Source organism: Zingiber officinale, chromosome 2A, assembly GCF_018446385.1.
Source record: "Zingiber officinale cultivar Zhangliang chromosome 2A, Zo_v1.1, whole genome shotgun sequence".
Taxonomy (NCBI): Eukaryota; Viridiplantae; Streptophyta; class Magnoliopsida; order Zingiberales; family Zingiberaceae; genus Zingiber; species Zingiber officinale.
The window spans coordinates 101,253,863-101,325,684 of record NC_055988.1 but is presented as its reverse complement, the minus strand read 5'-3'; the positions used below and the strand labels follow the sequence as shown (position 1 = coordinate 101,325,684).

Sequence of the window (71,822 nt, the reverse complement as noted above, 5' to 3'; positions counted from 1 at the left end):
TTCAAGTCGAAATTTTCTTCCTCAAGTTTTTCAACTTGAGTCGAAGTTCCGACTTGAACTTGGTTGGTCGAGTCACCCAAGCTAACTTGTTTCTTAAGGTGGTCTATTTCCTTAAGTAACAAGTTATTTTGTATTTCCGATTTTGCTAATTTTTTAAACAAACATTTAACTACTTTAAGCAAATTTGACTTTGAATAAATCGTTACCATATTCGGATCTTCCGATCCGGTGCTTCTCTCAGAATCGAGGTCGATCTCGGACTCATATTCTTCGTCGGACTCGGACTCGGAATCTTCGTTTCTTGCCATAAATGCAAGGTGACTCGAATGCTTCGTTTGCTTCGCGTCGGAAGAAGTTTCGTCCCATGTCGCTTGAAGAGCCTTCTTCCGTCTTGTCGATTTGGGTCTTTCTTCTTTCCGATTTAGGCATTCATTTTTGAAATGCCCCTTCTTGTTGCATCCATAACAAATCATTTCTGATTTGTTTTGGATCTGGTTTGGTGGAGTCTTTTTGGAGCTTCTTCTAAACTTCTTCTTAGTCAACAGTTTTTGGACCATGTTTACTAATTCTTCTTCATTAGTTGAGTCAGGGTCTGATTCGCTTTCTAACTCGATCTTCGTTTTTTATTTTGTCTCCTTGCTCGGCCCTGCATACAAAGCAACACCTTTCTCGCCATGGCTCATGTTAGATTGCTCGTGTAGTTCTAATTCATAGAATAACTCATCTAACTTAAGAACTGAAAGATCCTTAGAAACTTTGTAAGCATCTACAATTGATGCCCACAAAGCATTCCTCGGAAAGGCATTCAAAGCGTACCATATTGTGTCACAATTTTCGAGATTGTGTCTGATCAGGTGAAGACCATTGAGGATGTCCTTCAGTCGGGCGTGTAGTTGCGAGGCCGTCTCTCCAGGAAACATTTTTATATTTAGCAAATTATTTAAAAGTAGATCTCGTTTGTTTACCTTCGAGTCGTTCGTTCCTTCGTGTAGTTTTACTATCGATTCACACAATTCTTTGGCATTGTCGTAGGGACCAACTCTATTCAACTCCTCCATCGTGAGTCCGCACTGAATAGTATTGATTGCTTTGTAGTTCAGTTGTGCCTTCTTGATCATCTGAGGAGTCCATTCTTCCGGTTCTAGGGTTGTTCCGTCCTTCATTGGGGGAGTATAGCCTTTCAAAACTGTGAACCAAAGCTCAATGTCGGACTTTAAGTAGCACTCCATCCTATTCTTCCAGTAACTAAAATTCTCTCCTTTGAATAGTGGAGGTCGAACCGTACTATAGCCTTCTTGATATGAGTTTGACATCCTTGCAAGAAAAACTTAAAGAAAAAAAATATTTCCAAGACTTTCGTCTTGGGATTAGTAGTGCTTAAAAAAATATTCTTAAAAGAAAAGAAAAAGTTTTAAAAATGCTTTGAAAGACGGTTAAGAAATTTCAGAGCTAACCGGCTCTGATACCAATTGATAGATCGTTAGAAGCGATAGAGGGGGGGGTGAATATCACTCGTTTTAAAACTTTTCTTTTCCTTTTCAAATCAGAAATGTGCAGTGGAACTTAAAGAAAGAGACACATTTATTTATTTCGTTCGGAGCCTAGCTCGACTCCTACTCGAAGGCCCGCGGTCCTTGACCACACCGATGGGCAAACAACTATAACACTTCTTTCCGAAACCTTCGGAGAGAAGTGGATCGTACAGTTATAAGGATGTAAGATAGTAACACTCTACTATCTTATAGAATTAAGTACAATACAAAAAGAAATATACCGACAATGGAAATTTAAAGTCGAAACTTGGTCGGATGGAGTAGATTTGCAGGACTGAAGAGAATTCGTAGCACGACAAGCTTGCAGACAGGCACTTGAATAGATCAGAAAAATTATTGTTTTGGCCTCTGTCTTCGAGTCTGAATTTATAGGTGTACTGGAGGTTCAGTCGACCGAACCCGCTCCCTTCCTTCCTGGCTGAAGTTCGAAGCTGGCTCAATCTTTTGCATTTACTGGTCTTTAATGGTTCGGTCGACCGAACCCCTTTTTCAGTCGACCGAACAAGCTTTTCCTTGTTCGTCAGAATCTGTCGTGATCTTGATTTAATGCAGCTTTAATGTTGATTGGATCGGTCAACCGATGTCTAGGTTCGGTCGACCGATCAGCCCTTCTTTCCTTTCCTTGCTGATCGGTGCTGACAAACTGGCTTAGCTGAGTCACTAGGTTCGGTCGACCGATCTTACTATTCGGTCAACCGATCCAACATAACCTGCAACACAGATGTTAGACCAAAACAACCTGCAACACATATATTAGCATAATAGTATAATAATGAGAAATAAAAGAACAGTAGAACTGTTCTTGATCTCAACTTGGAAACCTTCCCGGTTTCTTCAGTTGGATCAGCGACCTAAGGTTGTTCCCTTCGGGAACCCGACCTCACTGTCGCTCCTCCAGTTTGTTTACCTTAACCTACCTGCCAAACTTTGATCCTCTAGATCTAGTTTGAACTTTTCACTCAGTCTTGATCGGCTCCCCAGGACTTTTCCTTCGGTCCTCCAGACCTCTCGATCACTCTGCCAAGCCTCGATCCACTTGGACTTGCACCCGGGTTCCATGACTTGCTAAGATTTCTCTGCCTAGCCTCCAGCTAGGACTTTCCCGGTTGAGTAAACATCCTGCACACTCAGTCAACTTGTTAGATCATAACAAAACTTAACTTGAACCTTTGACAACATCAAAACTCAGGTTTGATTCTGGTGCAGCATGCATCAACAGGGGGTGCTGGCCCTAGCAAAGGAGAAGGGGGAGGGGCACCAACCCTAGCTAAGGAGAAGGGGAGGGGTGCCGACCCTTTGCAAGGGAGAGGGTGGCGCCGACCCTAGGTGGAGAGGAAATGGAGGGGTGCTGGCCACAAGGAGGAGAAGAGAGAAAATTAGGTTTTAGGAGCCACCACCTACTCCTTTTTATAGGCTTACCGTCAGTTACAAAGAAAGAAAAATAACCGAATTCTGTTTAGAAAAAAATCTCCCTTTCTATAACCAAGTTAAACCAAGCCAAGTTAAACCAAACCAAGTTAAACCAATCCAAGTTAAACCAATCCAAGTTAAACCAAGCTAAGTTAAACCAAACCAAGTTAAACCAAACCAAGTTATGGATGGGTGGATGCGAGGCTTTATATAGAGGCTACAACAGGGATCTAGAGGAGAAATTGATTTAGGCCTCCTAATAGGCTTGGGCTTCTTGTGTTCGGCCCGAACACTCAACCCAAGTCCATCAATAATAACTCATACCACTAAAGGGTTATTATTAAACTACCGCATCAATCCCATATTACAATATAGGCTCCTTCTTATCATGAGTGCGTTAATCTTCCTGTGTTTAAGATATCGTATGCCCGTTAATTAAATGAGTTACTGACAACTCAATTAATTAACATCTGATTCCAAAAGTAGTATTACTCAACTTTATTATCATCCCAGACAAAATCCATCTGCAGGATTTACATGATAATCCTTATGAGCTCCTTAAGGGGGCATCATCAGCCTAAATAATTAGGACACAGATTTCTTCTATAATCGACAACACACCATATAAATATACTATCTCTCAACTTATCGGGCCTATTGATTTAACGAATAAATCTCACCCATTAATAAGTTAAAGAAATAAATACTAAGTATACGTGCTTGTTATTATATAGGGATTAAGAGGACGCATATCCATAATAACATAGGTTTTGTTCTTTTACATAGTCAGTACAAATTGAACAACATCAAATGGTCCTGCTCAATACACACATAGTGTACTAGTGTAATTTTATAGTCAAGACAGACTAATACCAAATTACACTACAACTGTTCCAATGGTTTATCGCAATCCATCTTGGTTGTGAGCTACTATTTATAATTTATAAGGAACTGATAATATGATCTTCTGTGTGACACCACACACCTGTTATTTACAATATAAATTAAATGGACAACTACATTGATATATATATATATATAAAATGTAAACATTTGACCAAAGTGATTCTCATTTTAAAATATTTCAAAACAAATGTTTATATAAAAGTCAGGCTTATAATATACTGTTGGAATGTATACTAAAAGCCTAGTTTTTTGTATAAACATTTACTTATAAATAAGAATCATATTAGTCAAATATCTACATTTATAAGCTAAGTGTAGTTGTTCAATTAATTTATATTGTAGATAACATAGTGTGTGGTGTCACACACAGAAGATAATGTTATCAATTCCTTATAAATTATAAACAGTAACTCACAACTGAGATAGAAAGGAACAAACCATTGGAATAGTTGTAGTGTAATTAGGTATTAGTTTATCTTGACTAATAAATTACACTAGTACACTCTGAGTGTATTGAGCATGACCATTTAAGGTAAGTTCTTTTTATACTGACTTAATAAAAGAATAAGACCTTAGTTATTATGAAAGTGTGTGCTCTTAATCCTAATATAATAACAAACACATATATTTAGTATTTATTTCTTTAACTTATCAAAGGATGAGATTTAGCTCGATAAATCAATAGGCCCGATAAGTTGGGAAATGATATTACTTATAGTGTGTGTTGTTGATTATAGAAGGAAAATGTGTCCTAATAATCTAGGTTGATAATGTCCCCAAGAGGAGCTCATAAGGATTTGTTGGATCGTGAAGTTTCGATAGAAGGGGGGGGGTGAATATCGATTAAAAAAATTCGTTCGAAAAGAGTTACGCGCGGCGGAAATAGAAAAACAACGCTAACACAAACCAGTTTTACTTGGTTCGGAGTCTGTGTCAACTCCTACTCCAAGGCCCGCACACAAGGGTGCTTTCGGTGGGCAATCACTAGTAGTTTGAAAAATTATTACAAACTAAGTGCTGAAATGCTAATGAAAATTAAAGCGATATCGACAAGAAAATTAACCAAAGAAGAAAGAGCGCGTTGTCGGAGCTTTGTTAGCGTCGCAGGAGCGCAGAGCAGCAGAGCAAGCAGTATAAGATCTCTCTTTTTCAGTTGTATTTGAAGCTCCCCCCTGACCCTCCTTTTATATGAGGCTCGGGGCGCCCCGGATCCCTTCCGGGCGCCCTGGTGAGACGTGGCAGGTCCAACCAGCGAGCTCCATGTGGCGACGCGCGATCTGGATAAAAATCGCCTCCCGGGCGCCCGGATCCCTTCCGGGCGCCCGGACCACCTTTCTCTAGAAACCAGCTTTCCTGCAAGACAAGGTTAGTCCGAGGCAAATAAATAATGTATATCCTGCAAAACAGAGTGTTAGCATAGTTTATACTTTAATCAAAGAAGATTATGACTTAGATTCCGTCTTTCCGAGACCGGAATCTAGTCACGATATCGACTTAGATATCCGAAATAGATCTAAGCCAGATTGACGCCTAATGTTCCCTTCCCGGGAACGCGTCCTCACAGTCACTCCCTTCTAGTGACTTACCTTTACTCACCTGTCAGACGTCCGGTCAGCCCTTCGATCCGTCTGGACTTCTCGCAGCTATCCGGTCAGCCCGTCGACCTAGCTGGACTTCTTGCCAAGCGTTCGGTCAGCCCGTCGACCCGTTTGGACTTCTCGCCAACTATCCGGTCAGCCCGTCGACCTAGCTGGACTTCTCGCCAAGCGTCTGGTCAGCCCGTCGACCAGCTTGGACTTTGTGCCAGACATCCGGTCAGCCCGTCGACTTGTCTAGACTTTGTCTGCACACTCGGTCAGAGTGTTAGATCACGACAAACATAACTTAACCCGATTTATCATTCATCAAAACCTGAGTTAGACCGTTAGTGCTAACCGCACCAACAGAATTGTCATGTTAAACCCTGCAGGTGGACTTAGTCCGACATGATAATAAGATTAAGTGGTACTACTCTTGGACTAAGATATTAATTAAAATGAGTTGTCAGTAACTCAATTAATTAGTGGACATTCGACATCTAAAACACAGGGAGATTAACACACTTATGATAAGAAGGAGCCCAAAATGTAATTTGAGATTGGTGCAGTAGTTCAATAATAATTCTTTAGTTGAATGAATTATTATTGATGAAATTAAGTTGGATGTTCGGGGCGAACACGGGAAGTTTAATTTCATCGGGAGACCAAAACCAATTCCTCTTATCGGTCCCTATCGTAGGCTCTTATTTATAAAGTGTGATACCCACCTATACCCACTTTCCTACTCAACCTTAGGTGGTCGGCCAAGCAAGCTTGGAGTCCAAGCTTGGGCCGGCTAAACCAAAGGTTGAGCCAAGTCAAGGTGGCTGACCCTAGCTTGAAGTCCAAGTTTGGTGTGGTCGGCCATGTAAAGAATAAAAGAGATTTTATTTAAAATCTTTCCATATGTGGAAGTCATGGTTTTAAAAGAGAGTTTAAAATTAAATCTTTCTTTTTATAGTTTTCTATAAGAGATTAAGTGAAATGTTTGGTATCTTTCCTTATTTGTAGTTAAAAGGAATATTTTAATTTTTGAGAAAACTTTCCTTTTTTAACCATCCTCATGGTTTTAAAAGAGAGTTTTAAAAATTATAAATCTTTCCTTTTATAACTTTCTACAAAAGATTAAGTGAAAGTTTTGATATCTTTCCTTATTTGTAGTTAAAAGGAAGATTTTAATTTTTGATAAAATTTTCTTTTTATGAAACCATCCTCATGATTTTAAAAGAGAGTTTTAAAATTAAATCCTTCCTTTTATAGTTTCTACAAAATATTAAGAAAAGATTTGATGTTTTTCCTTATTTGTAAATTGAAAGGAAGATTTTAATTTTAGAGAAAACTTTCCTTTTTATAAATCATCCACATGTTTTAATAGAGAGATTTTAATTTATAAAAGTTTCCTTTTATAACCAACCATGAAGGAAAAAATTATTAGATAAATTTTTATTTTAAAAATTTTTGAAAGCAAATAAGGAAGTTTAATTTTGTGTACAAAATTTCCCTTATTTGGAGCTCTTGAAGGTGGTCGGCCATATAAAGGGTTAAAGGAAATTTTAATTAAAATTTCCTTATTAACTAAAGGCAAAGAATATAAGGGAATTTTAATAATAATTAAATTTCCTTATTTGCCAAGACGAAGGAATATAAAAGAGGGGGTAGAGGTGCCTTCACCTTAAGAACTCTCTTCTATTTTTCCCCTCTCTTTTCTTCCTTAGTAGTGGCCGTCCATATGATCTCTCCATCTCTTCCTTTACTTCCTCCTTAGTGGACAAACCTCATCAACCTCTAGGAGCTTGTTTTGGTGGTCGGATCTAGCTTGGAGAAGAAGATGAGAAAGGAGGTTTTGTTTCCTAGTTTTCCTTGGAGCTTGGTTGGTGCCCGAGACTTTTAATCTCTTGGAGAAGCTTGCTTGGCCGAATCTTGGAAGAAGGAAGAAGAAGGGCTTGGGTGGTTCTCTTCTCGGTAGATCGTCGCCCACACGACGTCCGAGATAAGAAGAGAAATACGATAGAAGATCGAGAGATTATTGTTTACAAAGAAAGGTATAACTAGTAATTTCTATTCTGCATCATACTAGTTTTCTTTGTATAGTTTTTGAAATACCAAACACAAGAGACATATGATTCTAGGTTTCGAATTTGTGATTCGAGTTTGTGTTTTTTTTTTGTTCTTTCGAATTTGTGATTTGATTGTTCCTTTTGGTTAAACCTAGGGTTATATAAGGAAATTAAATATTAAATTTCTTTAAAAGGCTTTGTTTAAGCGGTGGTGGATGATCTCATACCCAAGAAGGCCTAGTCCTCGCCATGCAGTCCTGGAAGCCAATTTTAGAAATTAATATTTAATTGAATTTATAACATAGGTGGGTTTGGATCAATAATGTTAAGTATCGTTTGCGATCCAAGTCTAAACCACTAAGAATAAATAAGTTAAATTTGGAATCAATAATGTTAAGTTCCGTTTGCGATTCCTAATTTAATTTCTAAAAAACACAATAGGTTGTTAGTATAGGTTCAGGACTTGTACAAAATTTTGGTACAGGGGAACCAGTATGATATTTCGAGTTTCAACTAACATATACATCCCAATAGAAATGGTTAGCTAGTAGTTGCAGGATGATACATCCACTTGCACTTGCAATACCAAAACCATAGATTAACATCCTATTCTTCTATGACTTTCAGTGATTTGATAAGCTAAGAGAAGGAACTACTTACTTGGATCTAAGAAGGTGAGTGTGGTTGTAAAAGGGGTTGCTTATTCCATCTCCTAGTCAGACCGCTACAGAGAGGGAACAAAGAGTGCTGAGTCAGCCCGCTACGAAGAGGTAGTGAAGGTGGGTGGTTTGACGAAGATGTTTGATAACTATCATTTGATCATGATATTTTGATTTATATAAGCATACCATTTGATCTTCTCATGTGTTAATTCTATGTTTATATCATATTTCATGAGTTATTTTTATTTATAGACTTAATTACAAATTATCTTATATTTACAATATTTTATGCCAATATTTGGATATATTCTTTGTAGATATCAAGGGATCATGGATCCAAGTCAAATCAGACCAAGTTGGGCTCAAATATGCATTTAGATGGGAATATCAAACTCTAGAGCAATTTTAATCGTTCATTCAATATCCAAGAATATCTAAGTCATCTATCAAAGATTTGTCCCATCCAAGTCAAAGAGAGGGTAGATCACTACCATTGATCAAGATCGGGAGCTTCTTATCCAAATTTGAAGTGATCCAATCGTTAGATGAGATCTGAAGCATTCTTAGCCGTTGATTCAGATCTCAGATTTGATTTAAATGAGAAGGTACAATGCTCTTTTTCATTCATCAATGTCTCTCACGTTAAAATAGAGGCGGACACGAGTTGCTCCAGCGATCCCATTTCTTTCCACCGCCGACGAGCAAGTGAGGTCAAGGGTGCTTCCTTTCCTCCGGTCATCATCCTCTCTTCCGTCGGTGACGCCACTTCAACCATCTGATCTCTAGCTTGGTCGTGATTCCTGAGCGAAGAAGAAGAAGCTGAGAAGTAGTGCAATATGAAGGTTTGATCCTGATTCCCTCTCCGTCCAACCGGTGATCTTCTTCCTATGAAGCTCCGACCGTAACCAAATGGCAAGAGATAATTCTTTCTATTTCCTCTTTTGATTCTAGATTTCTGTTTTATTTCACTATATCTGCATATATCTGAGCTGATCGGTTCTTCACTAATTGCAAGATCTTGATATCTTTGTCAAGATCAATAAGTGCTTGGGGATTCTCAGCTCACCTTGGTTCATTATTTTCCTCTTCTGATTTCTGCATCTCGATTCTTGCAATTTCGAGCCAAGTTTCTGTTTCCTTTACTATTCAGTTTTATAGACTTGAATTAGTTTAGTTAGATAAAGGTTTGGATCTGTTTTCTTATCTTCAATTTAACTGAATGTTTGTTAGCTCCACTGATGGAGATCTGAATCTGTTTCTATTTTGATGTTATCCGGTTGCAAAAATCCGAATTGTTTGATTTGATCTTGTTTAGTTTCCAATCTACTTGGATCTGTTAATGATGTAATCCATGTCATAAAGTGGCAGTATGTTATGGGTTCATGATTAATACATAGATAGGATTTATTCTATTGCATTAAATTTAATTTTATATTTGTCTTGCTATTTTATTCCTTAGTTTAATTCCGTTGATGATAATTTTCATAACATAGGGTGACAATACGTTGCAGATTCATTGTTGATGATTAGTTAGGGTTTCCTTAAATTGCATTAGGTTTAGTCTCATTATTTGCTTTACTCTTCATTTGTCAGTTTAAGAACTCAACTCAACTCCAAAACTCCATGTTATAATAAATTGATCCTAAGATTCAATCATTGTTTACACTCCTTGAGAGAGACAATTCGGGGCATTCCCTATGCTTCATTAGCTTAGAGGGGTTCGATGATTATTTGATATCAATTCACAATACAATCGGGTTTATCAATGTTCAATGGGAGAGGGATTCAACATAGTGGGGTTAGGCAGAGAGGAGTTCGAAGGAGAGATTAGGTGGAGTGGAGTTCGCGGAGAGGGGGCCGCTAGCATAGAGATCATGAAGAGATCAAGAAAGAAAAATGCGCAAAGATCATGGACAAAAATGCTTAGGGTTCAAGAAGGCAGGGGGGATGCAACAACAAAAAATAGCGAAGGGGAAAAAGTGGCTAAGGAAAAAGATAACAATATTTAACAACACTTAATAGACAACGATTTTTAAAAACCATTATTGTAACCTCAAAATAGCCCCCCAAAAAATAACTCAACGACAATGATTTTTCATAAGCTATTGTTTTTGATTAAAAAAACAAAGCTCAAAGATAACGATTTTTGTTAAAATAGTTGTAAAAAGGTAAAAAAAAAAAATAATGGTTTTAGTATAAAATCGTTGTCTTTTAAGTGTTATTGATTAAGAATTTTCTTGTAGTGTCTGGATAAATCACAAAAGCACAGTACTAAATCATCGGTAATCGACCTCCATAATCTTCATCGTCCCTATAAGCAGAGAAATAGCTACATTGGGACTAGGGTTACAGTTGCACCCCTGGAATTTGCAAAAAAAAATAATACACTAGAAAAAAAATTACAGAGACCTAATTATAAATTTTATTTTTTTAACCTTTTCACAAAAAATTCAATTAGAATCCACCAACCAAACATTTCTTTCCTGAGTTGAACCTTATTTTTCTCTATCTTGTATTTTCTTCTTCCTCCCCTAATCCCCTTTTTATTGTTTCCCTAACTCTAATTTAGCCATCAAAATCCTCCCTGCACGTCACTGTCATTGCCAACCATGTTGCTATAGCCGTCGTCACACACTATTGTTGTCAATGCCACCGTCATTTGCTACCAGCGCCGCCATCATTGCTTCCCCGATGCTCTATAATAAACATTTTTTTTATTGAGATGAAGTTTTCTTACTTAATCTCTTTCTATTACAGATTTAAGTGTGGTGAGGGGTAATCAGTCTTGTAATGTAATAAAAAATTGCATTGTAAGAATGATTACTTTATTTTGTACAATTTTAAAGCTATAATATAATGTAATGTAATCTGAATTCTAAAAGGTAATAAAGTTTTATAATATGAATTATAAGGCTAACAACACGTAATCCAATTACATTCTAAGCCTAATATTTAACTCAAATTTAAATATTAAATATACCCCTCTAGTTCTTTCGATTAAACCAGCCAAGTCTAGTCGCTGCATACTCCACCTCCAACACTAGGGATGTTGAGTCCAGCCGCTTGGAGAGGTGTCGTACTGAGCAATGTTATAGTGTGGGCTCCCGAGAGGATAATCATCTCAACCTAGGTCAACCCTTCGCCAGTCATCGCAGAGACCGCGCTCGCCTCCATGAATTTGTCGGAAAAATCAAAACTTTGGCAAAGGAAAACGAGCACAATCGGAGATGCTTGACAAAGGGCAGTGTCGACCACATCCTCTCTACCCTCTTCAGCAGTTGGGGTGATGAGGAAATCCTCTCCACATTAGCCTTATTTCTCCCCTTGGATCAAGAAACATATCGGCATATCAAATAGAACAAGTCACTCCTTTTCGTGGTCTCCTTCCTTGAATCTGGCGATTTTGATGCGAGGTTCAATGCGGAACTAGTCTTCAAAAAGCTAACATCTTCTCTTTCGTTGGAGCGGATTAAGGTTCTCGCGAGGATAGACGGGATAATCGAGGCACTACTGAAGCTAATTGAGAAGTCGATCTCATCGCGGACCACCAAGGTGGCCCCTAGCGGTGGCATTCTACCTAGTCTTGACCCATGAGAGGATCGCGACTAAGGTTTCAGAATCGGGGATCGCCCCCTACTACTCAAGATCCTTGTCGACGCCAACAGGAGCACCTCCAAGAAAGCTCTAGGGGTGTTGGATAACACTCTAGGCTACAGCCATGGTAGGGAGGCGGTGTTGGTACTGGTGAAGAAGATGTTGCGGGTGTCAGAGATGGCGATGCAATTCATTGTGTTAGTGTTGTGGAAGCTCTACAAGAACAAGAAGCAAGGTGAGCGCATCACGAAGGCCATCAAAGTTAGGGCCTTCTAGAAGCTTCTCATTCTTGTCTAGGTCGGGTGCTCTGCACCGATGAAGGAGAAGGTAAGCGAACTACTCATGCTACTAAACACACACAGGAGAAGCTCGAAGTGCACAGAGTGGATGGATTTTGGGGGATTAAAGAAGTCCTTCTAATCGCTAACCCTAAGATATTTTTGTCATTTTTATAATAATATGAATTACATTCCTTAATAAAAAATAATAGATACCAAACAAAAGAATATAATCACTCTTGTAATCAAATATGACAAAAAAAAGGTGATTTGCTCGCCTTCAGCGCCCCCGTTAACCTTCCCTGAGCTAACATGGAGTTGGTAAATCATGGGTGACTACTAGCTATTGGTCTAGTGGACAAGACATGGGGGAAAGCATGCTCAGACTGCTGAGCTTTAGCCCTATGACCTAACATGGCAACACCCCATGCCTCAACCATCGCACCATCCCGAGGGGACCACCCTTGTAATAAAAGATTACATACATAGTATACAACTCTTTGACCCAATGTAGTAATATAATATTAATTACATTATATTATAAATTTTATTACATTATAAGTTTGAGTACCTTACCCCTAACCAAACGTAGTCATAGTGTTAAATTTTTAGATATTGATATTTTTGTTTGCTAGTTAAATATGTCAGTATTTATAGATATTGAGGTATTCTGTATATTTGATGTTTGATTTGTTATATGAAGGCAATCAGTTTCATTGACAACTATTCAAAAGTTTGATCAATTGAATCACATAATTTATTACATTGATAGATTCATCATATAATTGATTACAAGAAAATATGTAATTAATGACAGAATTTAATTATTGTCGACCATATATAAATCAAAATAAATTACAACTACTAATTTAGCGATGAAAATTAAATTCTGTCATAAATTCCGTCTTTATACTTATTTAACCTATTTAATTAGTGACAAAACTTATTTCATCACTAAAATAACAACGGAATTAAGTTTCCGTCGCTATTTTAGCTACGAAATTAAGTTTCCATTACTAATTGACTTTCTAATTAGGGTTTCATTCCCAATATTTTCTTCCTGGAGCCTTGAAATCTTCTTTTCTGATTGTCTCCAATTTTTAACATCTTTTCTGATCTTCAGCATGCTCCTCTCTACTCCGATCTCTGACACCGACACACATCCCGTTGATATGCTCGATTGCCTCCCCTTCCTTGTCCTCTCTTAGTGACGGCTTGGTGACTGCCTCATGACGAGGTCTCTCCTTGGTTGCAGCCTCGCAGCGAGGTCATGAGGTCGGGCATGACCTCAGCAGCATACCCTCAGCCATGGTTGGCTTGAATTCACCGTCTTGAATTCACCCCGTCTGATTGCAATGCTAACTACACCACTGCCTATAAGACCATCCAACGCTGAATCAGTACTCTTCTCGTGAAGGCAAACTAGTGGGCTTTTTTCCGCTTATAGATATTTAATATGCATAGATTATATATACTTTTATGCTTGTTTTGACGTACATTTACTTGTATTTTACTAGTATAATCTATGATTATTGCACTTTCTTTCATTGTAATATTATATTTCCACTTCTTTGTTGGAGATCTATTTTTTTGTGTTTTCTTATTGACAGGATGCACTTTTGGAGTGAAAACGGTGTTGATAGATAATTTAGAGAATAAATGAAGACAAAGGGGCTTGGTCGTGTGGAATCCACACGGTCGTGCCACTTACCAGAGGAGGAGATGACCCCGGCCGTGTGGATTCCACATGACCATGAAATAAAAGCAGAGAAGAAGATAGCCCTGGCCGTGTGGATTCACACGACCATGTGGGGTTCTAGAGGCAAAGTAGACTCTAGCCGTGTGGATTTTCCAGAGTCGGAGTCGACCTTGGCCATGTGAATCCACATGGTTGTACCATCGGACCAGACTGTGGTCATGTGGTTTCACATGACTATGGTAGACTAGTGCCTAATACTATATAAAGGGGTTTTCTCCTGTTTACTTATTTGGGGATCTTAGATCCATCTTGGATCTTAGGGAAGGGTTCTCCCCCTTGGGGGAGCCCTAGGCTTCATCCTCGCCAATCTTCACCTATCCATCTACCTCCAGAGCAAGGGAATACCTCCAAGGACACCACGCTTCAAGGATAAGCATTCTCTTACCTCTTAATTCATGTTTTAAGTTGTAGATGTTTTATTTATTGTTTCTTGGTTGTATCTCCCTTGTAATGAAGTAGATATCTAGATCTAGCATGTAGAAAGTAGTTATGTTATGATATCGATGTATAAACTTGTATTTAGACATTTTCCTATGTAATGATGTGTTTACTACATGTTCTATGTATTATGCCTTTTATATGTTTGATGAAATGTGCCAATGGTGTAAACATGTAGACATGAGAGGTTTATCTCTATTTTAATGTTGCTACTAGACTAGATAATCGGGAGATCCTTAGTGACAGAGGATACTCATTCAATTTGACATATTATATATGCCCTTAGTGACAAAGGACATTGATACTTACCCACTTTCTAGAGTCAAAAGATCTTAACATGGGGGCTAATTTTTATTAGGACATTCTAATAGTGGATACTCCAGTGTTGCTGTTAGGAAGTGACAGTGTAATCTAGGAGCGTATGACCAAGGGGTCATAGTGACAGGAATTCCCTCTTAACCGGACTTTCTAGATTACATCTCTATTTAATGACGTTAGAACTTGGGTAGACTCTCCGGTGCAACCTACACGGGGGTTGTGTTGGGCTTTAGTTATAATCCCTACACGAGTGTAAGCATGAAATTAGGTAGATGAACAATGCATAGAGACATTCACTAATATCGTAACAAGACCGAAATCCTAACATATATCATCCATCCCTTTCCAAGATCATCTTTTATTCCTTCTCTCTCTCCTTCTCTTTAATCTTTCTCTTATTCTCTCTCTTTCTTCCAACCAACCTTACGTTTGTTTAAGAAATTTGCTGTACAAAATTAACTAGTGCTTAATCAACAGTTTTTGTGGGATTGATATTTTTATTACTGACGATGTAGTCGTGTACTTATGGCCTCGTAATAATACTTCGGCCCATGACCGCCCAATCCAAGTTTTTCACTAAGTGCAATGTCAAATATGCCCTAACAAAGGATAAAACCTCAGTAATATGAAAAATCTCAATTACGCTTTAACTGTTGCACCATGCCGAGAATAACAAATTGTACATACCTTAGGGTTTTTTTTCTTACTTTCACATGCTAATTCAAGACTATAATCAAGTGGTGGCTTGTTTAAGGAGTCAACTATAATTACTATTGATGTATCAGGGTTGATTGTACTGGATAATGATATGGAGTGGTTAGACTCTTTAAATGGTTAATCAGGTATTTAAAGATCGAATTATAGTTGCTATACACTATGAATATTTTCTTTTATTGGAATGATAATTTTAAGAATGCTAACCATTTAGATGGGCATTCACGATTAGGATTGACACATAAGTGATTATTGTTATATATATATTTTTTAATTTAGATATTCAATTTTCATGATCGAATTAATCTTGAAAATAGATCATTTATAGACAACCTTATAAAATTTTTTCACGTACTATAAATTAAATTCAAAAAGTACAGATATCCACAATCCAACCCAACCTCATCTATAGTTCGAGACATCCAGAATGCCAAATGTGAGAATCGAACTATCCGTGCATGAATTTTCCGTCTTATCATTTACCATTCCACGATACCCGGCCCTGTGAGTTCATCGCACCTTCTTTTCCTTATATTTCAAGTAATTAATGGTAGCAGTTAATTATCAAATCAAACCTAAGAGGAGATAACAATCGATCCACCTTACTGATTACATTTCTCCTACGGATGGCTTAATACAATCGATCAAAGCAATTAAAAGGGTAAGTAAAAAAGGATACACCTAATAATATTTCATCATATTTTTTATTTTAATGTTATTATAACAACTATTAATTAACCGTTATACTATTATAACACTTACAACAATATAACTAATATTTAGTTATTAATTGGACTAGTTTTAAAGTAATTTTTATCATTTATATAAATTTTAATTAAGTTTAAATAATTTTAAATAAATCAATTAGATTTTTTTAATATAAAATGATAAATGTATAATATTTTAAATTAAGTTGAATTAATTAGGTGTTATAATAATATTATTATTAATAATAATAATTTAAAATAAAAAATTTAAAATTCTTTTAAAAAATAATTTTTAAAATCAATTGGGAGAGATCTAGACATCAAAATTCAAAAAAAAAAAAACAAAGCCTTGTTTTTCTCGGTGGTTCGGAGAGAGATTTATATCACGGATCGTAGCTAGAGCAGTCGCGGTTTCACTCCATCTTATCGTCTCTAGGTTAGAGCTTTTCGACTTTCGACCATGTCGTCTTCTCTTCTCACCGCCGCCCCTTTCCTTCACCCATCTTCCTCCCGCACTTCACCTCCATCTCTTCGCTTAGATGGCTCTTCCCTCCACTGGAGCCTTCCTTCCTCCCGGAGGAGCGGTGCCGCGCTTGGTATCCGCGCCGTTAAATGGGAACCCTCGAAGGTCTCTGTCTCTCCCTCTCCCTCGTGAATCGATTCTCCCGTCAGAAACTCACTTCCTTTATGATTTGTCTCTCGATCAGGTGGCACCGCAAGCTGATCGGGTCCTTATTCGTCTAGAGGAGCTTCCTGAGGTTTTTCTCTTTTTTTTCCGTCTCTGGTTTATATTTATGTTCCCGTTGTTTAAGCTACTACAAGATTTTGCGTCGTCAGATTTGGCCTCGTCGTTCTCTATGATGACAATTTGTGTTCTTAATTTTGCCCTGTATCGAAGATGAAGATTGCACTTTATATAGGGATGTGGCAGGTAGTTTTAACAAGAATTGCAATTTAATCTTTGAACTCGAAAATTGTATCTTCTTTCAGAATATTTCTACCAGCTTCCCGATTTGATTATGCTGATGGACGCATAATTGCCAGAATTGTCTCTTTTTAACGTTTAGTTTTGAATAAGTATATGCAAAATTACGTGGTTATAGGGACTAGTTGTTAGCTTGTGCCATAGGAATGGGGAATTTAGGAGGAAGAGAAAGCACCGTCAGATTTCTTCTGTAAATTCAACAAGATGCTAAGTTTGTTACTCAGTGCTATTATTTTGTTCTTCATGCTAATTGGTCAAGTTCTTTGATCAGAAATCTGCTGGAGGTGTATTACTTCCAAAGTCAGCTGTTAAATTTGAACGTTATTTAATGGGCGAAGTAAGAAACAATAAATTCGTCTACTTATGCTATTTATGTTAGCCAACAAGTGACTATCCTCTAAGATGAAATGTTTTTAACAGATATTGTCAGTTGGTTCTGATGTCACTGAGGTCGAAGCTGGGAAGAAGGTACTTTTTTAGTACATTTATTATACTTATTCAAATCAAATATTTGTGATGCTTAAATTCATAAGTGCATGAAGTAATTGTTTCTGAAGATAAATGTAATATTTTCTATCAATGAGTTTGATTTTATATTGTTGTCAAGGCAAGTATCTTAGATATAATAGTGCGGATAAGCTTGGCCATAAAAAAAAAAAAAATCTTTTCTTGCCAACTTTGTATATTTAGTAATTTAGTTGTTCGAACTTGAGCGTGTTTCGCTATAGATCATTATCATTTTTACTTAGTTAGCATTGCGTTTAACTTTGCCCTTTGCATTTATATGACCTGAAAGAAAAGAGTTTCCTATGATTATTGCTTTTATGATATCTTTCTTTTGAATAAAGTGGTGTATCATGCTCAAAGTCTTATAGTGGTTGTATACAAAAACAGTGAGAATTGCTGCCTTTTCTTATATATATTTTATATACCAATCTCTTTAAGCATCAAATCAATAGTGCGGGCTGCACATGAACACCAAAATATGTGTGGGTGCCCCTCTTTTAAAAATCTCTTAGCAGCACTTCCTTCCCTAACCTTCTTTATTTATTCGACTATGTGGGAGTTCAAATATGCATCAATGGACTTTAAAAAACGTATACCTAATTCACAATTTACATGCAAATTCATAATGCTTTCATTCTTCTTATCTGTCAACAAATTGGTTATAAAAGTACAATCAGTTCTCTTCAAAGCATTCATATGAGCTTGCCAATCTTTTTTAATCAGTCACTTCTTTCTTAAGTAAAGGTGTACCTAGTTTATAAGGTGTTGGATCTTTGCAACTCAGAGTATATTGCTTGCCTCTATCATATTGTGGAGAGGCTACATGAAATGGAATGTCTGCCTCATAGAACCGCCTAGCAAGATAGTGGTTTACTTTCTTCCTTGGCAAATTTACATTTGATGCTTCTTTGCCTGATGAGTATTGTGATGCCATGGCCATTTTAGATTACTTCTGTTGAATCGATTGATCAATCATTTACTTTTCCTTTTATTGCCCACTTCTTTGATGTATCTCTTTCCACAGAAATATAAACGTTTGCTCTTTCTTCTTTAAGCAACTTTGCCTTGTTATTCATCTTTTTCTTTTTCTTTCCTGCTGACTCCATGCATTTAAGGATCACTTTTTTTTAGCTTCAGATACTATCTTTTGGCATCTAAAACATTACCTTGAATATGAACAACTGTTGCTTGAATTTGTAGAATCCTTGGCTCTTCTTCACTATTGGAAATTCTCTCTCCTTGTTCTGCTTTCCTGGTTGTCTGACGACGCCTCGTTCATTTGCAGGTTCTTTTTTCGGATATTAATGCATATGAGGTATGTGGTATCATCACACTGTAACTTTTTGTTGTATTGATTTGAGATCTGCTTGATGCTTTATAGACTTGCTTAGCGGGGGCAATTTTTTTTTTATGTATATTTCACGTTACCTCACTTTTTAATTATAATTAATTCAACTTATTTGATTAAAGATTGTGTGTCATCTTTAAATATTTATATTAACTTGTTCATTATTTGTCAGTTGTCGAAATCATTTTCTGAAATGAAAAGTAGACTCTGACCAGAGAAGCATTATTATATTAAGAGTGCTTTCCTTGGTTGTGTATCCCTCTAATTTAGTTATTAAGAAGGTAAGAAATCAAAATTATGTGGGAGAGTTCTTGATCTGAACTAAGCTAATATAAATGTAAAGCAGCTCTTTGGTACAAATCATTTGAATTAGTATGGTAAGTCAAGAATCTTGAGCTACATCTAGAGCTTTATCTGACATTCTTATTCATAAGAGGAACTTAGTCCTGATATAATTCTCGATACAGGTGGACTTGGGAACGGAGGTCAAACATTGTTTTTGTAAATCTGGCGATCTGCTAGCTGTTGTCGAATAGATGGATTTCTAAATAATTTTGCGTGTTATGATATCATTCAGGGAGTCCATTAGCAGTTAAAACCAATTATTTTGGATACTCATCTACTTAGACATCGATGCTAATATGCTGGATGATGATTTCATTTCTTTTTGTATCGTGTTTTATGGATTGTTTTTTGATGATTATTGGAAGGAGTTGAGTGACTTGAGAAAATTAACGAAAATATATTAAAACATAAAATTTACGTTTTTTTTATGGATAATGATTAATGAGGCGTTATTTGTTTCTCTCGGGTAAGAATTAGGCCTTTCTTGTGCTATCTTAGTGGAGTGGATATTTGAATTTGCTATCTTGTATCATCCTCTATAAATTTAAATTTCGGCATGTTTTGAATGCAAAAAATCATTCTTGTTATCCGGTCATGCGGTGAAAATTTAAATTTGCTACTTGCATTCTGCATTTAAATGGAAGTCGTACTGGATGTCGATATCATTGTTATTGATAAGAATAATAAGGTAAGTATATTCTTACTTATGTTTTGTTAGGTTCACTTATGGGTTTGGAAATTAGTAAACATTTGTTATAAATAATAATTTTATTTTATTTTTTAAAAATAAAGGTTAAAAGAGACATGAAATAAATATTTATGATTCTGTAACATGTTTAAATTTATTAAAGATGATATTTCTCGACAATTTGGTATAATTAATAAAAATATTTAAAAAAATTGGGTAATATTTAAAAAGATGTTTGTCATTTGAAAAATGGTAAGGATATTTCTTTTTCAATTAAAGTTAGATGGACGTTTAAATAAAGTAACTCGTTCACTCCTTTTTCAATTAAAGTCTTTCTCAATTAAAGCCGGATGGATGTTTTATTTAAAATAAACTATTCGATACCCTTGGATTGAATTTTAAAATAGTACTAGTAGCTGTTAGTAGAAAGCTCTCAGAATGTGTAAAGATAATATTTATTTGAAATATCATAAGTGTTATGAAATTTTTTTAGTTTGTTTTGTTCATTGAATTGTTATTTGAATTAGGTCATTATTCTTTAATGAGTAAAATTAATATAAGATAATGATTTAACAATCAGTTACCTATTAGTTTTTACATAGTCGATTGTTTTAAGATGATATTTATTTAAAATGTAATGAGTGTCATAAAATATTATTTTAACCTAATTATAACTTCTTAATAAATAAAATCAATATAAAATAATGATATTGTTAGAAAAGTTAATAATTAGGTGGTATATATTGTAGCAGTTAATATCAGTTGCTATATGTTGTAGCACCTAGTAGTGGCTATTACAATCTAAATTTTAAAATTAGTCTAGGGGTAATTCAGATAGCTTATTTTAAATCAGGCGTTCATTTGATTTTAATTGAAAAAGAGACACATTTGTCCAATAATGGGTATATCCTTTTAATTTTTATCCGAAAAGAATTTAGGAACGAAATGGAATACGTTGCCCTTGCTCAGTGAAACATGTAGAAGCAGTTATCCAAATAGTGCAGTAGATATTGGGGCATGCCCAGCCGTTAGATAATTTACTTGATGCCGTTTAGATTTTTGCGATGTTCATTGCGTGCACACTATAACTATTAGCCAGTAGCTCTTATCACGATCACAGCATCGCTTGAACAATAGCTACTTGGTCATCTGTTAACCTATCATGCGAACTCATTTGGCTATAAAACTTGTCTTCTTTCCTTAGTGTCTTGGGGTCGATACCGGCTTAAATGGATATCTTCTGATTCGAATGTTAGTTATATGATGTCGAGGCTTCAATTCACTTGTTTTGGCTGATTGAATAATTGTTCGTTTAAAAATTTGAACCTATAGAATAGCCACTTTAATGGCGCTAGCTCCATGTTCATTCCGATAAAGCACAGTAGCTTGGGGCTCCCCTCTATTTCATGCACAATGCCAAAAGTTCTTTTCATAAATTGCGGAGAAAGTTAGAGAAAAGTGCGATATAATCTAATCTAATCCAATCCAATCCAAACAATAATTTTGTATATATATCCTATTGTAACAATAGGACGCTAGTGCCTAAAAGTAGAGATTTATCGGGATAGGACATGGTTACTTAGAGTTCTACCTTTGATAGTAAAGGAGGAATTCATCTATCTCAGTGGTCTCACGTAATTGATAGTATGACTATTGATGAGAAGATAAATTAGGAAGCTGTAGTTGATCAGTATAGGGGGAAATTTTATTCCTGATTTTATTGAGATTCGAACCCTTATTGTATGGTAATAACTCTGCCTGCACTAGTCAACTCAATCATGTCTCGGGTGCTTCGTAGAATTTTACCTTAAATCATATGATAATTGATTAAAGTTATAATATTTAAGATGTTTTAACGGGCTTATTTATTTCTCATTTAATGTCTCTGGCTAACCACTATGATATTGCATTTAAAAAAATAATATTACTAGGATGTTAGATTTTAGATAATAACATTGTGGTGTTATATTTGAAAAATATGATGTTGATTTTTAAAAATTAGCACCACTTTAATACTGCATAAACCCTAAGAAAATGATGTTAATATTTTAAATAATTCTATATTTTAAAAATCAACATCACTTTGATGTTATATAAATCCTAGGATAATATTATTAATTTTTAAAAATCAATATCATAATAATATTGCTCTTTGAATGTATCATCATCATCATGGGAAACTCGGTTGTCTGAACATGTCTTTTTTTATATCTTAGTCATTATACTAATGGCTAGTAATTATTCGTAATTTACTTTTTCTGTGTTAACTTAGAAACGAATTGGTAGGGTAGGGCGAGAGACTTACCATATTTGAATGTATCACCATAATAGTTATTGTTTGAAAGGATAAAATAAGAAATACGTAAGCTAACTTTTGATCAATTATTGTAAATCATAACATGTTTGATTAGGCATGGTTCGACTAGCCATGTGTAGTCTAAAGTTCGAACCTAGTGAAAACTTGTGTAAGCTCAACATGCGGGACCGAACGACCTAGTTAACACTCCTAGCTATTTGAAGACGCCAGCTAGAAAATTAACAGAGGGTATGGTGGAAAGAACATGGGGAGCTATTTCAGAAGGTACAGACTTGGGAGATGCGCCTTTCTCTCCTGTCCTCAGTGTTTGTGCTGGCCACATTCATCTCACCAGCTTTGCTCATGGTATGTGTATATATACCATACCGTACACTATATGTTATGTACATCTAATTTTTTTTATTTAAAATATTTTATATGTTTAATACTGTAATTCAATTCTTAAATTTTAAAGATAAAATCTTATTAACATAATTATTTTCTTTAAATAAATAAATGATCGAGACAACTTGAATCACCTCGACTGATAAGGGATGAGATGTTCATGACGGATGTGCAAGTTATATATATTATGTTATTTTATTTTATTTTTTAATTTATGGATACATCATTTAGGATTTTATCTTTAGAATTTAAGGATTGAATTATAATATTAAATATAAAAAAATCAAATAAAAATTTTAAATGTTCATGATGTATGACGTAAGATCTTTAGGGTATATGGTAAAAAAAAAAAATCATTTTTACCTTAGTCATTTGACAGTCTATTATAAACCGACTCTATAATATATGTGCCCTTTCATATAATATAAGGATACATGGTAAGAGATATTTGGGATATTCTTTATTAAAATTTTATAAAGGGTTTAATATCTTGTACACCTTTATCCTACATATTCTTGGATATCCCTGTTCGGACGTCCAGATTTCCGTCTGGATGTCCTGATTCAATTTTTTGAGCCAAGACGTCAGGACAGATATTCAGACGTTCGGACATGTGAGGAACACTCGGCCAACAGCTTCCTTTGTAGGGATATCAGAACAGCAGCTAGCCAAGGGGACGCTGTGTGGACGCTGTTGGTGTCTGCACGGACTTGCATGTGACCGAGAGATCTATCTACCAACGGAAAGCCACGATTTCCTTCCCTTTATCCTTCCATGTGCGAGAGGCACACAAAGAGGCGACATGACAGATAGCAAGAAGGCGAGGAGGGGGAAAAGCTGCAGCATTGCGAAGGGGAGGATAACAGAGGAACGTGGAAAAGCACGATACACAATTGGTCTCTTTTGCTTAGTCCATATGCGTGTTAATTGCGACGGAAAATTATATTCAAAAGCCACGAGACAAGCGAAGGTGCCCGTGTCTGCCGTCTGCAAAGGAGAGAGGAGCTAGTCTTCTCATCTCCGCACAGATAAAAACATGGACCAACGGTAACAATCCCCAAGCAGCTGGTTGGTTTGGTCGTCGTCCTCTGGAGTCTGGACGATAGTGACACTTAGTAATTTCTTAAATATTCATGATTTGATTTTACGATATACTATAGGATATTTTCCTTCGATTTTAAATGTTGTGCTTGAGCATTTTTAAATTTATCCTTAGAAAATTTTCATAGCATCGGATTTGATCATTTTCAAAATTACTCAGCAGCAGGTTATGTACATAAACAACACTTTACTGAAGGATGTAATAGATTTCAAAAATTATTAAAAGGCATACTGCTACACTTGCACATTATAGTATTTATCAGAAGATATATATTTTTTTTACTAAAAAAATGTAAAAAATTTCTCTCCAGTGTGGCTGACAGCCGCAACGATCCGCGTGAATGTAACCTCTGGTCTCACGGTTAGACTGGTTGCATAGCTCAGGAATTCTAGCCGCATGGTAAATCACACGATCAAAGACCTTTGACAGTGGGACCGAGCTAGGCAATCATCACCTTGGTTGCAACAAACCTAGCTACACTGCTAGGCCAGTTGCGACCGAGGTGGTGATCACGGACAGAATAACGGTTAGCTCTTAGTTTAATTGAATATAATTAATTCAAATAAGAAATACACCCCTTACCTTCTGATAAATATGCATCACATAAAATGATTAGTATATACGGCGAGTGTGAAAAAAAAACAACTAATGGCGCTCTCTGTTTGCTTGATGGCCCAATAAATGCGGCACCAATTCTACGGCGTCATTAAGGACATTGATTTCCAACAGCTGGCTTCCTGCTTAGAGATGCTCGATGGGTAACCAGGAATGAAGTGAGCATGCATGTTGTGGTCCCAGCTGATTAACAGACACAATAATATATATGTTTTTGGTCACTGAGTAGTGTAGTGCAAAAATATTTTGTAGGAATTGTGGTTTCCAGATTTAAGGTGAGTGAGATGAGGATTGGCGTTTCTCGAGCCATTTTAGGACGGTCCCCTCTCTCACACTTTCGAGTTCCATGTTCCAACTGCTTTGTCTTTGGAATGTGGTTGGAAATCATGTGCTTGGAGTTCATTTTGGTTCCAGTTCGCTGGCTGGCTGGCTGGCTGGCTGGCTGGCTTGCAGGCTGTTGGTGCGAATTGCCATAGGGAATTTTCTCAATCTAACTGAGGTTTTTTTTCCCCTCCATGTGTCTATTCCATGCGTCTAACTGGTCTGGGAGGCAGACAAGCGGCCCTATCCCGATTTATCCATCAGATAAATCTGGAAGCGTTCGTGATAATTCACCCAGTAGTCTATTCCTTATGTCTAACTAGTTCGAGAGATAGTTATGCGGCTCTACCCCAATTCATTCACTAAATAAATCCGAAGCCCTTGTGGCAATTCACCCAACAACTGGCCTTTACAATTAAAAATCTATTGTAAAGCCGGTTTAATCCCACACGTTACTTAAAAAAAATAATTAGTCAAGTAAAGTTGAATCTGGACGATTGATTCGATTTCATGAAAATTTTTGATCGACCGTTAAGGTAAATTAACAAAGTGTACATAGGTGTCCATGTTGTTACTATCCATTAAAAAAAAATTCGTCAAAGGTAGATTCATAATTCATTATCAGACCGGATGGTCTAACTATGTTATTGACACGTGTTACTGTACCGTGTCAGGGTGTGAGTGAGAAAAAGAAAGGAGACATGGTAGGAACATTTATCTACATAGATGATTTAATTTAATGATTAATAAAAAGGAGTGTCATTTTTTTTTTACTATTCTAATAAAAAAATTACCTATTTATTTTTTTAACCGTTTTTTTATTTTTTTGTTTAAATTAAGGATTAAAAAAACTGCCAATGAAATAAGGTCTAAATATTTTTTGTTTCGTCTATATTAACAGAAGGAAAAAGGACGAACACTATTAACGGCTTGCCATCCATCATCATACGTCTTCAACCAACCATCGTATTGTTGGTTTGTTCATTCGTCATCGCTCATCATTTACAAGCCCTCAATCATTGCTTCTCCTCGTCATCTAAACCAACTTTCTAACATCGTATAAAGAGACGAACAATGGAGATGTTGAATCTTTCATTCCTTCTTTCTTCTCTTATCGAAGATCATAAATTGTATCAATATTGTCCTCACACACATGCTGATATATTGATACCTACATATGATATTGCTGTAATAAATTATAAAGTCAATTCTCAATGTGAAATACATCGTGAGTCATCCGATCTCGTACAAAGGGCCAAAGGGTTGGTTAAGTTCCCCATAATGTATCTTCAGCTTTGGAAGGGCTCTCAAAGTGAGGATTATGACCTTTTCGGTAATAAATTGCATCAACATGCATCTCCCTCACATTGTTTCTCATTTCCCTTCAAATTCTTCCCCTTCTAAATAAACATAGTTTTTTGAAGGATTGGTGGAATGAGATGAAAACGAGAATCACTTATGATTTACTTTACAAAATTGGAAGTGTTAATCACTCGTTTTAATAAATGGATCATTTTATACCTTAATGAAGTTGGAAAGATTAATTTTAGTTTTAAAGAACATAATACTATTTAATAAGTCATCATTTGATAATTTAGACAAAAAAGACTAAAATGAGTTCATGTCAATCAATCAAGCAAGGTGACTAGTTTGATCAATTAGGCTAATCAAGTTAGTCTGATTGATCATGATAGGCAGATAAGTCTAGCTCATCAAGTTGATCAAATCTAGGGCTATAAATGAACTAAATATTCGTTAACAAGTTTGGTGTCCCGGTTTAATAAGAGATTATTTATGTTCATTCAATACACATAAAATCAATGATTTTGACAACCTTAAACAACTCGTTAACCTAAATCAATAAGTTTGAACATATATATGTTTAGCTCGTTAATATTCGTGAACAATATTTATAAATAACGTTTGTGAATAATGTTTATCAATAAAACTCTTATTAACTTGTTAAATAAACAAAAAAAAGTTTACAATAAATAAAATAAATTTATATCCTTGATTTCAATAATCAATCAAATAATTTAAAATATAAAAGTTTAAAATAATTAAACAAGTTTGAATTGAGAGCTCGATAATATCTAAACGAACCAAGTTTTTGTTAGGACTAACAGAGTTAGGGGGGAGGCGTGTGAATAACTTTCTTCAATTTCTTCTTTGCAACGGGTACTTAAAGTTTAGAATCCTACAATGCTAACAACTTGATTTACTTGATCTCCACCTTCTTGAAATGACTAATCCAGGTGCCCACACCAGTAGTTGCAGATTCCACTATGAACTTCTCCTTCTCGGAATAAACCGAAGGTGGAGAAACCTTTTACAACAGAGCTTTGAAGAAATTCTCAAAAGAATACAACAAGAAGAAGAAGAGAAAAAAGATTACAATGTGATTGATTCTTCTCCTCTTTATTGATTGAGGATTGAAGATGAGAGCTTCACAGGAGAATAGCAATAGAACTGTAGTATTTGTTGTGTCAAAATCTCCCCTTTTAAACTCTTCAAAATCTAGTTGTTTCTCATTTTTTCGTCGCTGCCAATCAATTGGTGAAGATCCCAATCAATTAAAGCATGTTTGGCATGCCCATTAAGCACTACCAACTCTAGATCAACGACTGAGATTATTTCATTTTGAATCTCAATCGATTGGTATCAAGCCTTGATCGACTACCCATCTTAATTGATTGGTTGATCTATTCGTGAACCTTTTGTTCTCGTGAAAAAATCTTCTCAATCGATCAACAAATTGATTTAATACTACAAAAATAATCAGGTTTACCAACGAAATCTTATTCCGTCAGTAATATTCTAATATTTTCGACTAAAATTTAATTTCGTCGGTAATATCCAATATTACCGATAGAAATTTCATTCCGTTGGAAATATTTTCGACAGAATTAAATTTCCATCAATAAAATAATAAAAACTATTTATTATCAAGAAAATAACGAGATTTTCGACGACATCTCATTTTCGTTGGAGATTACTGACGGAAATTAGATTCTGTTGGTAATTCTGAAAATAAAATTACGGCACTGATCCTTTTCGTCTTGCGCGCTCATCTTTCTCCTCTCCGGCGATTCCGGCATGATCTCTCCTCTCCGATGATCTTCGGGTAAGTTCTCTCCTTCCCGAGCCTTTTTCTCCCCTTCCCTACCTCTGCCGGTTGCCAGCACCGGTTGGTGGCTTTGCCGGTCGCCAGCACGCGGCTAACGGCTTTACTGATCACTATCACACGCCTGGCAACTTTGCTGGTTGCCAGCACGCGGCTGGCAGCTTTACCGGTCGCCAGCACGCAGCTAACGGCTTTACCGATCACTATCCCACGCCTGGCAACTTTGCTGGTTGCCAGCACGCGGCTGGTGACTGGCAGCTTTACCGGTCGCCAGCGCTACTGACGACTTTGCTAGCCGCCAGCCTCATGTTGGTGGATGTGTCGGCCACTAGCAAGCAACTGTGCGGCTGTGTCGACCGCTAGCAAGCGACCGCGAGGCTGTGTCGGCCGCTAGTAAGCAATCGACTGTTGTGCCGGCCGCTGGAACATCCAGCAAGTGATCGACCGCTGTGTCAACCACCATCAAATAGTCGATGGCTCTGCTTCAACGCGAAAGGATTAATCAACAGGTCACGGTAGATAAGCAGCTGGAAGAGTGAGAATACCATAGTTCAGTTAGTAGAAATACATGTCTAATTTGATGAGATTATTCTTTTGATATTTGAGTTTTTATTTCTTAGTTGTTAATATTGATTATCAAACAAACTACCATCTCGATATTCTTTATGTATTATCAAGCTTCAATAATATCATGAAAATAGAGGTTGAAATTATATAATATTTTGTTAGATACATATAATAGAAGGTAATGTTTTGTCCAACTGTAGTTGTGCCTTTTAGTTCATCCTTCATCCTTTAGGTGTGATCTTGGAGAAGACTATCTTCGTGTGAACCAACACATCTTCCCTTATGTGGTGGTTTACATGGTAGTTAGATGAGGCTATGCAGTTGGTTGTGGATTCTAATTTTTGTTATACTAACAAGAAATTAAGTGTTGGGTCACATGCTTTGTTCAATTGATATGATATTTTATTGACTCATGAACTAAGTATCAATCGGCTGGTGAACCTCAAAATCCTTTATGACCTTGGTTATTTGATTTCATTTAATTTGTTATCACATCTTCTAATGCAGTCAAAATCCAAACTAGGTACTAATCCAACATAACATCCAACATAGTTAGTTATAAGCTGACACTATCCTCTAGAATAATTTTAGATTCAAAAGCTACCAGATTATTCCATTGGGAAACGGATAAGATGAAGATATTCTTACAAAGAGATGAAGGTAGAACGAAACGAAAGAGAGATGAAGGCGCAACGAAATGAAAGAGAGATGAAGGTGGAACGAAGCAAAAAAGAGATGAAGGTGGAACGAAACGAAAGAGAGATGAAGGTGGAACAAAGCGAAAGAGACACAACATTGAATATGCAAAAAAATTTGTAGATGTGATAGCAAAGGGCTTATGGTCTGAAATGCATGACCATATTGCTTCACTTACTGAGCTCATTAGTTGTGGTTGCTTGACAGACTCAAGAAATTCTTCGTCTTCAGGAAACAACTTGGAACGAAGCGAAAGAGACACAACATTGAATATGCAACAAATTTTACAGATGTAATAGCAAAGGGCTTATTGTCTAAAATGCACGACCATATTGCTTCACTTATTGGGCTCATTAATTTTGGTTGCTTGAAGGACTCAAGAAACTCTTCGTCTTCAAGAAACAACTAGAGATTTTTGTTCTTCAATAAGTAGCTCACTACATCTTCATCACAGTCCAACAAGCAACCAAAACTAATGAGATTAGCAAGTGAAGTAATCTGGTCATGCATTTCAAACAATAAGCTCTTTGTTATCACATCTGCAAAATTTGTTGCATATTCAATGTTATGCCTCTTTCGCTTCATTCCACCTTCATCTCTCTTTCGCTCTGTCTATAATGGAAATAGAGGATGATCGATCAGGATGCGAGAAATAATGGTGTCTTTACCAAAATGCAAGCAGTCATTGCTCAATGGAGCTAGGCATTGCATCGTCTTGAATCACAAGAGACTCAAGACCCACAAAACTCACTTACCTTTTTTTATTTATCACTTATAAAACATGCAAAATATATTTATTCTATTTTGATATTAATTATAATTTGCTCACCTTTAATTGTATTATATTTCTTAGGAACAATTCGTCACCATCAGTAGATATCTAAAATATGATCTAGGTTTTTTTTTTTGACATTTAAAATTAGCTAAACATTATACTTTTTTAGATCATTGCTCTCACTTACTTTCTTGCATATTTGACGAATGTGCTTGTAACGGTTTCTAAAGGAAGTCTTTACCAGAGTTTTGGAGGGATCATCCTTTTATAAGTAGTTCTTCCCACTCAGTTTTAATTATTAACATTCTTCTTTGTTTGTTTGAGTATATTTGAGAGATCTAATCATGAATAGTTGAGACATGCAACATATTTTTTTGAGGTTTCACCATTTCATTGTAGCACTACAAAAATATATTTATTTTATTTTGATATTTTAATCTGTATATTTTTAAATATTATATTATTGTATGTTTCAAGAGTTCCTATTGACATATTGATTATCATCATCATCTGCTCATTTCTATCCAGGTATCAAAATTAGTTATATATAAATCACTATAAAATTTTATCGTATTCATAAATCTGATCATATTCTATCACATTTTACTTTCTGCAGGATTATCTATTATATTTAAATATATTATTTGGAGTATTTTCTATCATGGTACATATTTAAATATCTGATTCTATAAATTTGGATTTATATATGGATATTTAGATAGTTTAGTTTGTTTCTATTATTGTGATTTGTTAAGATTTTGTTTGTTTTAGATGATTATGATTGTTTCCATTTATATTAGATAGTTTGTTTGTATGGATATTATAGTTTAGTTTATTTATGTTTTATGTGATTGTATGAATGTGATTATTTGTATGTGTTTGTATGTATGAAATGTCATCGTCTATGATGGTTTAGTGTATATATGAATTGTAAATTGGGTAAAAAAATGAATATAATTTTGTTCTTGTAATTTTTTTATTTTACCGACATAATCGGTATTTCATTGGTAATTATCGTAATGGTTTATCAACAGAGATGTTGTTTCTGTCGGTGTTTACCAACGAAAATAACGCTTTCGCCGGTATTTACAAAATTATATATCGATGGAAATAGCATTTTTGTCGGTAAACACTGACGGAAACAGAGTTTCTGTCAATAACCACTATTACTGAAAACATTGTTTCCAACGTGATTTATCGACGGAAACATTATTTGCGTCGATAAATTTTGCTACGAAAATATAAATTCCATCGATATATACCGACGGAGTTAAAATTCAGTCGGTAAATCCGTTTCCAACAAATTACCTCCCGACAACTATTTTTTCGTTATAATCCTGTTACTAAATGACTATACCGATAGAATTACAATAGAAAATTATGTTGGTAATCCTATTTTGTTTTTGCAGTTCGAGCTTTCTGTTCTCACGTAGAAAACTCTGAATTGATTAGCCAATCGGATAGGGAAACTTTCTATTCTCGCACGAGTGACTTCTCAATTGATTTGTTGATCGATTGGGAATTCCCAATCGATCCAGGACCTTTATGTTCTCGCACGAGTAGCTTCTCAATTGATTGGTTGGGAATTCTCAATTGATCAAATAATCGATCCGAGAACGTTCTAGTCTCGCAAAATTTCTTCTCAATCGATTATTCAATCGATTAGTCAAACAATTGATACATTCTTTTGCTTCTGAAATTTAGGTTTTAGCTACTTAATCGATTGACAAACTTACCAATCATTTGGCATATCCTAAAATAGGATTTTCATCCATAAACTCAATCGATCCCAAGTACCTCATGTCAGATGAACCTCCTATTCCCTAGACTTTATGTCTGAAGCTTCCTTATCTTCGGATCTTCATACCAAGAATCCGGTTCTTAACCTTGTTGGACTTTTTTTTTTGCCTTGCTCCTAGTCTTCTAACCTATAAATGCTTTTTTATGCCAAAAATCCGATTCTCAGTCTTCTTAGACTTCTCTTGTCTTACCTTCAGTTTTCCAACATGCAAGAACTTCTTCTTGCCAAGAATTCGATCACCGACCTTGGACTTCTTCCATCCTGTACACTCATAACTTGAATTAGATCCAACGTGTTAATGTAAACTTAAATAATTGTTAACGACTCAACATATCGAAATTTCTAGGGCATGATTGCACTAATAATTTTAATCAAAGTTTTAAACTTTTAAAAAAATAAAACCAAGTCAAGTGAACAATCATTCAATAATTTAGTTCATTTTAAACTCATCTTGACTTTGACTCGAAGACCTTATTAAATAAGTTTGAATATTATAAAATTTAGCTAGACTTGACTAGTTTACAGCCCCTAGCCCAAATCAACAAGATTAGCTAGAATTAATAAATTGAATGACTTAGAACACACAATATTTTCTCAGAAGCATTTTCCTCCAAAAGTTGGTTCACTAGAAATTTGAATGCACAAAGTATTGCACCGCACGATAGAATGATAAATTTCACAGCTATCCCTCTCCTAATCTTCTTCGTCTTTGTCTTGAGAAGATCAATCGGACAAAGTTTGGATAGCCATAGTACTGTTTTTCATCCTAAGTGAGGGTAGACGGTGACTAAGTGAGTGTAGTCCAACTTAGGGAGGTAAAGGAATCGAATTGAGTAGAATATTATTAAAATATTAATATTTGAGTTCGCATTCAAAAAATACATGTAATATTCAAATTTGAAATTCAAAAATATAAATAATTTTAATTCAAATTTGAGTTCGATTTGAATTGTTCAAAGATTCAAATAGAAATTAAATTAAAATTCAAAAGGACTCAAATTCGAGTTCGCTTTAAATTATTCATATCTTAATTTTGAATAAAAAATATTATAAAATTCAAATAGTTAAAAAATTTGTAGAAGGTATTCAAATTCGACTGAAGTATAAAAAGTAATGAATCATGTAACATTCAACTTGGATGATCAAATTAGTTTTATAAAAATTTTCTATCGGATAAATAAAAAAAATATCAAGTGATGAACAGTTCGATATGAGTATCGGGGTTACAAATTCAACTTAAGCAGAAGAATGTGTTGGTTGATAGGTACAATCAACTGGCAACCAAAGCTCACTTACCCGTAAACAAAGCTCAAAAAGATAGATACAAAAAAAGGCAGCGAACAAAAGACACCAACAGGTGCCCCACTTCAGGTTCTCGGACGCGGTGCGACAGCGACGCCTAGCGAGATACTTTCGCCCTTCCCTTTCGGCGGTCACGTGCTGCGGTGACGCGACGCCATTTTCTCGTGGTTCGATGCCATTCCCTAATCACGCAATTATCTTAATCCAGCGGTGCAACCGCCTCCATTCAAAATCTTCGTTGGCTTCATTTGTTAATCGGCATCTTCATTCGTCTTCTAAATCGAACAAACGTGGCGTGCCTGCGCAAGAACCTGCGCCACAACGGAAAGGACGTCAGTGGATGCGTCCGCCGTTACGCTTTTTTTTTTTAATGGGAGGGGCATTTTCGTCATCGACTCGCCCAACGCCACTTTTAAAGGCCTTTAGCGGGAGTCGCGATGAATGAATGCGAGCCGACGCACAGGGCTCCCATGTGTATGGGTGAGCGGAGTGAGTTGGCGTCGGGGGTTGAGATCTGACCTGAAAGAGGAGAGGGGGACGGTGGCGCTGACGGAGATGACGCCCGGCGTCGTCAGCCACAGAGGAGGAGTGGAGGACCAGCGCCTTCAGCGGCAGATGGGGTGCATGGCGGGGCTCCTCCATCTCTTTGACCGCGGCTTCAGTGGCCGGAGGCGTAGTTTCTCCGTCCGCAGCCTTCCCGTAGCCTCGGTGAGATGGTCGCTGGAGAGTGTTTTCGGTGGTGTGGTTGTTTTTTTTTTCTCTGATCGTTGAATGAACAATTGCAGACGGCTGGGTCGGCTTCGCCGTCAGCCAAGTCGGAGGCTTCGTCGGCATTGTCGGTCTTCAAGGAGAGCCATCTTCCACCGCCTTCGCCGTCGATTGCTCGCCCTTCCTCCGAAATGGACGGCGTCTCGGGGGAGACTCCTGCGCGGCGGTCTCTTCCCCTGCCGCTCCAGGCCTTCGAGAGCGCTGACGAAGGGAAGACCTCATGGAGGACGATCCGCGACTCTCCGAGGCTCTCTCTCGATAGCCGCGCGGTGGTTGATTCCAAGGGTAAGATCCGTCCGCGAGAGATCCGTACGGCTGTGTCGGTCAGCACCGGGAGCCCAACAGACGCCTCCGAAGCGGGAGAGGAACAGAGGCGGTCCCCAAGCGTCGTCGCGAGGCTAATGGGGCTCGACGGCCTTTCGAGCGATGACCGGGAAGGTGGATCTGCTCCTGATCGGGTCGAGCTCCGGCGATCCGCCTCTGAGGCACGCTCTCGGAAAGACCCGTCGTGCCACGGCGTTGACCCCGGCTCTCCGGCGCCGGCGGAATCTGAGCCAATATCTGCGGAGGAATTCTTTAAGTCGATCAGCGTTTCTAAATTCAAGCTCACTAACTTGACGATGGCAAAGCCGCAACTCCAGAGGAAGATCTTCGACGTCCAGGACTTCTTCCCCGAGCCGAAACAGTCTTGGGCACTTCACGGCGAGATCGAGAAGTGGCTCCGGATGCGAGGATTCAACGATTCGACGAAGGGCACGGAAACCGTAAAGCAGATTTTGGAGGCGCTTCAGCTCAAGGGGCTCCTCCACCGCAACCATTCTCACTTGGTCAATGACCGCCGCAATCCTTTTGCCTACCAACGCAGTAGCGATGTTGTTCAAACTCCAATCGTGATCATGAATCCAGCAACCAAACCGCCTCGGCTTCCGCCCAGAAGTGGCGCCAGTCGCCAGAGCCCTCCTCCTATCCGCCGCCAGCCCACGCCGGTCGATCGCCCGACCAGTGGAAGGAATGAGCAAAGGAATCGAGGACTGCGATCGCCTGAGAGCCTAAGCTCGCCGGTGAAGCGGCTTCCGGATAATGCGGCAGTTCAGAAGAGTTCGATGCGGCCACCAACAATCTCTCCGGTGTCTTCCCCCAAACGCAGCCCAAAGCGATCGGGGTCCGATCCGCTTCGATCGCCGAGGATTCAACGACCAACAGCTGATCCATCCCGAGTAGGGAAGAACTATTCACCCGCGGAGGACGATACCTTCACCACATTTTCCGAGAGCAGTGGCAGTGCGTCCTCCCAGTTAGACTTCGAGGTACAACTATTTTTTGTCCTCGTTGGACGCGAATCAAATCGAGATTGTAAATCCATTACGTGGCTTTGACGACACAGAGATCGCTGGCGGAGGAGTACAGATCGGGACGTACTGTTTTGCAGCGATGCAACAAGCTGGTCGACAGCATTGCGGAGTTCACCGGGGCGGAGAAGGTTACTGTGGTGGACCGGCAGCCGAGCCCCGTCTCCGTTCTTGACTCCCTCTCATTCCTTGGCTCGCCTTCTCCCTCGCCGCTCAGCAAGCGATGCATCGATTTCAAAGGTATGACCCACAATCTCTTCCCCCGATCAACTAATCGTCCTCCGCCATTTTTCTTCGACCATGAATGCTGATGCGCTCCTATCTGCAGATCGGCAAACGGACGAGTGGGAGGAGTCGCAATGGTCCTCAACCGAATCGACCAACGACGGAGACGTGGACATCTGGCCGGAGGATGTGGACCACGACTACGCCTACGTGTGCGAGGTCGTCCGCGCCTGCCACCGCTACAAGGAGTCGTGCGGCGCCGTGTACGCGATGCTGGAGAAGCGCCACGCCGGCGACTCGTGCAAGGCGGGCCGCCTCCACCGCCGCCTCGTCTTCGATACCGTGGCCGAGATCCTCGACAGAAAGCGCCGGGTCTCCTGTCGGGAAGCCTTCTCCCGCACCGCTCCCTCTTCGCCGGCGCGTCTCGCCGGGGGCGACGAGCTGCTTCTGCGACAGGTGTGGACGGAGTTGCAGCGCATACGCGAACAGCTGGAAGCTGAGGGGGAGGAGAACAACGTGGAGGACACCGCCGTGGTCAGCGCGGTCCGGAAGGACATCAACGCAGGGCTGACCGACGGTTGGACCAGGCCGGGCGCCGAAATGTCCGACGCCATCCTCCACATCGAGCGCCTTATCTTCAAGGAACTCGTCTCGGAGACAATCCACGATCTCGCCGCCGCCACCTCCCGCCGCCGCCGCCGCCTCCCCCGCCGCAAGCTCGACCTGTAAATCCGAATTCGCCTTTGTTCACCTCCGAAACGCAGCGCTTGGATCCATTTTGAACGGACGCGATGTAACAAGGTTGTAACCATCACATAAGTAACAAGCCAATTCGTGGGCCACGCTGGTTAGATCATGGGCCTGGTGTCAATTCGCAACTGTCAAAGTGCGTGACAAAGGCAAGTGGCCTTGTCTCGGGCTGCAGCAGCAAAGCCCACCCCACCAGCCCACACAATCAAATGCGGTGGGTCTCTGACGTCTGTCCATGTCTCAAACCGTAGCGTGCGATCATAGACAGGCACGCCCAACGTTACCTCGTTCATCGTTTTCTAGTATCATCAAACTAACTGCGAGGTATATAATTTCATGGGCAACCCATCAATTGTTACACCCAATACGATTCACGGAAGCCACCGGGAAGCTTCCGTGTTTAGCTTCAGAAAACACTCTTGTTTACCTTCCTAGAAACTCGAGAGAAATCCAATACAAATTAGTATATGCTCGCCTTATGGAGATAGAGAAATTTCTTCCCCTTGTAGGATCCTATTTCATGGAAACTTCAGTCAATGGTCTATATATTCTTATTCACTCGTCACTACTGACTGCAAAATCTATCTCCTTTCCCTTAAACTTCATTACTCAAGACCTCCATGGATCCTTTTCAAGAAAAGAATTTCCTGGCATACCTAGCTGATCACCAGGAGGCTTTCGCCCTCTTCGACAGGAACGGAGATGGTACTTTCTTTTTTGGCTTTGTCATCGACATCTTTCTCCCTTTATTTCCTCTTTTGATTTGAGAATGTGATAGGCCACATCACGCCTCAAGAACTGGAGTCTGTCCTTCAATCCATGGGTTACCATCCAACCAGAAAAGACCTGATGGATATGATCAAGGAGGTGGACACAGATGGAAATGGAACCATTGAGTTAAATGAGTTTCAGGACATAATTTTTAACGCGATTACGGTAATTTAGCTGTGCTTAACATTGTTGGGATTAACGATATGTTTGTCATAAAATCTTGCCTTTGTAGGAGGCTAATGCTGAGGATGAACTGAAAGAAGCCTTTAAACTTTTTGATAAAGATAACAACGGATTAATCTCTCCCAATGAGGTAAATGATAATCTTCTTAGGCTAATGTTCAAAGATCTGATCTATTAACTAGCAATCGCCTTCTTTAGGTCAAAGCAGGGCCGACCCTGACTTTTGGGGGCCCTAAGGCGAAAAGAAAAAAGAAATCTCTATAGGAATTTTTTTTTTACTAACATATAATTTGAATATTATTTAATAGAAAAATTTTAAAATCAATATATTTCTTTTAAAATATGATAAACTTCATACAAAATATATTTCTCAAGATTCATCAAAAAATACAACACTATACAAAATATGTTTCCTAAGTTTTTCCAAAAAAAGTATAATACCTACAAATACAAAAAATATATATATAAAAAAATCTATAGTATTTTAAAAAGTAAAATCATCAATAAGGTCTTCAAAATCAAGTTTTTCTAACATCTCATTTTCAATACATAAAATTGAAGCACAGATCTCTTGGATCACTTTTTTGTGGTCCAGGAGATGTACCACTCGTATTTGCGGTCGGATCGTGGTCGCGATCCGACCGTAAATTGTTGCGATCGTTTCCTGGGTTCATCGTTCCCACCAAGTTATAGTTTTTGTTCAGAGTTGGCGGCCGGAGGTCTCCCGGAGGCCTCCGGTGGTGGATAAGTGGCAAGGTTACTTGGAGCCGAGCGAGGGTATCCTCCAGGCCGCCCGCTGCAGACAAAACTATAAGCTGGTGGGGATGGTGAACCCAGGAAGGGATCGCAACCATTTGCGACCGGATCGTGGCCACGATCCCGCCGCAAATACGAGTGACACATCCGCTGGACCACAAAAAGTGGTCCAGGAGATCCTGCCTCATAAAATTGTCAAGTCATTTATATTCAAATTATTATCATCATTTTCTCTCAATTCTTCCTGCTCATTCTTTGCATGATTATGATCATCATTTTCTCTCAATTCTTCCAGCTCATTGATTGCATGATTATTTAGTTCTTCTTGATTAGTTGATTGTTGCTCATTTGTTGTATGATCATTTAGTTCTTCTTAATTTTCTTTTTGTAATTCATCAATTGAATCTTCAATTGAAGAACTAGCTTTAAAAAACTTACGAAGAACGTTGTGAATTTTAATAATCTGTTCCACTCTTTTTCTTTTGTTTTCTTTTTTGACTTCAAGATTGATATTTCTTTGGAAACATGTTTATACTATAAATTTCAAGTGTAAAAATAAAACATCCAAAAAATCAGCAACAAAGCTAATAATGAAACAAAAACAAACAGTGAAAATGATAGTCAAAGAACAATCAAGCTTGGTTTGTGCTTGAAGCAATTGATATAATCTATTTTATGATGATTAAAATTGGGATGATTTATTTAAATGCTTTTAAATCGTAAGAAAAATTATAAAATATTGACTCTAATATAATATTAAAAATCAATATTGAATATTGACAATAAGAAAAAATATAAATGAGTAGATAACTTACGTTGTAAGTTTATATATTGATGAATGAGATTATTGATAAAATTAAAATTTTAATTGGATGATAAACTTTTTTGATTTAATTAGAAAAGATTTTAAGGAGAAGAAGGGAGGAAATTAATATTCAAGATTCATACTTTACCCTTCAGTCTTATGACTTCAAACAAATTAATGAAAAAAGAGTTGTACAATAAATAAAATCTACAATAGAATTTTAACATTCCTTTTTTTTCTTTCTTTTATATTTTTTCTTAAATTGTAATAGAATATATATATATATATATATATATATATATATATATATATATATATATATATATATTGACCTTTATTAAAATAATTCAATAAAATATATTTTTTAGATTTTTATTAAAGTAATCTAATTATATATAATATATATTATATATGCATATCAAATTTAGGGGCCCCTAAAAATCAGAAGTCCTTGTCTGTCGCCCTTCGATGACATATCTCAGGATCGGCCCTGGGTCAAAGTCAATTAAAATGCAAGATTTTTGTCAATTTCATCAAGAACTGTCTGCTAATTACAAATTCTGCACGCAGCTCATGAGTGTCATATGCAATCTTGGAAAAGAAGTAGAGTATGATGAAGTTGAGGCGATGATTAAGGAAGTCGATCTCGATGGCGATGTGCACGTGGACTTTCGTGAATTCAGCCGAGTAATGGGAGGGTGGCAACTGAATCTGCCTTCTGCAAATCAGGCATCCACCTCTTTTGATTGAACTGAAGCATTCTGATATGGTATCAAGATATTTTTGTTGTTTCCATATAAATGGTTCACATGTTGTTTGATGGTGTGGAATTACTTAGTTTGCTGTTAGTGACTTAAAAACCTTTGATTTGGTCATCAGCATGTTGTCGATCGACTCATGTGTTTGATTGGTTGACATTTTATTTATGCTCTTTGTTTTTATCATTCATTTGTGTGGCTTGTTTGATGTTCGTGTGTTATATTCAAATTGCTCGTTTTGGCGGGAAATAACGGACGGACGTGGAAGGCCCGAATCAACTGGTTTGAAGGAGAGCGCTGCAGTCCAGCTCTATAAATAGCTGAAAGGTCGGAAGTCGCTCGAAAATTCTTAAATCGGAGTCAGATTCAAAACCTCTCCTTCGTCTCTCACCTCTCGCGTTGGGTTTCGGCTCTGGGAAAGAGAAGATGATCGAGGAGCACGGCCAACTGCAGCTGGTGGACCGGGAAGATGAAGATGAAGAAGAGCTCTTCGAGTCGATCGACAAATGTAAGTTCGGATCCGCAAATCTTTCTCGTTTTGCTGGTATTGGTTTTTATCGATCGTTGTTTAGCTCGTCGCTTTGTTGGAACAGTTAGGGTTCGGATTCTGATCATCCATTCCTTAGTTAGTTTGGATCTGATGGGTTGGTGTAGGAGTGTTTGTTCGATCATATTCTGGTCTCGCTGGGAGATTTGTTTTGTCTTGGCTTTCTCGAATCGCTTGCTAGTTCTCTGTAATTTGATCGATTGAGTGGGACTTGCAGTGATTTCGCAAGGGATTAACGCGGGCGACATTAAGAAGCTCCAGGATTCAGGGATCTACACTTGCAATGGTCTAATGATGCACACGAAAAAGGTTAGATCTATGTTTGTGCTTCAGATCTCGTTAGAAACATTGAGCAATCAATCACCATTTTCGCATCTTTTCTAGAACTTAACGGGGATCAAGGGACTATCCGAAGCCAAGGTGGATAAGATCTGCGAGGCTGCTGAGAAGCTCGTGGTTAGGCACCTTTCCTTCATCTCCATTTTTTTTTTTCTGAATCGCCCTAACTCGCTTCGTTATTTTGATCTATTCAATCCATTTCCCTGGTTCACGAATCGCAGAACATGGGTTACGTAACCGGAAGCGATCTGCTTCTCAGGGTAAGATCACATCCGATCCGTTGAATGACATTTCAACGGCCGATCTTTCCAGCTGACCTTACTCTATTCCACAGAGAAAGGCGGTGATTCGAATTACCACGGGGAGCCAAGCTTTGGATGAACTCCTTGGCGGTAATATCAAAAATATTCCCTCTTCTAAACAGAAATATCACAACACTGATTGAAATTAAACAGGTGGAATCGAGACCCTCTCAATCACTGAGGCATTTGGAGAATTCCGGTTCGAAACTTTTATGCAACTGATCTTATATTCCCTTTCGCTCCACCTGTTTTCTAGTATAATGCAACTTAAACTGAGTCGTGATTGTCCGCCAAAAATCGAGCAGATCAGGGAAGACGCAATTGGCGCACACGCTCTGCGTATCGACGCAGGTGCATGTCATTTGATCAATTCAACACACTGGAGATTTCCTCTTCTTATGACTCACTCAGCATTTTTGCTCTCGACAGCTACCGATCCACATGCACGGAGGCAACGGGAAGGTCGCGTATATCGACACCGAGGGAACTTTGTATCCTTCTGATCCCCAATTAAGTTATCTTCTGTGATTGATTGGTTTGGAGGTAAACAACACTTGAAATGTCCACGTCTTTCCTTGATTGAATCTCCAGCCGTCCAGATCGGATCGTGCCGATTGCAGAGAGGTTTGGGATGGACGCTGGGGCCGTTCTTGATAACGCAAGGCCTAGAATTCTTCTTTCACCTCCTTAAATTCTTTTTTTATGCTTAGATAAAAATGACTAATTCCGATTCATTTGTGCACGTTGGAAGAGCAGATCATATACGCGCGTGCCTATACTTACGAGCACCAGTACAATTTGCTCCTCGGCCTCGCCGCCAAGATGTCCGAAGAGCCCTTCAGGCTTCTGGTCCAAAACTGGACCCTAAACTATGTCTTCATTTTGTTTTTTAATCACCTGCCGCTGTTAACTTTGAATTAGCCTGTGTGGGATTGCAGATTGTGGATTCCGTGATCGCATTGTTCCGGGTCGACTTCTCTGGACGCGGCGAGCTTGCCGAGCGCCAGGTTTGCTCAATGCGCTCATCTCACAGTCACACAGCACAAGCTCATATTATATTTTGTCTTGTTCTTCAACCCCTCTTTTGCAGCAAAAATTGGCGCAAATGCTCTCCCGCCTGATTAAGATTGCCGAGGAGTTCAATGTGGCAGTCTTCATAACCAACCAAGGTTAGATTTCGGATCTCGACATGTGTTCTTAATAAATGATTTGCGTTTTATGGACAAACAAATCTTCTTTTAAAAAAATATTATATATTATTTTAATGTGCAATTAGTATTAATTCCCTGCTCGATAGAAAGATGCCAAAATGGATTCTAATAACAAGCAGTTTGTGTTGAAAGATGTGAAATATAACTAGCAACTATTGTCTTAAGCATTTTTGTTCATCGATGCTGATTTTTTATAATCGTCAGAATTCGTATTTCTTTTTTGTTATTGTTAGTAATTGCTGATCCTGGAGGAGGTATGTTCATATCGGATCCTAAGAAGCCAGCGGGAGGTCATGTGCTTGCCCACGCCGTCACCATCCGACTCATGCTGAGGAAAGGCAAAGGCGAGCAGCGCGTCTGCAAGATGTTTGACGCTCCCAATCTTCCAGAGGCTGAAGCCATATCCTTCAAATTTATACAACTTTATTATTTTTTTTTTTTGTTATTCCAAATCTATGAAACTATTAACAATATGAAAAGATAAGAGTTTCGACTGAATTAATTGTAAAACTAGATCGTCAAATAGTGGTACTAAAGCAAGTTCAATGTCGAAACCTTTTAGAGATAATAGGCTCAGCTACTTAAAAATATCAAAAGAACTGATTTGATTTGTTTTATTATGAAATCTTTTACCTTTTTTGCTGAAAACAAATGGTGAAAATGGAGAATGATCTGTTGATATCTTTGACCCAGGGATTACGTTTTCCAGATAACTCCAGGAGGCATTGCGGACGCTAAGGATTGACAACGTTCAAGGCATGTATCTTCTCTCTAGCGGACAGATAGCCTAAAGAAATAGTTTAATTTCTATCGACGCTTTTGCTCTTGCTCTTTAAAATTTTTGGATAGAACATAAACAATGTCCTCTATTTTTTTTTTTTGCTGCTTATATCTGTCCAGGAGAAAGAAATAGTATATACTCATAATAGTATATCTTTGTTATTTTGCGTTTCGGATTAACCGATCCACTCCGTTCTTAGGTACTTTAGTGTTTGTTGAGCTGCATCTATCGCTCCATTTCATTTTTTTTTTTTACAATAATTATTTTAAAATACCACACAGAAGAAATGGGTAGAAAATTACGGCTACATCAAAGAATCATCCACAGCAAACATTGAGGTGGATAATGGGTGGAAAATTACACCCTCTGGAATAATAAACAACAAAAACAATGTCATTAATTAACGTATATGAAGCCCCTTCCTCACTTACAGACACCCCCAAAAACCTATTACACACCCCCACTCCCCCCTCCAAAAGTATTCTATGCATATTGCATGTCCTATACAACGTAATGTGGAATGACCTGTTATCGCCTATTTACACCACAACAGGTATAAAAACAACAGCATACAGTGCATGGGGATCAGAATGCAGCATCCCTGCTTGCGGTGCCACCAAAAAAAAGGGAAAAAAATGTTGGCTAAGCCACTGCTATTTGTAAGCTCGGTTGCCTTATTGCCAGTTATCGTCATAGCCCATAAACTCCGTTCAAAATATTGGCATGCTGTTCTGTGATGGTCCAAAAGGCTCATGTAGGCAAACAGACAGTTGCCCTACCGAAACAGTGGTCAGCCAGTGATCAAAATTAGGTCACAGATTCACAGACCCGAGCTTTCTTAAAGCCTTAGCAGATTGACTCAACTATAATCATCCTAGGCCTCCGGAAGCTTTCAAACTATCGTCGGGAACAGTCCACGATAGCAAGTGTCCACTTGAATCCCCGCTCAGCATTTGTTTTAGATCACTCGTAACATGAAGTGCTGTCACCGGATGCTTATGGGACTTGAGCACTTTGTGCAAAATCAAATTGTATTCAGGAAGCTTCCCACATAAAGCCAATCCTCCTGCAGCAGTGGTGGTTTTTGGTGGCCTACTCCTGGTGTTCGCTTCGTCTGTCGAGTAATGCAGCATGTTCCAAACCTTCACCGCTCCGCTCTGATGGCCAGTCGCAAACCAATTTGTATCTTGCCAATCAGAATGTGTAACGCTTGTAACTGACAAAATAAAATCGGAAGGGAGCTGCGAGGTGTTGATGACTGCGAGGCAATCTCCATTCACACTCCAAATTGCAAGTAGAATGCCAGCAGCAGTCAGCACTACTCCAGTGAGCTCATTCACATGGACAGCTGATATCGGTGCAGGGAACAGTGGAAGCTGCTTCACAAAAGCTAGGTTAGTCAGATCCCACAAAATTACACTACAATCGTCAGAACCAGTCACGATAAGAGAGTAGGACTGGCTGACATAGATGCATGTTATCTTTCCAGTATGAGCGCAAAGGGCCCTCCCATTACTCAATCGGTTATCCTTGTCGAATCTCCAAACTGCGACAACACCATCATCTGCTCCAGTCACTAGAAACTGACCGTCATGACTGACACCAGCACATTGAATCTGGCTTCCGCAATGAAGATTTTCATGAGTGGAGAGAAGTTTATCCTGATCGTAGCTAAGTATCCTCAAGCTTCTATCGGGAAAGCCCCATGATATATATTTGTTATAAGTTACTGGTCTAATTACGCTATTTGCCTTAGCAACAAGAACCTTTTCATTGAATGTCACAATCTGAGATATAAAAGAAGAAGATCGTCGAATTTTCTGGGGAACAAGATTCGAACTGTACCGAAGAGGATGAGGGGGAATTTTCCTGTCAGTTCGCCTCTTAGGATGAGGCTTCTGGAATAACTGTTTAGGTGTCTGACCAAAATGATTTATCTGGGCTAAGATTGAGGCCTTCATAGTAGGATCTGTAATTGAATCTATATCCACATTTCCTTCGTACGTGTAGTGATAGAAAACATTAGTAGCTTCTTCGGCAGCCTGTAAGGGTTTGACATCATTAAGCACCCTAAGAACTCATCAAATAAGAAAGTTTAGACAAAATAAATAGTTCGTTTCTATAGTATCTTAGTTGCATTCATGAATATTTAAGAGGACATTTCCATGTTGTAAATAAAAGAAAGAAAAACCTATCACAAATTTATCCATATTCTTTCACGGAGACGACAAATATCTCTGATAATTATCCATCTATATATTGAGGTCCATGATGTTAATGGAAGAAACGTCAGTTGTTTTGAATAAATTCTAATGAATAAGACCTTGCGACACATGGTAATCTAAAGCCTAGTTAATAACTAGCAAATTCTGAAGAAACTGAAACCACCATGATTTATATACGACAGAAATATCAATGAGAATTGGTCTTTATCCAAAGTTATTATAGTCTCTCAAAGTTAAATCATATCAAATCAAATTAGAAAGCATGAGAGATGCCAGCAATATGTATGACAAATAAAAAAGGTCCAACAATCAGATAACATGTATCTTTTGTCTTCAAAAGTAAATTCAGGTTATAAGTGCTTTTGTCAACACAAAACTTGTGGATCAAAGAATCTAAAATGGGATGAATCTCATTAGACATGCAATTAAAAAGTTCAGTGAATATCAAATCAATGAAAAAAAAATCCCAGAAAATAGAGCATTAGATGACAGAATAGGTGAGAATGAGACAACAGTCATTAAACTCAGCTATAAAGCCTATTTTGGATTGAGTAAAAAAATTTCTTTATAGTCAGAATGGCTAGGAGGGCAAAGCGAGTTCTTCCAGATGATGTTATTGTATGTCCTCTAACCAGTTGCAATGAGCAAATGGAGATCTTGTTCAGCCATTAAGTCTATCCAGTGGTTTTTTGCATCATGCTATATAAATATGTTAGCATCAAGGCTTAGAACAGATGATGGTGACAGCATTGACAATAAAACAGGACCTATGATTTCAGAACAGATACCCACCTTCCCTCTCTGCTTATATCCAAATATAAGGTCTATCCAGTGGTGCAGATTTTCAGAAACATAATCTGATTCCAAAGCTTCTCGGTGCCTCCTTATGAATTCTCTAGGGCTACCTTTGGCCCAAGGGGGTAGAACAACATTGCACACCTAACAAGAGCCTCATGTCAGCTTTCACAAAGCGCGGGTGCAAGAATGAAAATGACAGTATGTGCAGATAGATGTACTGCAATGGAAAAGATAACTGGATGGTACTTGACCAATCATAATACCTTTTCACCTGACTGTTTCTCTCCTAAGTCCAGGTTGAAATGGTTCTCAAGAAACTCAGGCATATAAAAGAATTCTGGAATTAGTTCCTTCACATCTGATGTGTTGCTTTTCCCAGCTGCACTAGACCATGTATCCCTCACACTATTGAACAAACGGTCTGCATGATCAAACTGTCCTCCTTGTAGCTTCTGATTTTCTGCGCTGAATGGTGGCAGCCTAACAAGATAGAAAAGTACAATTCCGGCACTGGAATAATGGGAACCATAGTGAAATTTGGGAACATCAGGATCATCCCAGGTTTCATAACTGAAACATACAGAAGAAAAATAAGACAGAAAATGAGAATATTCAGATATTTCTAGAGAGGGAAACCAAATTTATGAAAGTAAAGCAGGCTAACCGTTTCTTGAACTCTTCCTCTCCTTCTGCTGTTTGGCATCCCATTGGTTTATCAAGTTTTCGGAATGTCTGAGGATTCTTCAAATCCAGATTTTCACTTACATAATCTGCAAGAATCCATGGAAATACTGGATATTGAGTAAGGTCACTGTACCCACGTCCTGCAAGAGTGTTAAGGTGCATGAGGTACTGAAAATTGCTGATTTCTCCAGTTTGCCATCGTTTTGAGAAGGACTTTGCCATGATCTTAAAAAGGCGACTTCCCTCATTGCCTTCTTTTTTTGATGACCCAGATATTGTTGAGTCCAACCTGTTAGCATTTAATGTATGAGCATTTTACTCCTTTCGATGCCAAGGAACTATAAATTGAGATACAGAAGATAACCTTATGACAGGTTGAAGAGAAAAATTCACCATTATTTTCAACTCCATTTGAATTATGCTCAAATGGAAGCATGAGAAAAATGACACAACCACATTAGGAAGAAAAGAATAACGGCAATTAATGGAAATTTAGACCACTAGAAAAGACTTTAGGTGTTGAAGTAATGGCAGATAAGAACAGAGAAATAAAACATAACATCTTCACAACCACAAAAGAAATTAACAAGTTGAATATCCATTTAGAATGAACAAAATTGCAGGAAATTTTCCCACAAACACCTTGCTGCCCAGAGAAAGGAAAGAGAAAATTTCTCTTTTTTTCATACATCAAGAATTGTGCTGTACCTTGTTATAACATCTATGTCAATTCCTAGAAGAACCAACCTTAATGTTCCGCTCAAACAATCAAAAGTAAATTCTAACATGAAATCTGTGAATCACCTCTTCCAAAAAGTTCTAGATCTGATGTTAACAATGTGAAAGAAAAGAACAAACAGATATTCACAAGGACATCAAAAGCACCTATAAGAATAAAGGAGAAAGATATTATAGCATAACTCAGAAAATTACATAGAATGGGAAAGCTCATAATTTTTTTTTAACCAAAAATATTAACCTGTCCAAAACAAAAGATGCAGATAACCCTTTTTTTCCTATAATTTTGAAACCAATTCTGGATAAAAGATGGAAGCTACTATCTTGCAACATGAGCTAACATATTTTCACCATAATATTAGAATGCTACTCTTAGTCAATAATTACAGTCTAAAGTAAGATCTATAATAACAAGAATACTAGTAAAAAGGATATAGCAAAATTTTAATAAATGATGCATATGCTACCAAACACTTGTAAGATAGTAGACCAAATGGAAAGAAGCATACATGCTATTCCGTGGAAGGTTCATTGCGACCAAGTTTTTGAAGACTTCCTCTCTCTCCTTCTTATGGAAAACCAGAAGATCGTTACAGCCATCCATGCTAAATACCTCAATAGCAACAGGACGAAGCTGGTAATCTCGTTTCAGAAGTTCACAAATGCTATCAAGCTTCCACATGTGCCATGGGTGTGACAAGTTTCTAGTACTACAAACCTTTTCCTTTCCCCAAGCACCTCCATTGTATGCCCACGCTCTTCCACCAGCCATTGTCTTTGCTGGCATGTCCCATGTTGAAGGAGATTTTTCTTGGAACTCACTGATAATTGAAGTGTCCTTCTTCACACCCAATGCTTGATCAATCACTGAAAGATCGTCCTCACTTGCTTTTTCACAAATGCATCCAGAATCATCGATATAGAAGTTCTCAATGATGTATAAGCAAAAGTCTCCTATAAGAAATATACCATCATGCTTGTCAAGTCCAACAACCCGTTCACAGTTATAACTGAATCGTAGCTTTTCTGAAGGTTCAAGGAAAGGCCTGACGAGATATTCACCATTATCAAGCTGTTCCTTCTCTTGTTTATCCTCTGAAATTCTCACCTCATCAACCTTAAATGAAAATATTTGCCTGGGGGATCCTAGTTCAGATCTTTTGCCATATGTCATAGGCACAGAGAACGAACTCGACTTGCCACCAACTTCTGTGGCAGATTGAACACTTGGTTGGTGCATATTGGAGAAGTCATCATTCCACCCAATCTGCACAGATGTCAAGCTTTCAATTTTGGAACCATCATTTTCTACTAAAATGTCTTCATGGTCAGCACCATCATAGTTTTTCCCCTGATTTCCATTTGATAATAAATTAAAGTATGAGTCTGACTCAGATCCAGATGTATCAGCAGCAATTTCATGCTTTTCATTTCCAGGATCTGTCTTTTCTAGCTCAAAACTCCAGGCAAGGATGTTTTGAATTGTATCAATTTTTAGTCTAGAACGTTCAAGTTTCTTTCGCATCCTATATGGACCTTCAATAGGACATAGCTGCCATTCAGGCTGCGCAGACGCATGCCTTACAGGAAAAATCCCTCTTTCATGAACAAGTTGCTGAAGATGGGTTTGCCACTCACTTTCAGCATGTAGAACCCAACCATATTTATCCTGGCGAATAGCTCTTAGTTCTGTAGACATTAAATCTCGACCAGATTCAAGAACATTCCTTCGCTCGTATATTTGTTCCCAATGTTTTATATTTATCTTTGATGAGTCCCGTGCTTTTCTACTCATATCCCTCTTTCGGCGTACTTCCATCCCTTTAATTCTCACTCCAGGAAACTTTGCTGACCCAGCAACATATTGCATCCACATGATAGATGAACACTGCTCCAAGACTTTATTGACGGCTCTATGAGAATTCTGAAACCAGTCAAAAAATGTAGAGGAGTTTCCTGTCAATAATTTGTCAAAACCATCATGCAAAACATCCAAAGTAAGCCCTTGGTTTGGCTTTGACACAAGAAATTCTTCAACTGCAGGACGACGATGCAATAGTAAGTATTTGATAATGTCAACTGCCTGGTTTCTAACTGTTGATCTTTTGTCATTAAGAAGCGCAATCAAATTTACACACAGGCAAGAAATTAGATCAGTATCAAGATTGCTTGGGCAGAGTATCAGCCGCTTGTTAGCACTTAACAGCTGCAAAATTGTGCATATGTCAACAGTAGACTCATCTTGTATTCCGTCGAAGGATAACCCCTTGGACCCCTCAGAATGACAATTCAAAACTGAAAATAGATTACCTTCACCAATGGAATTTAAAAATGTAGGCAAAAAGCAATACATTATTATACGATTTGTGTTTTTAAGAATGGCATGAACATATGCCTCAAGTTGCTTAGTTCCCCTAGCAATAGATAAAATTCCTTTTCCAGGGGCAGCCTCTTCCACACGTCCATCTTTATTAGCAAGTTGTAGCATCGACAATAGAAATTCCAAAATTCTAAACACGCTAATTGGCTCTGGAAAAGATCCCATATACACCTGATCTACAATCATCCAGCAAAGCGAATCAAGGTTTACTGTCCAACGATTCTTATCAAGCTTCTGTTCATCTTCATCATCACGCAAGAGACGCCTTTCAAGGAAATTCATCAATCTACTTAAACACAATCCTTGGAAAACTAAAGTAGACTTGATGTCCACATAAAGTGGAACAGACTCTAAAATATTTTCCACAAGTTGGGTTGCTTTCAGTTGTTCTGAGACAATATCAGCAAGAATCTCCGCAATGAAATCTAAGACAGCAGTGGCCCCTGCAGAACAAGGACCACCACCATAACCCGAATCATCGATTTCAAGTAATAGCTTTGAATTTATAGGAAAGAACATGCTTGTAGCAGATGATTCATGTAAATCAGGAGATGACTCATCGTTTAATGAAAAAGATGATCTCATGGATGGAGTAGCAGTTAATTTCACTTTTGAATCACTGGTACTTGTGCTGCCAAGCCAGGATGTCAAAGCAAGAACAGGAGATGCAGTGGATGTTGCTCCAGATTTTGTGTTTGAATTGTCTGAAAGAGCTGGAGAACTAGGCATATTGATGGAGGAGGTACTAAGTGAATCAGTTTCTTGATTGGGAACTTCACTCCCATTGGAATCAAGAAGCTTTAGCTCAGTAGCAGTATAAGCAACAGGCATCTGACTAAAAATCTGTGCATCAGGACTTTGAACAGCTTGGCCACCTTCTTCGCTAAAAGATTTTTTAAGATCAACATCAGCAAAAGGATGATTAGGAGACCCACCTACATACCCTGAGCTAGTACTTTTGTGCTCTTGAAGATAGCTTCCAGCACTCATGGAAGTTTTCACAGATTGAGCATTCTCCAGAGGCAAGCTCAAGAATGAGTTCTCCGAGCCCTCATCATCATCAACATCATTCTTCACCTCTGCTGCCACAGCTGCAAGATCCTTGGCCATTTTTAATGCACAATCAGCCCTGTATAAGAATATAGCAAGGATAATCCAAGAAAAATGATAGATGAATAAGTCTTAATCATTTGAAATGGAATTAAAACCAAAAATGAAATGTACTTCAAGTATTAGAACATCATGCAACAGACCTTACACAAGAAAAGTATAGGTCAACACAGCTTTCGAGAAACTCCGCACGCCGGCACACAGAAGAGAATGGTGGACATGTCTTTGCCAAATCAACCATAAAACGCAAAATTGAAGTAGCAGCAATAGGTGCCCCAGCTTCCCCACCCATTAACCGTGCTGCATAAGTTTTGTGCAATAGAGCTTCACCTTGTAGGTCACCTGATGTGTCTGTTGTTGCATCTACAAGCTCTGCAACTAAGCTACGACTAAGAAGTGATAGTTTACCCTCTTGATGTGCGAGCATTGACTGCATACTCAATTGATCAAATGTAGCTTTTGCCATAGAAACCACTGTTTCTAAGAGCTCCACAAATTTCAACTCGCCAAAGTTTCCATCATTTGGCAAAAGTGCAAAGAAGTCAAGCATACGGACTTCAGGCACTCTTGGATAGACATCCTTACCAAATATTAAACAGAAGAGGATATAGTATATTTCAGGGGAGTCATGAAAGCTTGGAAGAACCCGTGACAATCCTTGGTAACCTCCACTTATTCGAAATTTGAGAGCAAATGTAGGAGAAGAGAGACAAACTCCAAGAAGGGTCATGATCCATCTCATGCTAGTTGGATGTACAGCTTCATCAAGAAAAAATGCAATCAACTTAGATGAGACAATCTTGTGCCAATGTTCAAGCAACTCTTCAGAACCAATAGTAACTTGTAAATCAATAAGCATCTCCAGTAACATATTTCTCACAATAACATGCTTTCCCATAGGTTCCCGAATAATATGACTCCTTGGAGTCAGTTCAGGTGGATCAAAGGTCATAATAACAAATCTGATGACTAGTTCTAACTCAGATGCTAAAAATCCATCCTCCAAAATAACACCAAGCAATACTACCAGCTTTTCTAAAACAATCACCTCCACATCTCCTCGTTGCAGGGTAACTAACAAATGCCGAACCAGGTTAATCCGGCGTAAGATTGTCAGGTTATGGTTTCTATACCAGTGCATTGATACCATGCGTTCTAGAAATCCAAGAAGTGCAATTTGAATTGGAACAGGAGCTTCCACCCACAATGTCCAGTCTAAAAGTACATGCTCAACCATGTCAGCATTTGAAAGAACAATACAGTTTGAGTTTGCCTCAGACAACTCAGTATTTTCAAGTTCAGAAAAAAGACTAAATGAATCTTTTTGTACAGAGATATCATCCATTTCTCCATGTGATCCAACTGAAGAAAAATCATCAGAAAATTTAGGCAAAGAAAGATCATCAATACTAGTTTCTGGTAAGGTTCCAGCATGGTAAATAGTCCTGCTTGCTCGAAGCTTTTGTGGTTCAGCAAAGGAGGCTTCACATGCAGCAATATGGAAGAATATGTCAAGAGAATGCATATCAAACAATAACATTTTGTGTTGCAGAAAAAGTGCCAGCAAATGATATCCTCTTAAAGCTTGCATATCCTTGACATTCTGCGGACTTTGATGCAGTGAACATGCAAGTAACTCTAACACCATGTGTAGCATATCCTTAGTTTCTGCAGCTTCAATAAGAGCGAGCACCACAGGGATTCCCCCAACAACACGTACACTATCTCCAATCACGAAATGGTTGCAGATATAGACATCTCCGGAAAGACGACCATAGCGTGGTATACCTGTCAAACAACTTTAATAAGAATATTAAGTGAGATTGCATTAAAAGAAAAGGTATCATTCATAGGTGACGTACCACCAATAGGGGAAGCAGCAGCAGATGTTGGGTCAACAAGATTGACCAAGGACAATGTTCCAGAAGCTCGATATGTTTCTGAGGATGTTCCATCAAAAGCAAAGATGAGCTTCTTTCCAGACAGCTGTAGAGAAAAATTTGTCAGTCTTTCCAAATCCCAAACAATCCCACTGCGATCAGAATTATATGTCCCCTGTTTTACAGAGTTATCAAGTCGCTGTGAATTGGAAGTAACAGGCAACTCAGACTCCAAAGAATATAAGATGGCCATGCTGCCCCCACCACAGGCCTGGTTTGGGGCAAATCTTAGTAGATCTGTATCCTGGAACAATCCCCTGTACCCTCGACCAAGAATATACATGAAAAAAATACTGCCTGAAGTAAGCACTTCCTCAAAAAGATAACAACAACGAAGCCTCCATGAAAAATCACTGATTTTTGCATGAGCTGCTGGTGTGCCAAGAGTAACTTGCAAAGATTTACCAACAGGAGAAAGTGAGTAGCCAAGCTTTCCTGTATGCATCAGCTTTCCGTTAATGTAGACATATGCCATGCTAGCTTGAAAGAGTCCAGCTAATGCATTAGGTTTGCTGTGAACAATTGCAAGGTGATACCACTTTCCTTCTTCCAGTTCTATGCCAGGAAAAGACAGAGAGCAAGAGCTGCTTGTAGCTAGAGTTAAAACACCATTATCATGAAGGTAGAGCTCTGCATATAATGTGTTCCCATCATTCACTGCTCCAACAGAAAATATGCGTAACACCTGTCCAGCAGAGGCATTTTTTTTGCTAGATCCAGTTTTGGATCCTTGCTCTGATTCTTTTGAGAGATTTTTAAACAATTTTCGGTACTGAAACCAACAGACAAAAGTATACCCCGCAGCCGGTGGCCATGTTCTTTCTCCTAAAGACACCTGGATGGATGCATGACCTACTTTGCTCATGTCCATCTCCACAAAAGGTGCTAAAGAAACACCCTCAGACCTACTGTCTTCCATTTGAAGTAATTTCTCCATCATATCAACAAGAAGATTAGCAGAACTTTTCGTCTTTAATAGAAGAATATATCTCACAAGAATTCGAAGTTCAGAAGAAGACAGTCTATTGTGAAAACATAATATATTAATAGAGTAAGCTAGTCAAGAATGAGTAAAAAGACAAGTAAACTCTTCAGTGCACAAACCTAAATGCTCCCAGGACTTCCACGATCCGCAAAGCATGGGTAAGCAAAGGAGAAGAGCCCTCAAGGAATGGGCAAATTGTTTCCAGCAAGATGGCAATGCATCCTAAATAATTCTCCACCAATGGTAATATTAATTCATGCATCATCGTAATAAAACAAGAGAAATATTACAGCACTTTTTTACTTACCAACTGAAGTCAAATTTTCCTGATTGAATGGACCAGCACGAGCAAGCTTATCGATAAACCTCAGAATATCCAACTGCACTTTTGGAGTAAAGAGTAACAAAGAGCGTACCAGAATAGCTACTGCACTAGCATTGTATATCCGCTCTCCCTCAATCCTAGATATACCAAGAGAGGTGGTCAGAAATGAATTTGTATCATCCTCTAATGCGTTGAAGGAAAAATAATTTTCCCCAAGCACAGAAGATGGTGGGAGAATAGTCTCAAGTGCAAGCTCAAACATCAACTGGATAACTTGATTCTCACATTCCACACAGAGTAAACCAGATTCACATAGTAGGTCATAAATGGTCTGGGACAACATAATGGCATGGAGTCTCAATCTATTTACAGGGTTATTTGATACACCAGCAGTGATGGCTCGCATCAAAAAACTAAAAACACTCAGAGAAGATTGAACATCTTGAAGCTCACTACTCTGAAAGCCATGTAATGTGGTCAATAATAATGAAAATCCAGTGGCATCTCCAAATACTCGCTGTGCTGCATTATTTGCCCCAAGGATACGCCAAAGTGCACCTAATATGTCACATTTTGCGTCATTTTGAAGTTTGTATTGAGATCCAGAACTGCTTGTTACCATATCACTCTTGAGAATCTCAATGAGTGCACCTAGCTCTTCTGGATGATCCTAGTAAGATAAATAAAATTCAACTAATGAGATGAAAGAATCAATTTGGTTAATATTCCAAATCTCTATAAAGATAAAAAAATTGAGGAATAGCATTAACTAAGTCCCAAGTGGAGACATTCATCCTTCTAAGGAGAACCAGATACTAAAATATACCTGAAGAGCATCTTCAATGATCAAACAAGATAAAAGACGAAGAACACCAGCTCGATGATGATCAGATATCAGGAATGGTAGAATGATGTTGACCCCATCGGAAGCTCGGAAGGCTTGTTGGTTGGATTCAGCTCTCCTCAACAAAGAAAAAAGGCAATCCCATGCTACAGATATTGAACCTTCATCTTCAAAAACAGAATATTTTCCTGATGCAGAACCTACTGGTTTTGGTGAAGTAAAAATAATATCATTGTTGTCAATGTGTCTCTTGAAGCTTGCAGTATTTGACTTGGTCTTTAAGCCACTAGAAATACTGTTTTGCTGCTCTCGACCAGAAAAATACCTATTTTGCTTTAGATCATCTAGAAGAACCTCCAAAACACCGACTTCCCTGAGAACCTTCTTATACTTCTGATCAAATGACAGGAGTTTAACAAAGAAGGCTAGTATAATATGTTTCAAACTAAATGAAATTGGCTGCTGCAATAAGCAGCAAAGTGAAAGCAATTCTTGTTCAGGAGTGCAGTTTACAACAGTTACCGCATATTCCAATATTTTAAGAACAATCTCCTGCAATGATGCAGGGAAACTTGCCATATTAAGAATGAAGAGAGGCAATGTCCGCAGTTGTTGACAGAGCATATAATTGTCAAGATGACATGAGAATATTTTAAACAATCTATTTAACACCTCTGCCTGCAGTTCAACATTGTCTGCCTTCAGAAAAATATCTTGAAGCATCTGAATTGCTTCAAGATCTTTAACCTTAGCATTACCTTTTTCCTCATCATTTTGCTTATCAAAAGATGTATAGCTTCTATTGCTTGCACTCCTACTCTGAGAATGTTTTGAAGATTTTGCGCAAGTAGGTTCTGTTTGACCTGTTTGTGCTAAATTTACAAGAACATCAAGAAGCCTTGTCAATGCTGGAGAAAGTTGGGATGGTAAAGTATCACTTTGGCTTTCCAGAAGTGATGAACTATTAGCTGCATCAGAACCATCCAATTGAGAGGAGGATGCTTGATGTAGAAAGTTTGAATTGACTGGACGAACAACCTGATCCTTCTTCAAGCTAGAAAGAGTCAAAGCAAACTGAACAAGAAATTGATAACCATGTGCGTTGTGAATGTCTTCCCTGAGCCTAACGGAGCCAGCTTCTGCAGATACAGATAAAAGCAAAAGGCAAATTAACTGTCTAAAAATTACTAAGCACCCATTACAGTCAGAAAAACAACGAGTAAACGGCTAAATCTGAGAAAACACATCAAGAAAATAAAATGGTTTGGAATTAAAATTACCAGGTCTATATGATAATTCAACAGATTCAAGTAGCAAATCTACTATCCCCATGGTGTAAGCAGCATCACCATTTTCAGCATTGAAATCTTTTACAGCCATGAGAAGGACTTTTATCTAAACACAATCACATAAAGCACCTGATAAGATCAGACATCAAATCCAACCAAAAATTTTCTCAAGAGTGCTAAAATGAATAATGAAACTTAAAGAAGGTAATCTCTAGGAAAGTAGATGCAAGAAGTGATTGCTTTCCCTTCTTCTCAAGTAGATACAACATTAGCTATGACAACCAATTCCACCTCATGCCCACCACACTCTCCTATGGTGCAAAAATCTAAAAGTCACTACTATACCAACTCATTAATCACTACTCAATTTTAATCCAATAACAAGTGGTCCCAAGTCCCAACTATTTGCGGTTGTTTTCACTAAAATGCAAACACCATAAATTGTGGGTTCCTAATTTGACTCTCATCCACTTATTTCTTGAAACTAAACAACATATTCCAACCAGCCAAAGATTTATGAGTTAGTAGTTCATTACAGCATTGTGTTAAATGAAGCCACAACTAGCTGTCATTCAACATTTCCAAAAGTCCCTCATTTATAATTGTTAGAACCATATGACACACTATTCCAATTTGTACAATTTGAAGCAAGTCTGATGTAAAGGAATCACACCTATTCAATTTGATTCAATATGATTTGATTTGAACATAATTTATATGATTCTAGAAAAAGAAAGAAAGTCATTATAAACCAAATCTGGCATGTTAAAATTAAATCTAAACCAACACAACAAAGATTAAATCCAACCCACCAAAAAGTGCACCCAACCCAATATATGAAAGAAGAATTTTCTGTTACTCAATAGAAGTGGGCAGGTCAGAGAAGGAGAAATCTGGTGTAGAAGATGAAATATTGCCTTATATAGATTCGGAATTGGAGGTAATGATGAGAGTGAAGCTGACAATCCATGGGCCTAAGAAGAACTGTTCTTGTTTCAAGGCTTGAAATAGATGAGGGTGGAGTCAATGGTCGTTTAGAAGGTCAACAATGAGAGTGGAATCAGGGTTAACTGAAAAGGTGCCTTACCACTTGATGATCCTCTCTCTTTTCAACTCTTTACGTAATGTGATCATTATGTTTCTTTCATTCAGCTGTATCAACGCCATCAAAATTTAAATTTGATAACAGAGGAAATAAGGCTGACTGTTGTATTGCTGGAAACAATGATAGTGAAATAATTGTCCTATTGTCCCACTGCATTTGAATAAGTAACCATGAATCAAACATAAAATTTCATTTGTACTTGATATATGAGAATATGCCTTTAGCCAGTCTGAGATAATGCAATCCCTTGCATCAAGAATTCAAAAAGAAACTACATTACCAAGTGATGCTTGCGTATATATTTTGCAGTGCTTCCATTGTCATTGGCAAGAAGAAGACCAAGTATCTGTACAAGAGCGAAACAACATGAAAGATTAACATAAAGATAGATATGCAAATTGCAGAGCTTAGTTAAATATGTTAGACCTTAAACAATGCATGTGCAAAGAACAAAACCTGCATTGCATGTCGATGAAGTTGAATTGTATGCAGAGGAACAAGTCCTTCCTTGAATTGGGCAAATACATTCAAAGAACCATTTGCAACCATATGCAAGAGAAGCTGAAGCGAATCATCTTCAATCAAACTCAGTGCTGCTGAAGGATGGCTTGCTAATGCCTTCATAATGTGTACAATACTTCCCTCTATCTGAATGGGGATAAATTAATCACAAGCCAATTAGATTACACTAAAAAATAGGTAATGAGCATGCACACTGAACTAAACTGTCCTCATAATTTGACTCTCTAGAAAATAATGTTTCATAAAAATTTGCCCATAGTCTAGCTCCAACAGTTGCAAGAATATAAACTGAAAAATTATATGACAATTTCAACCCAACAATTGCAAGAATAAGCTGAATAAGTATAAGAGAGTTTCAATCCAACAATTGCAGGAATTAACTGAATAATTGAAGATAAGTTCAGTATTCCAGGGTTGCAACTTACTATTTGACAAATATTTTACTGAAAAATGAAAAGTAAGATGAGTTACTAAAATATTCTTACATAGCCAGAAAGTACAGTTTGAGCATGATCTAAAGAAGACTAAAAGAAATTGCACGTATGATATGTTGCACAAACCAGGATCGTTTATCGAAAGATTCGTCAAAAGGTAGGAGAAATTATCAGAAAACTATAAAGAGAAAACTGACAAAAAAAATGGAGCAGATCCCCTACGCTAGATAGCTCTGTATATCTCAGCAAGAATCTATTTCCACGAAAAGGTCATACAACACAATAAATTAGGAACATGTTAGCATATTGACAAGATTGAGATTACCTCAAGTTGTCGAATTTGAAAAGCATCTCTATCATCTGCATTTTTTTCACTTTTCTTCGGGTCTTCCAAGCTATCAGTATTTTCTCCTTTCGATGTTCTAGGATTGAGAAGTGCATTGAGAATGTGAATAAGACAACATAAAATGCCAGAGTCCAACAGCGATTGCTTGTCAAGTGCCTATCAATAAAACAAATTTTGTATCTTATGAGTAAATACAGATAAAGAGGTGTTATGTGCATACCTAGTGATAGTATATTAAGAATAAATTCTGACAATTCAATCTAGCTCCAACAGTTTCAGGGTACTGATATATTTTATGAAGCCAAAAAAAAAGGATAAAGTGCATAGTTCTGAACAAGGAAAATGATTTTTAAAATTTCTTATAAAAATTAAAGTATTAAACAGCTATATAAAATTACATAACAATAGAAATCATTTTCATTACTCCCGTACATATCAAATTACAAAGGAATAGGTGATATGCTTGAATATCCACATCATAAAATATTAAAATATCAGACAATCATCATTTAATCAACTTAAGGTATCTTGAAAATGTTTAGTATTTATTGGAGGTGTTAGGCCAATTGAATTTCTAGAGTCTTCTGTCTGTAATTTTGTCTAAATTCTGTTGTATTCGTTTGTTTTATGAGCTGATCCCTAATAATAGGGACTCAGTTGCCTTTTATTCGTCTAGTTATATCCGTTTACTTTATACAATTTTTCTCTAGGTTAGTTTTGGTTGGCAATGTATTCCTACCAATATGATCAAAATTGATTATTTTTTTTAGTGCTTGGAACGTCCAACAACAATTCCCATTTGACAGACAATTATTAAATGTTCTGACAAGGTAACAACAGAAGAGATCATTAAACAATAAAAGTAGAAACAAAGTCAAAAGTTACAAAACAATTTACTAATTGCAAGAACATAGACATACCGCTGTCACAAGAACTTCTACAGCATATAACAAATTAGAACCACGAGTAAGCCCATCCTGGTAGAAAAAGAAAATTTACTTTAAGCACAGAAACCTTTTAGGTATTAGAAAATGAAATCACAATAAATAGGAAAAAGATGCAGCAACAAACCTTAACTTCAGAAAAAAAACTTATTATGTTTGTGTCAAACAAAGAATTTCCTTCGCTATAGATTCTTAGCTTCTCAACATCCGTTACAAAGGCCCTCCCAACAACAAAAGAAAATATGTGTACTTCTACAAACCTGTAACGGAAATGAGAGATTATTTCAAAGGACCTACTCTGGTTTGTGTTGCAATGCTTTATTCACCAACAAGTTATCAAAATATAACTTCAACCACACATTAGGAAGGATATGAGACTATTCTGTCAAAACTCATTGTACATATCAACTTCTAGGCACACCACTAAATTAAATGAACTAGTACATAATCACAATTTGATACAAGTCAGGAAATGAAAATTCACTAAAACAATTGACAATATGTCCCTAAATTCAACAAATTCTTAAATTGATGCTATCTTTTTGTGGCATCTTAAAATGCTATAAGAAAATAGGGTCTAAAAATATTGAGAGAAAAGTTTCTTCTGCAAACAAACTTATTAGCCATAGTCCCAACTATTTTGAGGTCGGGTGCATGTCTCTTATCCTACCATTGAACCCAATACTATAATTCTAAAAATATTCAAAGTTTTAAGTTACTTTTTATCATGTTAAATACTTTTTTTGGGTCTCCCAATAAAAATCTAAAAGTATTATTTCATGTTAGAGTTTCGGATTTCTTTAAAACATTATTGTTTAGGTATTGAATTGTACTGACAAAAGGGGAGCCTTGGCGCAAAGTAAAGTTGTTGCCGTGTGACCTAGAGGTCACAAGTTCGAGTCTCAGAAACAACCTCTTGCAAAGTAGGGTAACGCAGTGTACAATAGATCCTTCCCCGGGACCCCCATTAGAGGGAGCTCCGTGCACCGGGCTGCCCTTATTAAATTTTATTAACAATTGGTACACATCAAAATGTGCCAAAAAAATACAAAATGGATTTTACTCTTTTACTATCCTTTCATTTAGTTTGCTTACTTTCAATATATACCATAACAATTAAGAGTAAATTAAATTGAAATTGAGAGAAAACAAGTTAAAAAGTAATTAAACATTTTGATCTACCTTACTAATAATAGTATCTCAATTAATATCTTATTAGAGAATATCAACTAATATGAAAATGAATGTTATGGATAAGAGTCAAATGGAATTGATCTACAAATATTTCAACTAAAACTCTAGTTAACTTACATTTAACGATAAAATACAGGAAAAACAAATTAATTGTATGATGCAGAACGACAGAGCAAACTAGTAGAGTCTATAATTTATGACTCGGGATGAACCACGGGAAAAAGCTTGTTTTGGCTCTAAATATTTTTTTTAATCTTTTGTTTGTTATAATTTTTATTATTTTTCGAGTCTAGGGTTTAGGGGTATTTTTGGGTTAGGGTTTAAGTCTATTTAAACATATGCTTGGGTTAAAGTAAGGCAGTTTTGGTTTAATTCTATTTTGAGTCATCATCTCCTTGTTCCAAGGTATTTCCCTTATTTCTTGGTATTATCTTTTGAATCAACAGGTTGTAGAAGATCGTTTTCCGGCATTCGAGGGTGAATCAAAGGAGGTGATAGTTTCCGTTGCGTCACTTTATAACAAAATAAACACTATATTGACCTACAAAATAAACACCATGAAAAAAAAAGTATCCCTTCATCCCTATTAATATCAAAGTAAAATTATAAAACTTGTTAATATTCTAAATTATAAACATTAAGGTACAACTTATTAATATAAACGTTATTAATATTTGAAAACCCAACTTATGTGAATTTGTGATCCACACCTCCTTTCTGCTCTATACGAGGATATACATGCTATGAGGTTGCTCTCATAACACAAGCTCTAACACTATTCTCCTTGGAAACGAACAACCTCCCTTCTCATTTGTAATTATGGTGAATTATGACACCGCTTATCATTCCTCAACTTTTCCTTCTCTTTGCGCTTCTCTTTTATGACATGAATTTGCACCCCTCCCCTTTCCTGATTGAGACGGACTAGAATGTTGATTGTCTCCCACTTTTGCAGCTTCTCCACCTAGTTGGGTCTTTTTAAGATTTGTTCTCCACTTATCCTTGCAATCTTGTACCTAATTTACTCTTCTTAAATTCTCCATGTTTTGGAAGATTTTCTATCTAGGTTGGTATTAGTCAATGCATGAAGAGTCTCGTTTGATACCATGAGGTACACATTCCCACGTCGAGGCAGTAACAATTTGAATTGCCCAACACGACAACAAGATTCACCCATTCTAACTAAAACAACATGAGATTTCATTTCTTGCTCCCTATACACCCAATGGCTTCAAAAATTCAAATTGTTGTGCTATAGAATATATTGGTAGTCTTTGAACATGTGCATATCATCTTTATCATATTCTCCATAATTTCATCTTTTGTTCTAGTTGCACCTAATTGTTCTAATAGTAGTAAATTTATTTTCTCTATCAATAACCTCAAGCATCCATCTTAGGATTCTCATCTTTGTTACTTGTATGTACTTTTTCCTATTAGATAAACTAATTAAATTGAAGTTGCTGAAATCTGCTGTTGTGTTGGATGTTGAGGTAGAGGGGTAATCTGGTCTCCTCGGCGAGGTTTATCCTACGCACAAGGAGCAAACATCAAAGAGCGCTAGAGTTCTATGGAAAAGCCCCTTTGATACTTAGTCAATAATAGTGTATTGAATAATAAAGAACATGGAAATAAGAGAGAGTCAATCTAGTCCTCTTTGGTAGACATACCTGATATTTATAGATGTGATAGGGAAAATAACCCGACAACCTCTTTAATTTCTACTGCCTCCCTCAATGTTAGCCATTGGTTACTGGCCATGAATTGCAAAGGCATGGATTGTGGAGGGCCCCATACGGATCATGGGGAGCTCAGGGAGGAGTTCAGAGTGCTCAGAGCAGTAGCTCAGATTGCTTGGGGAGCTCAGATATCTCAGAGGAGAGAGCTCAAGAAGCTCAAAGTGCTCAAAAGGGAGAGCTCAAGGAGCTTAGAGTGGAGCTAAGGGAGCTTAGCCAAAGACGTCTACTTAGCTCCAGAAAGGTGCCAACCTAGTCCAGAAGGTCGATCCTTTAGCCTGAGGTCTTTAAACACATAAGTAATTTGCTAATTTGAAATGAGGTCAAGTAGATATGGCCTACTCATTAGAAATGAGAGGTCATACCAGAGGTATCATCAATGATTGATCATGTTATATTCTTATAAACAAAACTTTGAGTTTCTCAATTTCTATCAAAATTTTCAAATATCTTAAATTGAGATAGAGTGGGTAGTTGAGAACTTGAGACAGAGTAGAGCTTTTAGAGCTTTATGTAATTAAAATGAAAAAATTATAAGAGATACATCCTTCCATAGTTTATTGATCAAAGTGTACTGAGTTAGGAAATAATAGGTACAAATAGCTAATGTAGTAGTGAAGGGAATATTACCAAAGGATAAGTATGATAACTAAAGAATTCAAATATATTACCATGCAAGAGCAATTAGGATTAGCAACGATAGCATTGAGAAATATAAGTCAAGATGATATAAAGTGTAAAGGATAGAAGACCGACAATAATTCTAGTTAAAGTAGCTGAAACTGAGTCAGGAGATCGAATATTATAAATGATGTAACATTGCATAGATTCATGTAGCTTACCTTATACAGTTGAGACAGCAAAACCTGATAATGACATAATCTTGTATAGATATTAATGGAGGGATAAATTCATGTGGTCAAACAATTAGGATTAATACAACTTGATATTAAAGATGATGAGGATGGTTAGTTGATCAGGCATATATCATGGTACAATGAGAAAGTGCACCACTGGTCTGTTTTCCAATGTACTTCAATTCCTATGAGTCAGACAAGAACCAAGTTTAATGTTCACAACCGCAGTGTGCATAATCAGTATAAGACATTTGATGAAAAGGGTTGCAATTATCTTGCAATGAGTTGTTCCAGCAAATATGTAATTTCATGAATAAGGGGATGCCTCAAGCTCAAACTTTCTTTTGGAAAGTATTTAACATCACATGTGCAATAGTAGTGTATTACCAATTAGTAACTCTCTAAAGTCTAAATATTAGCAGCTATTATGACTACATTAAGGCATGGATTCAACTAATATCATGTACTTAAATCAATTATTTTGGATTTGTGTCACAATGACAGATTAAATTGGAAATATCTCAAAATTCCAAAAGGTTTTAGAATAGAGCAAACTGCAAACAAGAGGTGAAAAAGTATGAAAGTGGTGTAAAACAAGGAAGTTCATTTGGAAAAATGATGAAAAAGGAATTATGAGACGTATTGTTTGTGTTGCTAATTGGGATGAGTGTGGATGTGGAGTGGACTGGAATGAGATTCCTGGTTTTTAAATATATTCAAAAAAGAAGATTATAGAATCATTGGATATGATTTGGAAGCATATATCAACTGCTACTATTACAAGAGTGAAAAAGGTGTTAACCAAGAAGAAATTTTTTCAGAAAAAATGATAGCGCACGTGATTCCTTGAATTGCCTATTCGCGGATGACTTGAGGGTTTTACACTCCTCAGGTATCGATGAAACACACTAACATAGTCCAAAGCCTAAGTGAATAAGGAAGATACTTGTGAAGTATAACAAATAATAACTTAGAAATCAATTTTTTTTGCCAAAATACATGGAACACATAGTAGCTTTACCAAAGTTAAATCCAAACAAGTTTCAAGCAGGTGAATAACATAAATAATTAAGAAAAATATATGGAAGCTACTTAAAATAAAACTGTGATAGAGAAATGTGAAACTTTTATGTTATACAGCTGCATATTTGAAATCTCTTACTTGGTAATTAACTGGGCTACATCAGTCTGCTGCTTAACCAATCTACAGAATGCATCTACAGCCATATCCAGTGCTGTTTCTTTCTCCTGCATGAGCGAACTCTCAACATAAGAGAATATACCTTCGAAAATCTTTGAGACTGCAGGAAGCATGAAAGTCCTTTTACCAACCTTTTCAGAGCTGGAACTGCGGAATTCTTCCCAGAACTTCTTGAATTCCAATTCAAGTTCAATCTTTCCCCTGTAGTTATAGAAGAACAAGGGTGCAAATGTAAGCAATCTACATAAACACATTTTGACTGTTTAAAGTAACACCAACTGCAACCTTATGAAAGTAGAATTTCAAGGGTCAACCAAATGACATATATAAGTTGTTTTCACAAAAGGAAATGAAGAACCCACAAAAACAAACAACGAGGTAAAAAAGAAAACTATCACCTTTGAAAATTTTATACATGTGTGTGCATATGTTTAACCTAAAATGGTTAATGAATGTGTTTAATAAGTAAAATTATCCAGTTCTGATTATCTCGGAACATAAGATAAGATTTATTGATACATCATTTTCTTTATGAAATACTAAAAGCATCCCTGAGCTTGAAAGGGAACTATGCTACCAAATAGCATAAGATGAAGAACTTTCATGGAGGCATTTGAAGTGCAAAAAATAAAAAATAAAAAAAATCTGTATCAATCCTGAATCAGCATCCTTAAGCTTGTAGGAAAATTATACTACCACATAGCATAAAATGAAGTATCATGGAGGCATTTGAAGTTCAAAAGTAGAAATATTCAGCATCAATCCAGAACACAGATTCAGATTCTACTGAGATCATAGTTTCACAGACAAAGAATATCTGTTAATAATTCAACATTGCTAGGTTAACTTTATTTCGGTTAAGAGTGCAATGGAAGCAAGTGGATGATGAAAATCTTCCAGGAGTTTTGGTTATGCATATAATTTCCTCCATTCAAATATTTGGGTTTTAAAATTAGAACAGAACCATAGTATGGGAGGAGTCTGGAAATCAAGGTTTTTATTTCATTGCTTCTCCACCAACTCTTGCCTTTTCTCATGTAAAACAGACATAATGTCAATTTCATTTCAAAATATGAGAAGAGGGAAATCATGGATCTTCTTGGTTCTAATTGTTTATTCTCTGGGTTTGTTTTTGGCATTATAGCTACCATAAAAAAAATTAAAAACAAAAAAAGCAGTTCTAGATGTTAGCAGGAGGATGGATGAGCTTCTAAAATTTTCCAATCAGTCAATCTGAACTTGTTATATGCCAACACATTGTTTTTGTGGCAAAAGTGAATTTGACAAAACAAATATAGTTAAGTGGTTGTAGATAATAATTTATGCAATATCACAATTTTCATTTTCAGATTGCATCACTAATGAAAGCAATAAGCATGCTCAATCAACCAGCTATTTGTTACTAAAATTATAGAGTTAGGTTGTCTCTGCATCTCTGTGCATTACTACAAGGAGGCAATGCTTCTCTCAGGACTCTGTCTGTGAAAACGTTTCATTCAACCCTTTAATCAGCTATTATTTCCCAAAAAGTTGAGCAATCATACATGGCAAATCCTAATGTCGCGGATCCTAATGCCAGACATTCGAGCTATTACTGAGAAACAAAAGTAGCATATTTGACAGCAAAGGTTTTTTCAACAAAAATGCCCCATTCGATAGCATTACATAAAAATTACAAAAAAGGAGACAACTTGTTAATCGGAGACGAAAGTTGGTCTCATACCTTGCAGGGGACGATACGGGCGATCCATACACAGACGCTGGGGCCGATTCAGTTGTGCCAGCGCCACCATATTCAACAGAAGGGGAGAAAGAAGGGGATGGATAGGTGAACTCCGACGGCGACTGCGACCCAGAAAGCCCGACCTTCTCCCTGAGATCTTTAAGCAAAGACGACCATTTCATTGTTTTTCTTGACGACTGGAACATGGGCGGTCCTCATCCGACGCACGGACCACCCGCGCTCCCTCCGCCAAACCTGATCCTAGATCCAATCCCACCTAGATCCCAACGTACCCTTCCGGCCACGCCTTCAACGGATCCAACCGCAGCGAGGGCAAGAAGAACAGACGGAACACAACGACCAAGTCGTCAGATGGCCCGGAAGGATCTATCCACCTCCTCCTTCCAGGAATCGATCGGAATCAGGTCAGTAACTCTCAATCTTTAGGCGGGCACCGATTGGCTTGACCGACTTCTTTGGGTGGAACGAAGCCATTTGGACGCAGGGATTCAGGAACACCATGTCCAAAATGGGAGAGCTTCCTCGTCCTCTCTCGCCAATCGCGATCGGTGGATCGACCGATTTCGTCTTCGTCGTCTCTCCCTCTCTCACTTCGCTCTCCCCCTATTCCGCCTCGTCTCTCTCCTCTCTCCCCTCCCCTCTCCAAATTTGAGGGCCGCTCCATAATCGCCGTACACCACGGCGCCACGTAGGAAAGCAAACGCCGCCATGTGGCAACGCGGAAACTCCAACTAGCCACTCGCCACGACTCAAGTAACGACGATCCAACAACCCACTCCACCCGCTCCACGCTGACCACCGCGCCTTAAGTCGGGACCTAAGTCGCCGCACGGGCAGGGGCGAGCACAGGGGTCGTGCAGGCCTCCCCTCCTGCGTGGGCCCGCCGCGCCACTTGCAATTCTTACCGCCGCATGGCACGTAAGCCTTCGCGATCCACGCTGACTGAAAAACTCTCCCACGGCGCTTGGAGCGGATCCAGAATTATCCCTCTGGAGTGGCGACCGGAGGTTAGAACTTAGGCCATTCACACAATGGGTAGTGCCTATTGAGAATTCTTTTGTTGTTGCACATCAAAAATTAAAAATTTTATATCTTTGTTTACTATTAAAAAAATCTCTCAATAATTTTGTTATGCACCTCACATTTTTCATTATATATAATTTATATTTCTCTCTCATATTTTACATTATATATCATTAAATTTTTATAAAATTTAAATTTATAAATTACTAATATGAAACTATTCTATATTTTTTAAACCTCCAAACCATATATATATATTTTTTCCTAATTAAAAAAAACATCTCTAATAAATTATTCTTGGCCATTATTTTTTAATTTTTATAATTATTTTAAAAAATAATATTAAAAAAATTAAAAAGCACGACGAAGCAACTCCGTAATTACGGACCGCTTCGTCGTGTGGAGTGAAAAATCTCCCTCCTATTATGGGAGGGAGGTTTCTTCCTCATGACATGTCACAGTAGGAAGAAGCTCTCATTGTGGATGCTCTTAAAATGGATGAGGTTGTTATTGCCGCAGGTGAGAACAAGTCAAGTCTCGTTGCGTAGGGGCGCGATGGAATGGACCTATGGCGGAAATTTCTTGGTGTGGAATTAATGAAGCTGGTGGCAAATATTGTTCTTTAGCAAATTATTTGCAAACATTCAGCTCATCGTACGTCTTCATCTTCCAAGCGTTTAAGCAGAGAACAAACCCAAGAAGCCGACCTCCATGCGAGTAATGGAAGAGGTCAAAGAACAAGGCATGCATTTACACGACAGAACTCTTTTTATCTTTCTTTTAATAATACAAATTGGAAGGAGATGATTGAAGTAGAGCGCAGATTAAGCACGCTTTTAAGGAAAAAGGGTGGTGGAATCATATCTTACCTGCTCCATTAGTTTGACTTGTTCGCACCGCCTCATGCCCTCCTACACCGAGTCTCATTGAGTTGCTTGACAATCATCCCCCGTCTTCTTCAATTGAGTAGATTCTGACTTTAAATATAATTTTTGTGGGGTTTGATTGCTGTTGTATTAGTGTACGGTGCAAGGATGCCTAATTTGAAGGAGTCATGCCGTAGCTTGTGGAAAAGAAACTGTTAATAATATTTGACAGAATTAATAACTACAGTGGTTCTAGCCCGATGAATAGCCAAACATGATTTACAACGGCGGTTGACATCTGAAGCTGATCATATTAACTAGCGTGTAAGTACTATCAATCCGAATGCACGGGCCGTCGATACTAATTACAGGACCTTATGCCCTGAACAAGGGAGTGGAAGACGCGACCTTGTGAGTTACACAACGAGGTCATGGGCTCATGACCTCAGGTGAGATTGCGAGAAACGGATCTTAAACCGGGCTGTCCTGGGCTTAGCCTAGCCTAGCCCAGTTTAATACTTAATTGTATTTTTTTTAATATATAAAAGTATAATTATCTATGTAAATTTTTTCCCGATTAAGTAGCAATTTGCCCTCCTCTGTTTTTTTTATCAACCCTTAACCCTCTTTGACCTATAGTGAAAAATATAAAAAATAATAAATAATCAAAATAACTTATTATTTTACTGGCTTAAACCCTAATTCTGAACGTTAAAATTATTCTGACTAAAACATCTTTACTGAAAAGTAACCTAAGACTTCTAGACAAAAAATGAAAACAAAAAATAAAAAATCTCACATGATCATTCCGTTGAAAGCTTAAGCTTGACCAAACTTGATCTATATATAGGTCAAAAATCTCACTTGTTTCTAAAAAAAAACCCTCATAAAATTTATACACACACCAATATAAACAACAAAAAAGTAGCAACAGAAGACAATTATCCCAAAACTCATTCCACTACTCTCATTAAAAAACTAAAAAAGAGTCAAAATTTAAAATTGATGAACCAAGATCAAATGAAGATGGAACAAAGTTCATCATTAAAACTCTCCTCCTCGTCATCAAATGTGGCATACAATGAAGTAGGAATGAAGTGTTGGTGTGACAAAATTACATTAATACTCACATCAAAGACATTAAAAATCCATGAAAGATGTTTATAGGCTATTGTGATTACAAGGTTAGTGCTCAAATATCTTAATATACCACATCAACCAAAATCACAAACATCTAATGGATGTCAACTATCATTTGCATGTAGAAAATGGTAGATATGGGTTCTTCCGGTGGATAGATGAAATAGAAGAATAAGAATAAGACTTCAATAGCTTCATCTTCCAAAAAGTTCAAGTTAAAGTTAAGTTTTCAACGGTCATATGAGATTTTTTATTTTTACTTTTCATTTTTTATCTAGAAGTCTGTGGTTACTTTTTAGTAAGAATGTTTCAGTTAAAATAATTTCAACGTTCAAAATTAAGATTTAGGTCAGCAAAGTAATGAGTTGTTTTGGTCATCTATGATTTTTGTTTCCTTTTTACTTTGATCAAAAGGGGTTTAAGTGTTGTTTTTTAAATAAGGGACAAACTACTACTTGAATATTAATAAGGGGAACTTAAAGTTATTTAACCTTTTATTTACTTAGTCTATTAAAGTTCATTCCTTCTGTACTCAAAGCTCAATCCACCTCTCACTCTTAATCCATTTTTATTGCGAGTTTATGACTATTTTTTTATATCCAGTATCTAGATCTTACCATCTGATTAATCCTGAGGTAGACAGTTCGGTCTCATATTTCGCCCACAAGTAAATATGAAAGTGCTCACGATTGTCTATTTAGAGCGGCTAGCGTCCTCAGGTTTGCTATCCTGTTGGAGGAAAAATGTCTTATAATACGTCACAACTGAGATTTAAATCTTAGATGTCTAGTTAACCTTAGTTGAGACGCACTACAGATTAATTCACTCTAGTGGGAAGGCAACCTTGGAACTCTAGCTGCGGAGCGACAAGCTGTTTACAATTTCGAATTTACTCTAATGGCCAATAAAAAACTTCAGTGGGTCAGATCAATCACTTTTAGGATTAGTCGGTTTAAACAGTTGAATACCTAAATTATAAAAAAAAAATGAGTTTAAGATTATTTTTTTAATCTTGGGGTAGACAGTCTGACTTCACATTCCACCCACCAAGTAAATTGGGAAATACTCGCGATTGTTCGTCCAAAGTGTCCAATGTCCTTAGGTTTGTTATCCTATTTGAGGAAAAATGTCCTGCAATGCGACGTGACTCAAATTCAAACATCGGGTGTCTGATTAATGGCTGGAGTGCTTGACCGGTACACCAAGGCCCTAGGATGAGTTTATTATTATTATTATTATTATTATTATTATTATTATTATTATTATTATTATTATTAACCTAGTACCATGTATTTAGCCCTTCAGACCGATTAAACTTGGAGATAATGTAAAATTTCCATTGACCATTAGGGTAAATCCAGAAGTGCTTGTAGCGGACGACCCACCAGTCCAACATCCTAGGTTTATCATCCCACGAGAGAAAAATATCTTGCCGTGCGCCGTAGTTAGGAATCAAATCATGGAAGCTTGGGAGACTACATGGATGCCCTATCACTGTACCATAGCCTCGGGGCATGAGTTTATGACTATTTTTCTTTTATAATCACTACAAGAATTCAGACTTTTAACTACGCATTTTAGCATCGCCATATGTACGTAAAACGCGTCGCAGAACATTTTGCGACGCAAACATGCGTCGCCAGCATGCTTCGCAATTGGTTCATATGCAAATGTCAATATGATCTTTGGCGACGCATTAAGGTACGTGTCGCCAAAGGTTACAACATTTCGCGATGCAAGTATTGGCGACACCTTCTTTTATTACGTCGCCAAATGACGTCGCCAAAGGTGATGTCATTTCGCAACACTAATATTGGCGACACCTTCTTTTATGCGTCGTGAATAGGTTCTGTACAAAGTAAAACCTAAAATCTCGTGTCTTTAGGAACCACGAGTTAGGCCTTTATATAGAAAAGAAGAAATGAACCAAAAGACCAAACTACCCCTATACTTATTCTAACACTCCCCCTCAAGCTTGAGAATATAGATCATATACGCCAAGCTTGTTACATATGTAGTCAATCCGAGGACCTCCAAGTGATTTAGTGAATATATCTGCTAGCTGATCATTTGAGTTGACAAAACTAGTAGATATTTCTCCAGATATGACTTTCTCTCTGACAAAGTGACAGTCAACTTCAATATGCTTTGTTCTCTCATGGAAGACTGGATTTGAGGCAATATGCATAGCGGCCTGGTTGTCACATATGAGTGACATTTGTGTAACCTTTCCAAACCTTAGTTCCTGAAGCAACTGTTTTAACCATATAAGTTCTTGACTAGCAATAGCCATAGCTCGATATTCTGCCTCTGCACTGGATCTTGCCACAACATTCTGTTTTTTGCTTTTCCAAGAAACAAGGTTACCTCCGACAAATATACAAAATCCAGAAGTGGATCTTCTATCAGAGGGAGATCCTGCCCAATCTGCATCAGAATATCCCACGACTTGAGTATGTCCTTTGTCTTCATATAGAAGACCCTTTCCTGGTGCGCCTGATATATCGAACAATGCGAGTCACTGCATCCCAATGTTCTTTGCATGGAGAGCTAAGAAACTGACTTACTACACTCACTGCAAATGAGATATCCGGACGAGTGACAGTAAGGTAGCTTAGTTTCCCTACCAATCGCCTATACCGTTCAGGATCTGAAAAAGGCTTCCCCGAATTTGGTAGGAGCTTGACATTAGGATCCATGGGATTACCGACTATCTTTGAGTTTAACATTCCTGTTTCTTCCAAAATATCCATTGCATACTTCCTTTGGGATATAATGATCCCATCTTTAGACTGTGCCACTTCTATCCCTAGAAAATATTTGAGTTTGCCAAGATCCTTTGTCTGGAAATGTTTGAAAAGATGTTGTTTTACTTGTGAAATCCCAAGATGATCATTACCTGTGATGACAATATCATCAACATAAACCACTACATAGATGCAACCAGTAGACGAGTGGCGATAAAAAACAGAATGATCAGCCTCGCTTCGAGTCATG

The 71,822-nt window shown here is 37.6% G+C and overlaps 4 protein-coding genes across 6 annotated transcripts; 3 read left to right on the top strand and 1 right to left on the bottom strand.

Moving 5' to 3' along the window:
- The first annotated feature begins 16,365 nt into the window (after positions 1-16,365).
- LOC122041751 (10 kDa chaperonin 1, chloroplastic-like) lies at positions 16,366-19,516 on the top strand. Its single transcript, XM_042601539.1, has 6 exons — positions 16,366-16,601; positions 16,681-16,731; positions 17,230-17,295; positions 17,379-17,426; positions 18,751-18,780; positions 19,281-19,516. Exons 1-6 carry the CDS (start codon positions 16,434-16,436, stop codon positions 19,347-19,349), a joined length of 432 nt encoding a protein of 143 aa, XP_042457473.1. The 5' UTR covers positions 16,366-16,433; the 3' UTR covers positions 19,350-19,516.
- Positions 19,517-33,295: 13,779 nt separating this feature from the next.
- Positions 33,296-36,048, top strand: LOC122041749 (protein LONGIFOLIA 1-like). The gene is made up of 4 exons (XM_042601537.1): positions 33,296-33,558; positions 33,636-34,925; positions 35,003-35,207; positions 35,296-36,048. Exons 1-4 carry the CDS (start codon positions 33,406-33,408, stop codon positions 35,919-35,921), a joined length of 2,274 nt encoding a protein of 757 aa, XP_042457471.1. The 5' UTR covers positions 33,296-33,405; the 3' UTR covers positions 35,922-36,048.
- Positions 36,049-36,508: 460 nt separating this feature from the next.
- Positions 36,509-42,552, top strand: LOC122041750 (meiotic recombination protein DMC1 homolog). Its single transcript, XM_042601538.1, has 17 exons — positions 36,509-36,647; positions 36,721-36,878; positions 36,946-37,026; positions 39,028-39,723; positions 39,980-40,071; positions 40,147-40,218; positions 40,323-40,361; positions 40,436-40,493; positions 40,557-40,602; positions 40,709-40,754; positions 40,833-40,894; positions 40,995-41,061; positions 41,160-41,252; positions 41,342-41,410; positions 41,494-41,572; positions 41,848-42,014; positions 42,315-42,552. The coding sequence occupies exons 4-17, from the start codon at positions 39,642-39,644 to the stop codon at positions 42,357-42,359; spliced, it is 1,017 nt and encodes a 338-aa protein (XP_042457472.1). The 5' UTR covers positions 36,509-36,647; positions 36,721-36,878; positions 36,946-37,026; positions 39,028-39,641; the 3' UTR covers positions 42,360-42,552.
- Positions 42,553-42,752: 200 nt separating this feature from the next.
- LOC122041748 (protein SPIRRIG-like) lies at positions 42,753-66,436 on the bottom strand. Of its 3 annotated transcripts, none has more exons than XM_042601533.1 (19): positions 65,776-66,436; positions 64,184-64,253; positions 64,014-64,099; positions 59,192-59,324; positions 59,041-59,097; positions 58,100-58,276; positions 57,245-57,466; positions 57,099-57,164; positions 55,705-55,819; positions 54,407-55,563; positions 53,563-54,250; positions 53,375-53,477; positions 52,193-53,292; positions 50,474-52,118; positions 47,350-50,349; positions 46,083-46,391; positions 45,682-45,988; positions 45,413-45,559; positions 42,753-44,437 (listed from the first exon to the last, which is right to left on the bottom strand). In XM_042601533.1, exons 1-19 carry the CDS (start codon positions 65,979-65,981, stop codon positions 43,265-43,267), a joined length of 10,761 nt encoding a protein of 3,586 aa, XP_042457467.1. In that variant the 5' UTR covers positions 65,982-66,436; the 3' UTR covers positions 42,753-43,264. The 3 variants fall into 3 exon arrangements, with proteins under 3 accessions (XP_042457467.1, XP_042457468.1, XP_042457470.1); XM_042601534.1 differs by having other exon boundaries at positions 57,275-57,466; XM_042601536.1 differs by lacking the exons at positions 59,192-59,324; positions 64,184-64,253; positions 65,776-66,436 and having other exon boundaries at positions 42,754-44,437.
- Between the last annotated feature and the right edge of the window lie 5,386 nt (positions 66,437-71,822).

What these genes read in the sequence shown, in the direction of transcription:
- LOC122041748 (XM_042601533.1), bottom strand. Translation starts at nt 65,981, where the DNA reads ATGTTCCAGTCGTCAAGAAAAACAATGAAATGGTCGTCTTTGCTTAAA. An exon ending in GCAGTTCCAGCTCTGAAAAG is followed by an intron (nt 64,100 to 64,183) that starts GTTGGTAAAAGG and finishes TCGCTCATGCAG; the next exon opens with GAGAAAGAAACAGCACTGGA. An exon ending in TGCTGCTTCCCCTATTGGTG is followed by an intron (nt 52,119 to 52,192) that starts GTACGTCACCTA and finishes GTTGTTTGACAG; the next exon opens with GTATACCACGCTATGGTCGT.
- LOC122041751 (XM_042601539.1), top strand. Translation starts at nt 16,434, where the DNA reads ATGTCGTCTTCTCTTCTCACCGCCGCCCCTTTCCTTCACCCATCTTCC. An exon ending in GTCTAGAGGAGCTTCCTGAG is followed by an intron (nt 16,732 to 17,229) that starts GTTTTTCTCTTT and finishes TTCTTTGATCAG; the next exon opens with AAATCTGCTGGAGGTGTATT. An exon ending in CGGATATTAATGCATATGAG is followed by an intron (nt 18,781 to 19,280) that starts GTATGTGGTATC and finishes TTCTCGATACAG; the next exon opens with GTGGACTTGGGAACGGAGGT.
- LOC122041750 (XM_042601538.1), top strand. Translation starts at nt 39,642, where the DNA reads ATGATCGAGGAGCACGGCCAACTGCAGCTGGTGGACCGGGAAGATGAA. An exon ending in GAAGCGATCTGCTTCTCAGG is followed by an intron (nt 40,362 to 40,435) that starts GTAAGATCACAT and finishes TCTATTCCACAG; the next exon opens with AGAAAGGCGGTGATTCGAAT. An exon ending in CGCTCTGCGTATCGACGCAG is followed by an intron (nt 40,755 to 40,832) that starts GTGCATGTCATT and finishes TGCTCTCGACAG; the next exon opens with CTACCGATCCACATGCACGG.
- LOC122041749 (XM_042601537.1), top strand. Translation starts at nt 33,406, where the DNA reads ATGACGCCCGGCGTCGTCAGCCACAGAGGAGGAGTGGAGGACCAGCGC. An exon ending in GCAGCCTTCCCGTAGCCTCG is followed by an intron (nt 33,559 to 33,635) that starts GTGAGATGGTCG and finishes GAACAATTGCAG; the next exon opens with ACGGCTGGGTCGGCTTCGCC. An exon ending in CCTCCCAGTTAGACTTCGAG is followed by an intron (nt 34,926 to 35,002) that starts GTACAACTATTT and finishes TTGACGACACAG; the next exon opens with AGATCGCTGGCGGAGGAGTA.